Source organism: Rhinolophus hipposideros, assembly GCF_964194185.1.
Source record: "Rhinolophus hipposideros genome assembly, chromosome: 7".
NCBI classification, from domain to species: domain Eukaryota; kingdom Metazoa; phylum Chordata; class Mammalia; order Chiroptera; family Rhinolophidae; genus Rhinolophus; species Rhinolophus hipposideros.
In genome coordinates, this window is record NC_138053.1 from 32,668,829 (window position 1) to 32,740,917 (window position 72,089).

The following is a 72,089-nucleotide window of genomic DNA, read 5'->3' on the forward strand; positions in this document are numbered from 1 at the left end:
TGCTGGAAAAAAACCTTGAAAATATTTTAGGTCAACCATCGATGTTATCAATATGAAAATTCAGGTCCATGACTTGCCTAAAATACTATTTCTCTTTTGTGTCAGAGCCAGAGGTAGAAGTAGAGTCTCCTAACATACAGTTCAAGGGTTTAGTTTCTTTGTCTTGTTGTTTGTTTGAATTTTCACCTATAATATGATTAGAAGCTCTTTTCCTAAGCAAAATATGAAAAAGGTATTAGGCTGGTGCAAAAGTAATTGCGGTTTCTGCAATTTTTTTTAACCCTTTAAACTGCAATTACTTTTGCACCAACCTAATATATAGTTGAGGAGATCTAAAATAAGAATAAGGTAGTGATTGTTGATATTAAATATATGAGTGATTGGTTCTTACAATTCAATTGGTGCCTCATTCCCTTTCCACAAATATATCTTGAGCTTAAATATGAAGAAATATGGCAAATATGTACCTCATGTTTATAATATCGACTTAATTGTACTTCTTCCAAAACATAATTGAATTGTATACTTGTTTGAGTGTAACATTATATAACATATAATGTAGATGATATAATCAGTTTTAGATAAAATTTCAGGCTCAGCATTTCATTTGAAGAGATTAGATTCTAGAATCACAAAATTTTAATATTGCATAATATTAAAAGCACAAGAGTATTATCAATTGATTGGAAAGTATGGATATAGAATTTCCTTGGTCATCACTACATTTCTGATTTGGTCCAGTTAATTAGCAGTCCCATTCACAGAACACTGATATTTTTAACATAGATAAAAGTTAACTTTGTGTCTATAAAAGAACAAACTATGTCTTTGAATCTGCCTCTTCATAAAGTGTAGATTATCATGTAATAAGTAAGGCTGAAGTGTTTGAATTTTTTTTGTTTCTGTTTATTAGATGACAGTATAACATGACCCCCAACAGAAGTCAGGAAAGATTCTTATCCTTTTGGACAAATGCAATAATATACTATAATAGCTTAAGTCAGGATATATGTATTTTTACACATTGTGTTAGTGTATTTATCTCAAAATTGTTTTAAAAATCATGTTGCATTGTTAACATTTATCATAAGTCTGAAGATAGTTAAGATATGTGTGTGTGAATTACTGTTGCAAAAATACAGAATATAGAATACATAGATTACTTTCCAGTAAGTGTGACTATGCAAAATATGTCATAACTATGTTACTCATATTTCATAAAGCTAGGGAGAGACCCTACTTACTCTGGTTTTAACAGGGCCAATCACAAGTAGTTTTCAGAAAGTGAACAGTCCATTAAGAACATTTTGCATTAAACACATCTTTAAATAGTATGATTCTTTAAATACCCTCTCAACTAAGCGCTATAGAGAACTGGTTCATAGAGTTACTGCTCTGGAAAAGACCCTAGAATGGTTTCTCAACCTAGCTGCAAAGAGGGTCACTTTCTATCCAATCACCATCTCCAATACTCCACAGAAACAAATTTAAATTCCCTTTAACTGCAAGAAAATAACACTTTTAGAGGGGAAAGAACAAAAAGCGGGTAAATATAAATGCTGCAGAGTCTCAAAGGAAAGGATCTGAAGAGTAGTGATGCAGGGCAGTGATTGACAGCAGAAATTCTCAGGGACACAGCCCAGACCACACCCATTACAGAAGATGTCCACGTTGTAGTGATAGTGTGTTTTTATTACTCTTAGCCTTCCCTAGCAGGTAAAAAGGCTGTAAATTAGAACCACTGGCTTCAGAGAAAGGTTAATTCTAGTGAAAAGCCTAAATAAAAAACAGGCAATTCCTGATGTGGAGTTTTAGAGTAGACTTCTGGAGATCAAAAAGAGCTTCAAAAACAGGTTTTATAGTTCTGTCATGGGCCTCTCTGCCAACCCCTTTTCTCCCATCTCCCTAAAGACTAGCTTTTTATTATCTAAAGAAAAAATTTCCGAAAGTGTCAGGCATAAAGTTCATGGATAAACAAAAATATTTGGAATGGAAAAAAACTATGTAAAAATTATTTATTTATTTTATGTAATAGAGAAAAAATAAAATGGTTTGGATAGCAAACAAAATTGTGGGAAAACAAATTACTGAGTGGAGAAAACAGTTCCTGAACACTGCCCTCCATCACCTTCTCCCCTCAGATCTAGTACTTGGAATAGTTTCCACAGAAGAAAACGTCATACAAAGCATTGAGAAGTTGGAACATTTTCTTTCATTCAGTTTCAGTCCTCACCTGTACACAAGTTTGGCAATATGAGTGATTATACAACTCTACAAAAATAATAATTACCAGGCTAATAATACAGTATTTAGAAATATATCCTAAGGTGTTCCCTAGTCTTTCCGGGGAACATGCAAACCTGTCTAAGGATGATTGGTTCACAGCTTCTTATTGGCCTCTCTGTCATGAATCTCAGGTCCTATTTCCCACCTTTACCCTGCATTAACACCAAAATTATCTTCCTGGAGTGCAAACAAAATCATCTTTGCTTAAAACATCTTTAGGAAGTTCTATGACACCAGATATGGTTCAAACTGTTTAGCCTACAGAACTTTACCGTCGGGCCCTAATCTGTCTTAATTTAATCTGGCTTCGTTTTCTGCCTCTATCCAAGTTTACAATGTGTCGTGGTCATGATGAATATCTCCTTATCAGGCAAGTATGTCATAAGTTTTAATGTCTCTCTTGCATATTTTTCTGCTTTTGCCATTTATCTTGAACTCTTGTTCCCCTTTCAAATATGTAATTCCTCAGTTCGAATATCCTTTCTTCTATGTAACCCCTAACTTGCTGGGAAGTAATGGGTGTTTTCTACCCTATTTTACCCCATTATTTTGTTATTAAACACTTAACAGATTTTATTATAAGTTTTGCTTGTGAATCTGCAGGCCTCCAGTATTGTATGATATTCCCTGAACAGGGACTATGTATTATCCAGATCCTAGTCTATAATCAACACACACTCAAATACACACCTGCAGTTCACTGCAGTTCAGGTTGAAGGGTGTGTGTGTGTTTTAAATGGTTAGTAAATAAGTTAGTCATATACTTGAAATAACTTAAGCATTGGAAGTTAGATCCTTAGTTTCTATTCATCAAGATTTAATAACTTTATTGAAATATAAAGCATCTAATGATGCTTTATAAAGCACCTAATATAAAGCATCTAATGAGCACCTAATGATGCTCTCTGTATTAGCAGGGGTCTCCACAGAAACAGAATTGTGTGTGTGTGTGTGTGTGTGTGTGTGTGTGTGTGTGTGTGTGTGTGTGTGTGTACATACTACCATGTTTCCCCGAAAATAAGACCTAACCGGAAAACAAGCACTAGCATGATTTTTCAAGATGCTTGTAATATAAAATAAGCCCTAAAGCATCTTTTGGAGCAAAAATTAATATAAGACCTGGTCTTATTTTCAGGGAAATACATTAGGGCTTATTTTATATTACGAGCATCCTGAAAAAAATCATGCTAGGGCTTACTTTCCTGTTAGGTCTTATTTTCGGGGAAACATGGTATATACACATATGTATATATAGTATATATGCTATTATGTATATATGTATATATATATATATATACATACACATGTGTACATGTATATGTGTGTGTATATATGTATATATATGTGTGTGTGTGTATGTATATGTATACATATGTCTATATATAGAGATATGTATGTGTATATACACACAAACACACACACACACACACACACACACACACACACACACACACACATATATATATATGAAAGAGAGATTTATTATAGCACTTGGCTCCCATGGTTGTGAAGACCAGAAGCCCCATGATCTATGTTTGCTGGGGAACCGGGATAGATGGTGGTATCGTTTGCTGTGTTTGCTGGAGAACAGAGATAGATGGTGGTGTGGTTCAGACTGAGTCTGAAGGCCTGAGAACCAGGAGCACCAATGTCAGAGGGCAGGACAAGTTGGGTCTCAGCTCAAGCAGAGTACTAACAGCCCTTTCTCTGCCTTTTCTATTTTCACTCCAGTGGACCGGATGCTGCCCATCCACATTGGGGAGGACCATCTACCTTACTCAGTTCACCAATTCAAATGCTGATCTCTTCCAGAAACACTTTCACAGATACACTCAGAAATAATGTTTTACACCCAATCTGGGCATCCCTTAGCCTAGTCAAATTGACGTACACAAAACCATTACACTCTCTAAGCATTTTTTCATATTTTAGAAATACATTATGCTTTTTAGAGCATGCTTAGAATATAGAAAATTACATAAAATAAAAATAGAACTACCATAATCCTAAGGAAAGTCACAACCATCACCACCATGTTTTCTCTCCCCAGTTTTTCCTTTTAAAGCAATACATTCCAGTTACGTAAGAATGCTTTTTGGCATTCAAGCATGATAATGTTTTTGCAACATTGGTATTAAAACAAACAAACAAACAAAAAACATTAAATGGCACTGTAACAACTTCCATTTTCCTTAAAAAATAAAACTGAGACCTCCAAAATGTAGTATGTTTTTAAACCTTTCCTCAATACTTTTCATGTTTGTGTCCCAGAGAATATTTCCACAATAAATCACAGTATTAAATGGGCAAAGTGTCTATACTGAATTTTAGTGGCATGGTATTAGAAAGTAATATAAGTGACTCCAATAACATTAGTATGGTGATATTGAATCCTCACTTGTTTTCATACTTTCTTATATAACAAATAGTTTACCACACACATTAAAGAGAACTTTTAAAAATAACTCAGATTACAAATGATGTTCTGTTGAGTACACATGTGATTTTAAAATATAAATTTCAAGATTATAATACATCGCATGTAGTCTTTCAGAAAAATTAGTGTGGAAAATAGCAGAAAGGAAAAATATGCATTACTCCTGATATCAACTCTCAGAGAACCCCCTCATTGTAAATAGTTTGGCATGTATATTACCATGTTTCTACTGTATGTCACCTATACAGGAGAAAGACCAAACTTTGTTTATTTCAAGTGTTTGTCCTAACTTTACATTTATAATTGTGCACATACCTGAAATGACATATTAAACCTCTGATTCTCTCTCTCTATATATATATTCCACATATATGTTACTGAATTTCTCACCTCCTTTTTTATAACATCTGCTATCCTATTTCAGATGCATACAGTTTTATTTTTTTAATTTATTCTCACATAACACAAAGCTCCTTGCCAGATTTGGCAACTTGTACTTTATTTCCCAACAAATCTTTTCCTGCTGAAAAATTGCTACTTATCCTAACCCAGATTAAATACATATTCCATAAATTTACATTTATTAATTTCATCACCTATTTTACCCTTATCTATCTACACCAATAAAAACTACCTATCATCCTGAATAGTTCATAGTTTTCTGACTCCTTGCTTTTTCTCATGCTATTTCTATTGACTTAAATGCCCTCATCCAACATCTACACCTGTGGAAATACTGCCATTGTTCAAGACCCACGGCCAACATTACATCCCAGGCAGCTGGCTAGGTGCCCTTGTCACAGGTAGTCCTCTTCTTTTTTGATCTCTCATATATTTACATATTTTAAGAACATTTTTCTTATTCTGCATCATCTTATTACTAATACACTAATTTACTTATTATTTCTTATATTATTTACATATTAATTGTATATCTCCTTTATATAAATGCATCAAAACAAGAAAGTCAGCCTCTCACTAATCTTTTTAGTTTTATTTCTCAGCATCTTGTACATAGCAAGTGTTCAAGAGATACTTGTGTAATTGAATTTATGGATATTTTAAGAAGCCTTATTAAATACTATAACTTATATAATTTATTTTACAATATTTGAAATCTAAATAAGTCTAATATGAAAGAAAAATGTAGATAGAGTTAATAATTTAAAATGCATTTTTCTCTTACTTTAAATGCAGTGACAGCCCACACCCCTAAAACCAATACCTACAAATGCATACAGCTTTCTTTCACAACTAAGTCAGTCCAACTGCAATGTATATCTAATTCATGGTATAATGTGGAATTTGTAAAACAAAACAAAACCTCCCAGTAGAAAACTGTCTAACTCCTACCTTCACAAGCAGAACTCCTCTAACTTTCACTTACCCTTATCTACAGATTCCCAGATCAATATTACAAAAAAATTTGCTCTTACCAGTGAGAAGACTGTACAAGCATCTGATTCTAGGAGGCTGCACTATGGTGGAGACGCTTCCTGGGTGAGGTTCGATGGCAGCTTTGGAAGACAGATGAAGCTGGGAACACATTTAATGTCTTACACAGGTGGAGACAAGGGAGAAACTAGAGAAGTTTCACGTGAGGGTATATTTGGTATCTCTAGTACTCTCATCTGTGTCTCTTGAGTTTATAGAGTTTTACCTTCCATGAAGCTGGGAATCACTCAAAACAAAACTCAAAACAAAACAAGTTCACCCGAGCTCAGGGAAAAGGAAGTAGCTATAGACTTCAGCTTCTTAGGATAGTTGCAGTTCTTTTGCAGAATAGCTCAGGTCAGTGGTCCTCAAAGTGTGGTACCTGGGCCAGCAGCATTAGCATCTCCTGACAATTTGTGAGAAATGCAAATTCTTAGGCTTCATCCAAGAGCTACTGTCATGCAGCGTGTCACGTGGGGTCTCCACTCCCGCTCCCAAGATATGCTGAGGTCAAAAAGGAACACCCACGGAGCCATAGATGGGGGAGTCATACCACTATATTTTCACTGGTGGCTGTGTTGGAGACACAGGAAGCAGGAGCCACAGGATCCGCCACCCCGACGTCCGCTTCTCTGTGAACCGACCCCACTTGCTAACTGCAATCTGCGCTTGCCAGCCACCATCCGCTGCTAGTGTAGCCATGGCAGTTATATTAGTGGCTAATGGTTCACTGGTTACAGGTGATGGCCAACTAGCCACAGCTGATGGCCATTTACTACCTGAGCCAGCACCTTTCCACCTGAGGCTGAGAGCCTGGAAACTGCACTCCTGGCTCTGTCCCCACATCTTCTTTATCAAACACTCTTGAGTGGGGGTCCAGTATTTATAGTCTAAGAAACCCTCGGGTGCTTCTGCTGCCTGGTGAAGTTTGAGAATCACTGATCTACATAGTAGTAAAAGAAGCTCCGCGTTGTCTTGACCAGGGGTCATCAAACTTTTTCTGTCAAAAGCTCTAGGGTAAATAGTTCAGACATTGTAGCTCATACAGTCTCTGTCATAACTGCTGATCATCTGTCACTGTAATGCAAAAGAAGCCATAGACAGTAAGTAGATAAATGAGCATGGCTGTGTTTCAATAAAACTTTAATTGTCAAAACAGGTGGTGAGCTAGATTTAGACTACAGGCCTTCGTTTGCCAACCTCTAGTCTAGATATCTGCTATTTATCAAATAAGGAAACATAAATTCATTGACATCTAGGAAAATTATTATTATTCTCATTTTGTAGAAGAATAACTGGTACAAAGGTAAGTTATGTTGCTAAGGTCTTAGTGAAAAAAAATGCACTAGTTAGTCATGGAATAGACAGTTTAAGTCTGATTTCCTGAATGGTTTAATAATTTTAAACGTGCTAACAATTAAGCAGTTTGCTGAAAAGAATCAACATAAAATGGGCTGGTCTGATATGTAAAGAGTTCAGAAGACATCACTTTCATCCTCACAACAAAATACCAGCTGAAAAAAAAACACTGAAAACAACTCTTCTTTAATCCCGCAGGGAATGGAGGTTGCAGGACAAATTACTGCCCTGAAAACTGGAAAGACAGGTGAATACAGAGAATCACAATTTATGCAGGGAGCAGATGCTGCCAGCTGGAGCCACTACCAGTAGGATACCTAACTAATAATACCTGAATACTGGGCACGTTGCAGCTGAAGACATAAAACTCCTAGGGGCTCTGCCTTACATGGGCTACCACACTTATCATGAGTTTTAATTACCTCCAGGAGCCTCACTAGGTTCTCATTATGAGAACCGGAGAAAAGTCCCCGCTTGCCTCCAGCAGGGGAAGGGGAAACATACCCATTTTGAAATACGCCCAGAGCTTCTGTTCTCTTTAACAAACGTCTGTCTTTACAGGAAACCATTTTACCAGAGCCTAACTGAACGGACCTGGGAGATGACAAATACTGAACTCCAGCTCCCTTTAACTAATTTTCCTGTGTCATCTAAGGTGGGGGAGACAAAAAGGTGAGAAGCACCTGTTACAACCCAGGGGCACAGTTTCACTCCAACAATGAAACCTATTTGTAGGATTATGGATCATACTTCCTCTCCACCCACAGATTACCATCAGATCAATTGGGATCCTATATAATAAAAATAGATTACAGTTGAAAGAGATTCAAGGCTCAGCCTATTTAAGGAGCCTCTAGAGAAGCTTGAAAACAACAGAAAAGACACAAATAAGGGCACCAGAAAAAATTTAGCCTCTGACACCTACAGGTATAGCAAACAGTAAATAAAGCCTAACTTCTACACCAATAAATATAAAACCTCACACTAAAGGCCAATTTACCTTAATTCCTTTTATCTGCTACATCATGCCTGGCTTTCAACAAAAAAAAATGATAAGTTTTGCTAAACGCAAAAAATATAGTCTGAAGATACGAAGCAAGCATCAGATCTGCCAGAGATATTGGAGGTATCAGACCAGGAACTTAAAATATTTGTAATTAATATGGCAAAGTCTCTAATGGAAAAAAGTGCCACATGCAAGAATTCATCGATACTGTAAGCAGAGATGAAAACTCTAAAAGATAATCAAAACCGTTGTAACAGAAATATAAAATAGCCAATAAATACAGAAGAAGGGTCCAAATAACACGTAATGAGAAAAAGAAAAGCTAAAAGGAAAAGATATCTTTCACTTCTCAGAATGGATAAATAATATCGGAGACATACCTTGTGAGAGTGTGGAGAAATAAATGTGTACTTTTCTGCACTATTTGCAGAAGCACAAAAATCTTAAAATACAGAACAATTGGCATTATCTATTAAAATAAAAATGTTATTTCATGAATCTTTTAAGCAGTAATTCATTTTCTCAGAATTTATTTTGTGGATATACTAAAAAAATGCACTTGATATAATAAAAGTATATCCGTACTATCCTAAGCCCACATGTAAAGCAGGATTACAGGATGATAAAAGTCAGGCAATCTGAAAAATGTGGAAAAATAGAGCCCAGGCCTCATAGTTGAAACTTGATAACTGTACTAGCTCTCTATGAGAGAAAAGGCCCTGATCCATAGTGTTTGCCAATATGTCTGATGTAAGTACTTCCAAAGTACCAAATTCCAAGGTACCAAAGTGGAGTCACTGAACAGAGTTGTGAAAAGACACACACATTTGGCTATTACAAGCCCAAGTTAGCTGACTCCAGCACACCCTGCTCTCAGGCAAGGAACATAAGGCTTCAAGTTGAGGTCAGTTTCCTAGGAGCTGGGATTAGGAAAAGGACGAGTGTGACTGAGATGAGAGATTAAAAAAACAAAACAAAACAAAGCAACAACAAAAACAACAACAACAACAACAACAAAAACAAAAGACTAAAATAGATAGTGGAAACAGAGGAAAAAAAACAAAATTTTAAATACAAGAAGGCTGGACAGAGGGAGAGAAATCTTTCCTACACAAATGTTCTCCAGTCGAGTTCAGTGAGATGGAATAAGTGTTGTACAGAAAGTGAATCCGGAAAAGACACTCAAGACAGTTCAGTGCACAATGGAAAATATCTTTTATAGGGCATCTGGACTTTAATGGCAAGGTGGTAACTACTAAGGGGCTAATCTGGTTAGAACAACAATTTATTTTAACACTGTAACCACAGAGGAAGTGTGCCATGTGGAAAGAGCTAAAATGGAGTGTACAGAGAAAGTCAACCTTCCGCTCTCATACTGCATGATAGTTGAGTCTATTGGCAGCTATTTGGTAGCAGCTGGAGGGAGAAAATCACTCACCTACCTGTTAAAGCCAGAAGTATGTTCACACTTCCCTTTCATATAGTTTAATTATTTCTGAAACAAGATAGATCTGGATAGTAGAGATTTACTTATCTCCTACAGTATTATTTTCTAATTTCACAGAAGTAATTTACACAATATATTACATTCTTGCAATGTTTCATATATACTAGGCAAAATTCAGGAAAACATCATTGCATAGAAAGAATTAGTTCAAGATTTGGGCACACTATGAGTTATTAAATTATTAAAATTTCCCAGATGTTAGATCACCTTGATATCTTTTGGAGAGAGTTTACACCAGAGGAGGAAGCCCTTTAATTCTTAGGTCCATGATAATGTATTTTTAGACTATGAGAAAGCAGGTAGTTTCAGCTTCTTTAACTAGGTTCTTTCAGATCTCATGATCTGTGTGATAGACTGATAGAGTGGAAATAACATTAAACTATTCCCTTGAGCTGAATTGATAGAAAATGTAGAACAATTTTTCCAGAGAGTTGGTGGAGGAAATATTATTTCACCTTCCCTTAGTACTTTTTTTTTTTTAGTTTTGTTTTTGTTTTTGTTTTTGTTTCAGGTATACAACACGAAATAATGAATAGCCAAGATATGGAAACAACTGAAATGCCCATCAACAGACAATTGGATAAAGAAATTGTGGTACATTTATACAATGGAGTATTACTCTGCCATAAAAAAAGAATGAAATATTACCATTTGCAACAACATGGATGGACCTAGAGACTATTATGCTAAGTGAAATAAGTCAGACTGAGAAAGACAACTACCATATGATCTCACTCTCACTTAGTCTTGATAGCTACTTTAAAGAAAAGTTGCTCCATTTTAATGTTCAATGGTCTGAAGAGATTTCATGGTCAGGGGATAATTTTCTCAACAAAATTTAGCCCCTCAATATCTTTTGACCTTATGCCAACATGTATACATTCAGATGTACTTTATTAGAAAATTGTTTTAATGTATCTTCATGATCTAGTAAAAGAGAAAAGAATGTACCTTGTGAATAGAGAAGAAAAGCTTAACGTATTTCATAGCTTTGTAAGATTGCTCCTGCCTGACTGATTTACCTAAGAATTTTATCAAAGGCAACTGGAATTGTCACCTGATTTATGTCAATGAAATCTGAGGGAATTGAAGTAATTGTGAACAGTTATATGTGAAGACACAGCTATAACCACAGTGGTCACCTTGCCCATCAGTCATTCCAGCCACTGGATTATGTAATGGATATAATGTGGAGATTCTATGAAATGGAGTGTCATGGAGGGTGGGAGGCTCATCCATTACAAATAAATTAATCATTATGACCTAAACTTTCCTTTGTATAATTGAATGTCCCTGAGATATTTGAGTTAGGTAAACATATCTTTGAATATATAATTTCTTCAGAGTTGTGCAGCATGGCTAGAGCAGAAGCTACCAAGTAGTCTCATGCTTGGTTGTGTGGCCAGCAGTAATATTTTCCTCACACATCAGTAAGTGGACAGAGAAATCAGAGTCAGTCTCCGGTGGAGAAAACATAATCTCAGTATTCAGCCGGCACATACTAGAGTGGCCTCTCAGTGTTTCTGGCCATCATGGCTTCCTGGTGTTTATGGCCATTCTCTTCTGATCAGTTTGGTGTCTATTCTGATGGGTCAATATTTATGCTGTATCAACTGATACATATTTTAAATATGACCCTTGCATACACAATGGATTGAAATTAACAAAAATTTAAAATTCAGTAAACCTGGATGAATTTAGTGGCTTTCAAAACAAAATGTGGTGCAGCTTTGAACTTTACACTAAAGCTTCCAAATGTTGGAAAATAACATCAGGTTTGAGTACTGGCTTGTTAATCCTGAACTGTTGGCTCCTTTGTTATTATAAAACCTCAGATTGTTTTAGCCCAGTGCTTCTCATTTCTTCTGCATTTAAGAATAATCTGGGGAGTTTTTAAAATTAATGGACACACAAGTTCTGCTGCAGGCCAGTTGGACAACAGTTTCTCAGAGTGGGACATAGAGATAGGTAATTTTAAAAGCTCCCTTGTCATTATAATTATGGCCAGATTTGGAAACAAATCTGAGTCTAGTGTTAGCTGTTGTTATTAGATAGTATTACAGGTTGAACTGTGTCCTTGAAAGATTCACATGTTGAAATCCGAATCCCCAATACCATGGACTATGACCATATTTGGCAATAGAGTCGTTGCTGAGGTAATTAGCTGAGATGAGGTCACATTAGAGTAGCATGGGTCGGTAATATCACTGGTGTCCTTGTAAAGGGGAAATGTGGACACAGACACATGTACAGGGAAAATGCCAGGTGAAGATGTGATGCAGCAGGAGCAAAGGCATGCCAAAGATGGCGCCCAAACTGCCAGAGAGAAGAGAGGCGTGCGGCTGATTCTCCCTCACAGACTCAGAAGAAACCAGCCCTATCAACACCTTGATCTTGGGCTTCTAGTCTCCCTAACTGTATTGTGAGACAATACATTTCTTTTTTGTTTAAGCCAACTGGTGGCACTTTGTTACAACAGTCCTTGTAGTCAGGCGTTACTCTTCCATAAGACGTCTCACTGAGATACTTGCAGCTGAGGTCTAGGCATGCGTATCATATCATGGTGCTTCTTTGATTGTCTGGGGAATATTTCTCATGGTGACACTGCTAGGAAACCAGTCCTTTCAGAGAGTAAAAATGCATACATACTCTGTTGGTGCAGGAGATAACTCAAGGAAGAGAATTCTAAGTACATCTTTTCTACTCCAAAAGTTTTTAATTAATGCAAATGTGAGAATTTAAGGCTCAAGATAGGAACAGGGAAGTAAAAGGAATAGAATAATGGCAGCAATTGGCAACATCAATAGCAACGTGGAGTGGAAAGAGTGCACAAGATTTTGTGGGAAGGAAGTAGAATATTTAACAACTGAAGCATAAGACCATATGTACAAGACAGTATAATAACATGCCTCAGGTAAATAAGTATGGTAAAAGTCATGAAGGAAAAGAGAGTACAAGATACTGTTGAAAATATCACTACAGTTTAATAGAAATAGGTATGAGAACAGGTCACTGTTGAGGATTCGTTGAGACTCCTAAATTAGAAACAAACATTAAACAAATAAAAATAAAGTGAGAATATAAAATAAAATGAACCTGTGACTTAGTCATACCCCACTAGAGAAAATTTGATTTAGTCATATCATACGTATTCTCAAATAAATGTGTTTTCTTACTAAGCTGAATCTCAATGACCTGAAAATATTTTCGTAACAACACAAATGCTTGAATTTATGTTGCATATATAGGACCCCTTGGGTGTTATTACTTGTCCTACAGGAGGGAAAAAGGAGGTTTCCTTTACTGGCATCTGAAACTATAATTTTCACCTGCTTTCTATGCTCTTCACTGAAATTCCCTTATTAGTAAAATTCAGATTTTTTTGTTTGGCATGTAGCTTTATATGCTAGTACACAGTTCAACAGAAAAGGCATCTTCATTTTTCTATTTACTTTTTTTTAGCTATATAAATGATTGATGGGATTCACCAAATACTCCTGGTTTTGCCCCCATCTGATTATTATGTGGGGTTTCAATTACCAGCCCTTTGAAATTAAATGCTGCCATTTGATTTGCTTTGGACAATGAGATATGAGTGGTATGACAACAGGCACATAGAGTTAGGAGTGTTAAGAGCCAAAGCAAAATACACAATGTCTTCTTTCCTTGCCCTAGTAATCATGGAAGGATATGCTAAGATGAAAACTCCATCAGGCTGGGTTTCTGAGTGAGTACAGTGAGTGGAACACCCCTGTGGTGGACAGGTAGTATGAACAAAAATAGAAACATTGTTGTTTTAAGCCACTGAAATGGTAGTGTAGTCTGTCACTTCAGCATAACATGTCTTGATAGGTAGGAAGGTTGGAAAACCTTTTATTTTTATCATCTTAAAGTGCCATGAAAACATATCTTATTCTTAAAGATTTAATAACGTCCATTTCTTTACAAAAGCAATTACTAATGAATTCCTTTTTGACATCTCACTAAGGAAAAGCAAAACCAAAAACAAACAAACAAAACCTTATCTATCTGTATGAATTTGTCTATGTTCTCTAGAAGAGTATTATTTTCTTTTAAACAGAATCAAAATCAGTGAATTTTAAAGTATTCTGAGATAAAGGAAGTCAAAGAAATTTAAATTTTTTGTTCCACAAATTAATAATTCTTGGTCTCTCTCTCTCTCTCTCTCTCTCTCTCTCTCTCTCTCAAAATAACAACAACCCATTTTGAAGAATAAAAGTTAAGATTGCTTTCAACTCTATATAAATATATTCACAGACCCATTGGATTGTAATAACCTCTGGGATCCTTACAGTATACTGTAGCAGTCTAGTCTGTCATACATGCTTATTTATATCCTCCACCCTTCTAAACCAGATGTGTACTAAGATATGTAATGGGCATAAAACTAATCTTCCTAACAGGTAAAATCAGTACAATATCACATTTGGGGCAAATTCCTGTTAAACATTCAAATCCATTGGAAATAATTTTAAATCATTTTTGAATTATATAAAAAAAATGGTGAGGAAAATTTTCATTTATGAATCAGCCCAGCTACTTTAATGCTATACTCCCTCATATGGCATAGTGGCTATTTCCTAGTCTTACAAATCATTCCTCAATACTGTATCCTAAAACTGAGTCCATTTCTGTATGTCTCATTCCCTTTCTTTTAGCTGGACTTACCATATCTGTTTTTTCATTAAGTGAGTGAATTTCCATTTTGGAACTTTTAAAATACTTTTCTCCATCTCTTACCTACATCAACACAAATAATACATAAGAGTTGATCAGACAGAATTCATACAGTAATATGATGAGAAAATTTGTATGGCCATTAAAGTATATAAGCAAATACCAATTTTAAACAACATAAATTTATTCAGAAAATATAACATTAGCCTAGAATGTAAATTGCAATGTTCTTTACTTTATTCTTAGATTTTTAGATTATATTAAATTATGTACAGACTGCACTGTTAATTTGCCTTAAATTTCTTTCTCTTCTATTGGATCATGTTTATTTAATACCTTCCGACCACGAGTGTAGGTCTTGAATAAATGGGGAAATTTGTCAGGCTTCTAAACTGGCTCCAAATCAAGTTTTACTGTCACCATTATTACTATCTTTTTTTTCCAGACTTATTATTTTATTCACTTCCTATGATATTTAGTTTATAAAATAAAGAGATAATAGAAAAAAGTTAAACTGCATTTCATTTCTAATAACTAAGTTTTGGAACACTAAAGCACAATATTAACAGGAGATTGAAAACCCTAAGTTTATGTGAGATAACTCTTGAGAAATTTAATATGAAGAGTATAAGTTCATCCTTTTAAGATTTCTACCTAGTGAGCAACTGGCATCTATATTTTCCTCTGTTAGGTATTCTGAGAAGACGCCACATGGCAGCATTTCATATTTCACAAACTAAATGACAGTACAGAAGTAGTTTCCCATAATGGAGGTGCTTTGGGGAGTTGAGAACTATTATATGACTCATCAGCCTCAAATAATTCAGCCACTGGAGATGAAGGGTAATATCTCTTGCTGAAAGCACGAGTTGAAATATTTTCATGAGAAAATTTTCAGAAACTCCTTGCATAACATATAGTGAAAAATTGTGACAGGTTTATACTATGCAGTTCTACATAGTGGCTTATGGGAAACCAAATCAACAAGAAATAGCTACAGAAAAAAAAAAGACATGCGGAATGGATAGTAGGGTAATTTGGTGACTGAAGCTAACAGACTGGCTTTTAGGTACATAAAATGCTTCTTTCATGACCCTCAGAATCAAATGAAGTAGAAGAAAGAGAAATGTCTTAAAGAGAAATTGGATTCTCTTGGTGTGCCAATTATCACCAGAGTTGGATAATCACTTTGTGGAAGAACATGAATTCTTTCTGGCCAGTAGAATGTCAGGTACTGAGTCTGGTTTAAATAATAACCTTGTAATTAGAATACTTTATTATCACGAGAGAAGCTAATTTATCGTTGTCCAAAGTTATCTCTAATTCTAAAACAGACATTTCAATGTGGCATTTCTTTTAAAATATTTAATGTATTGTAAACAATAATAATAAATATGATTATGACTGTCTAATTTACCTTTTTATTTTTATAAGCATATGATTATTGCATTACAAGAAGAAGGCCCTGGTGGGGATGTCTTCCACCGAGATTTTCCTATCAGTCTTAGAGTGTCCTAGTATAGGCAGCTGATAATTTATGGAGTACAGTAATACAAAGAATTGAGTAAAGGATGAATTTGTAAAGAATAACACCCACCCTTGAGTGGGAAAATGTAAGAGATCATTCTGGTGGCAGTTCTGAGGGAGACTAGAGGAAAGTTTAGTAGAAGAGTCTTACTGAAAAGATGACTACACAAATTTGACTTTTTTCCCCTTCTTTTTGATTATATTTCTATTTCATGTAGATTTAGACAACTCCCTCTTTCTCTTACCTTTACACGTCTTTCTTCCACTCTCAGTGAAATGCAAAAAAGTCAACCACAAACAATCACAATCCTATTATTTGCAGTTTCTGAAGTACAAAGGAGTACCTGGTTTCCTGCAGTCCAGCAATCCACAAAGCACATTAAGTGTAACTACTGACACATTCAGGTACTACTTTGTGGACTAATGATTTGTGCTTTGATAAGCTGTATTTATGGGAATTGAATTGTAAATGCAATTGATGGAAATGTGTTTACTAAGTGATTCCCTAAATTACTTTATGGAGTATAAAACATCTGCATTTGGTTGGATTCTATTTGGCTGAAAAATAAAAATTTTCATGTCTGAAAACGATAATATACTAGAAAACTTGAAATTGCATGACACTCTAAATATGTTTTCTCTTAAAAAGCAAATGGTACTGTTTGTTAGTACCATGACATACTACATTGTTCTGCTTAAATGGTACATTGTTCCTAAAAATATATAAATGTGATGATATTCATTCTGGTTTGTAAAACTAGATGATACACAGCACTGTGATAAATGCTGGGTTATGAAAGATAACTTCTGAATCTACTATTCAAAATGGTCAATTATGATAATAAAGTACCCTCTTACGATATCACAAAAGAAACAATAGTGAAATATCATTCCTTGATTTCCTCAAACAGTGAGGAAGAATTCAATACTATATTACTTCAGGAAACATTAAATTTAGGGTAATGCACAGCAACATTTGATTCAAAAGTCCATAGATGGTATATTTATCAAGGTGTTTAGGATACAACAGAAATTTCAGCCAGGTGTTTCTTACCAAAGAAAACAAACGAAACACCATCTATATTGTAATCAATCATAATGGAGATTAGTCTTATACAGATGTATACATTTGTTAGTAAAAGAGAGTTGCACAAACAATATCCCATGAAATATTGCACATTTTTGTAAAGTACCATCTGAAGCAAAGTGTTTGAAAGAAATGTGACATTATTTGTGCTAGTCATCGACTGTTATTCTTTAATCAAGCTCACTCCTATTTATACAGCTCACTAGTTCATCCTTCACCAAAACTATTCTGATATTTAGTAAATCAGAAAACTTTCATATTTTGTAATCATTAGGACGATATTCTGGTATTTTTCCCTTTAGTAGATGCAATAAATGTTAATTCAAATGTTTATTGCCGATATGAAAGCAGCATCACAAATATAGGTAAAGGAACAAAAGCAATATCTTGCTATTAGATTTATAGTCAAGAATGTATCCATTATTAAAGCATTAGTGCATATTTGATCAAAATATATTAATGTTTTAGATAGAAAAATCCCTATATATATCTTATGTCAAGATAGACTCATAAAATTCATGCAAGTTCTTCAATGGAAGGAAGGCATTTATTCTAATGTATAAATAATGTGTTGCTATAGATTTAAATGTCTCATATAATACTCATGGCATAGTTTAACAGCTTAATGTTATTCAGTATATAAAATATTAAATGAATCTACCTTAGAAAAGTCATTATACCTTTGGATTAGAGAGTGTACTTTCTTTTAACCAGGTATTTGACTCCTTATAATTAACTTCACTCATCTACTTGCCTAATTCTTTACAGGTCACCTGATAGAATAATGTAAAACCAAGGTCTGTAGCTGAGACACTATCTTATTAATTTCCTGATTTCTGAATATCCTCTTAATTCTCAATCTGGTCATTGCCAATTAGACCAAAGTGTTTCCTTCATGACAGATGTGTCTTGCCACTTATAGTATATAAATGATTTTCAACTTTCAGTCTTAAAATAGCTATGGAGTGATAGCCAGTGACAATAGGAAATCAAAAGCACAGATCTGGAAGATGTTTGTGAATAGTAGGCCAAGGCAAAAGAGCTTCTCATGAGGTCAGTAGTCAGGTTAAGGTACTTTAGAAATCTTAATTCTAGAAATCAGAGAACTAACCATGTTTATACACCATTGAGGGATTTCCTTCAACATATTCAGTTTCTGCTATATTAAGTGCTCGTTAACTGGATAAAAAACTAGGCATTATACAATTCAGAAGTTATATTCATAGGAAAGTTAAGCTAAGAGAGATTAGTCATTTGTCCATGGTCACATAGCTAATGATTGGATAAACCAGATTAAGTATTTTGACTTATAGTATCTTTGTAAAGTAAACAGATACTATATGCATATCACCTACTAAAATATGCTAAAATGGCATTAATGAGATTTTTAGCTAAACCCACTTTATAAGGGTATCAAATTGATAAACAATTTCTATAGGTACAAATGGGAATATATATCGAAGGCCTTAAACATTTTTCTCTTTAATAATTCTAGTTCTCAAAATTGATCAAAAAATAATTCATATATATATTGTGGGTGCCAAAAAATGTATACATGTGACTTGTATTCATCTTTTGTTATTGGCATATATTAAGTATTACAATTTTAATACAGTTTTTTCCTTTCTTAAAATGAGTATACATTTTTTTTGGCATTAGATATATTTATCTAATATAATAGATAGATAGATAGATAGATAGATAGATAGATAGATAGATAGATAGATAGATATTCCAATAAGTACTTGTTGCCTATATGGTGATCTGTAGAGCACATTTAGTTCTTGCCCCATGATAGCTTGCACCACATAACTATTGTGAGTCTGTTTATTGTTAATATTATAGAACGCTGATCCCTGGGCCAGGCATTGCCAATTGACTGAGACAGATCAATGAAAATCCTTAACTTGTATACTCTGAATTAAAACTAAATAAAAGGAGTTGAGGTGTGTGTGTGTGTGTGTGTGTGTGTGTGTGTGTGTGTGTAAGAAGCTGTGAGAAGTAAGGCTTGGCTGTTGTCAGTGGCCATTTTTTGCCAAGTGGTGGAAGACAGTGTGTTACAAGAAAATGAAGTTTATGCATAGAAAGAAGCAGCTGAAGTTGATATCCAGAGAAAAGCAGAGAAGGCAGATCACAGTCACAAACATACATAAACAGTGTGTGTGTGACAGAGAAGGGGTTGGGAAGAAGGTCTTGAAGAGCCTTGAAGAATGAATTCCTCATTTAATTTATTCATGGGCACTGTTACATCTTCCTGTGACTGGGATTTCAACTCTTCTTTCATTTACACAAAGTAAACTACTAATCTTTGAATAAATTACCTGTTTCTCTAAGTTAACTTGTGGTAGGTTTCTATGACTCAAAACTAATAGTTCTACCTATTACCAAGAATTATTCATATTAGCAAAAAGGCATATTTCTAGAAATAGGAGATAAATTATGATATAATCATATAATGGGTTTTTATACAGACATTAAAAGTCATGTTTTTGAAAATTATTTAATAAACTGTAAACTCTTCTAATTTTAATAGCAAGTGAAATAAGGTAAGGTTATAAGAACATGTATAGTATAATTCTATCTGAAGCTCTAAAGCATTTACAAAGAAAAAATACTAAAAGACATTTGCCAAATTAACAATGGTTATTTCATATATTGGGATTATTGTTAATGTTTACATTATTTTTTGCTTTTGGACAATTAATATATATTTATCTTATAATAAAAAATAAATAAGTACTTAAATCATGCCTCTGATTAAAGGAAATGTATTCTTTTAAAAAGGTACATCAAAGTCATTTTATCTCAGAACAACTAATTTAAACTTTTTGTTATATCCCACTGCTTCCAGAATCAAATATGCACATATATCTATGTTAGTATATTCAAATATCTGACAGAATGAACCAGATTTAAATACCAATAGCAAAACATCTAAACCATTGGCAGAACTTTCTATTTATTAACGATTCTCTGTGGTCTCTGTAGGATGTTCTTGAGACCTCCAAAGACCTCCTCCAGTTTAAGCAGTGAAATTTAGGAAATAACTAAATTGACTCATGGATTCACGATTATCAGCACAATAATTTGGCGTTTATAATTGTAAATGAAGTTAGTATTTGTTATATACACACAGGAGATGCCTAAAAAAAAAAGAGAGACAGTGTGTATTGTCTCTGCCTGAGAGACAACTAATCACTTTTTCTTGATAAGGACATACTATCGCTGGAAAGTAGCTGCACACGATGGGAAACTTGTTAGATTGACACAGTTGAGCATAGCATTCAAACCTGGAGAATACTTGAAAAACGCTTAAGAGTTTTTAAATTTTTTCAATCGCTGTTTTAGCTGCTCTTTATGAGTGTCTACTGTGTCTTTATGAGTGTCTACTGTCTACTGTCAAGCTATGTACTGTGTGCTTTAGAATACCACTGTGAAGTATGAATTAACTCCATGTGGGACATTACATATTTGTATGGGTAGGGAGATTAAATAGTTTGCCTAAAGCTGCATGGACAGAACCACTATTCTGCCTCAGATTTGGGAGTTTCACATCTGTGAATTAGACACCAACACTGCCCAAAGCTTGTATTAACTCTGTGACATGTGATGGAGGTCCACTCCCTCTGTCCACAGCCTTGAGCACACAGTGTATCCTGATCCCACCCAGAGTGCTTGAGACTGGAGTACCACACTTTCATGGAGTTTGTCAGGGAGTGTGCATTAAAGCCTGTGTCCGGGGAAACTTGTGAGTGTCATGTTGTATTGATAAGCAGATTTGGGAGCAGCTGTGCAAATGTGCAGAAAGGTTGCAGCTTGAATACAGAGTGGTAGCTTATTTGAGTAAGTCCAAGATGCTGGGATGGGAATTCTGGTCTGGCAGCATTCTGAGAAATAACGATGTTCTAGACACTATATAAAGCACTTACATTAACCAATTTAATACTGAAAGCCCTATGAAGTAGGTACTACTATACAGGCTTCATGCTACAGTTCACGGAACAGAAAAACAGAAAAGGAAAATCAGCTTTCTATAAGGTCACATAGCAAATAGAACCAGGATTTGAATGCAGATATAAGTCTTGCCTCTTAACTAATACATTGTCCCATCCCTAAGTACCTTCCCAGCACTCCAGAGAAGTTCACTTAGTGGGTATTTCACAAGTCTGCAACCCCAACGCATCCAGAGACTCTGCTTTCTAGCCTCCCAATATTTCTTGAATCGTCACTTTTTTGTGTGATTGTTTTCTTTATGTTTGTGGTCCTTGTGGATTTATAGCTTAATATTCTTTTTTATTGTCATATTTGTTGAGTTTTGGAGGAAGCAGGTATAAATATATGTATTCATTTCAATCTTCGGTGAGAAACTTAACTTTTCAGATCAAACATCATGGGAAGGAAATATAAGTAGTAGATTTAAGAGAAACGGAAAAAGAATTAAGACTGTTAAAGAAGAAAACATAAAGATTACATGATTTCTCTAGTTTCTCCAAACATAAGTAGAAGCTATCTTTTAGCCTAGCAGAGCCTCTTATCCCTGCACTACAAATGCTGAGAGTTCCAAGTAATTCTAATTAGACAAGTAAAATGAAAAGTGAACTTAATACAGAAGAATTGTAACAAACAATAAAATTGCCAAAACTGCAAATAATTGTATAATGTGCACCCTTTGCCAAAGTCATGGAATTGCATTTTCTCTTTGTGATGCATTTTCTCAAATGGCAAATCACCAAACAAGATGTGATAACAGCTACTCCAAATATTAGGCAGATTGGTGCAAGAGATACAATAGTTGTTATTTTAGTGTATATGAAACACATTCAAAATTAATCCAGGAAAAATGAATTATTTAAAAATTTTGCATAAGAAACTATTAAGATAAATATTTTTTAATATTTCTAATATCTAATATCTAAAAGAAACATTTAAACCTAATATGCAAAGAATATTTTAACCTTATTGTTTATTTTCCTTTGTACATGTATACATGACCTCTTAATAATTAATCTTATACTAGCAATAGAAATGATACCTTGCAAGTTATTCTTTAATAACAATATAATTATAAATAATAATTCTGCTTCACCATTTCTTTGAAAGTCCACCTATTAAGTCAGAAAAAATTTAAATGTATTATATTCCTTTCTGTAGTAAATTATATATGATATTTCAAGTCTTCTATTTTAATTGAAGTTAGTAAGACCATAAACTTAAATATCTTATCCCTTTCCAATATAAATTAAACTTTACCTTCCTAAAATAATATTTTTTTCATTTTCTACCTCACAAAAATCACTTTCTAAATCATACCAATGAAAACTGCCCCCTGATAAACCTGATGATTTTTATCATATTTACAATGCTGTAAAAGACTCAATGGGGGGAAATTATTCAAGGAAAACACTTTCCTTAGGAAGAGACTTCAGAAACATATGAATAGATTTTTTAATTTCCCAGACATATGATTTTAAGATCCCAAATGAAAAGAACATCGTTGATGTTTTATTATGCTTAAAAATATATGTTCATTTGAGGATATTTTTCTATTATCCAGTGATTTGGGCATCGGCTCTGAGACATCTCCCAAATTTTATCTTTATTTAAATGTGTCTCATTTCATAAGGAGTCTTCATTTGGGACTGGTCCCTTGGTAATCTCGTTAGTTACAAATGTAAAGGGCTACATCTTTTAAATAAGAAATTATCTGAGAAAATCAAAGATAAGACTGAGGTAGGAACAAAGGCAATATAAGCAGTACCTCCATCTCATAAAGGATATTACCCCTTCCTCAGGAATTCTGGGAAGAAAAATATAAAACAGTTTTGTAAGGAAACAGGTTTCTTTTCTGATTTGCCTAGAATGAGTCATGGAACCATCCCTGAATATAAGGCTAGGGGTACAGAACACACAGATTTTACATTTAAATATAAGCTTTGTAAGAATATAAGCTCTGTAAGGTAGCTTTGTGCATATATATTTGGATATATATGTATATATGTATATATATGTATATGTATATATGTATGTGTGCATATTTATATATGTGTGTACATATATGTGTGTGTGTATATATATATCACTGTATCCTTAATATATAAAAGCTGCTTGTTACATGATAAATTACTATAAAAATCTAATAAATTGATGAAAATTAAATTATTAGCCAGTTATGGGTCAATTATTTACTCTTGGACCTGAAGAATGGGAATGAATTCTCTGTAAGAACAAAGCAATTGAGAGCGAGGAATAGCAGAGGATCCACTCAGTTAAGAGAAGAAAGAGAAATAAATGCTGAGCAGGAAAAGCAAGAGATAGCTATTAAACAGAGGAAAAACCACAGTGAGATTTTTACTGACAAAATTATGCATTTTATTTTTCTTTTCCATCATTCTTTTTTGAGGTTGATTAACATGAATAATTTCCCTAGAATGTGATCACCTCGTGATTCATTAACAATCACATTTCTAATTTAACACAGCAAATACTTTTTTCTATGAATCACAGTGACAATAACAAGACCTTCAAAAATCATGTGGTGAAAGCAAAACTTCTCAAGGGCCTTAAATTGTACATAACACAAGCATCAGTAGAGTTCAGACAATCTCTGAACTCAAGGAATTTAATAAATTAAAAATAAGAATGAGAATAAAAACTGTGACATGAATCTCATGAATCAAACTGTCTTTGATACCAATTTTTTTGCCTTTATCATGCTCAAAGAATATGATGTATACTGGCTCAGGAAGGGGATGATAACAAGAAAATAAAATTAATTTGACATAAAAGATTTGAGTAAACACACAAAGTTTTTTGAGTATAAATATAAATAAATACATGCACTCCAGGTTAATGTTCCTTCTTTTTTAAGGCTGAATAATATTTCATTGTATGTATATACAACATTTTATCCACTCATCTATTAATAGACATTTAGATTGTTTTCATATCTTGGCTATTGTGAATAATGCTGCAATAAACATAAGAATACAGATACCTCCTTCAGATGCTGATTCAATTCTTTGGGATGTATACCAGAAGTATAATTGCTTCATATAGTAATTCTATTTTTAATTTTTTGAGAAAACTCAGTACTGTTTTCCATAGTGACTACACTATTTACATTCCCATCAAAGTGTTGAAGATTTCAATTTCTCAACATGCTTGGCAACACATTATATTTTGTTTATTTCATAATAGCTGTTCTAACAGATGTGAGGTGATATCTCATTGTAGTTTTGATTTGCATTTCCCTGAAGGTTATTGATGTGGATAATATTTTCTTATATCTCTTGACTATATGTATGTCTTCTTTGGAGAAATGTCTATTCAAGTACTTTACCTATTTTGCAATCAAGTTATTTGGGTTGTTTGTTTTATGTTTTTTGGTTTTGCTATGAGTTATATGAGATCCTTAAATATTTTGGAAATTAACCCTTTATCAGATATCTGGTTTAGAAATGTGTTCTCCTATACCATAGATTGCCTTTTCAGTGTGTCGATTATTTCCTTTGCTGTGCAAACAAACAAACAAACAAACAAACAAACAAAAAAACAGTTGAGTATAATACCATTTGTCTATTTATGCTTTACTTGCCTCTGCTTTTAATGTGATATTAACGAGAACATTTCCAAGACAAATGTCATAAAGCTTTTCCCCTATGCTTTCTTCTTGCAGTTTTATATTTCATGTCTTCCATTTAAGTCTTTAATCGATTTTGAAATGATTTTTGTGAGTGGTCTAAAAATATAGATCCAATTTTATTCTTTTGTATGTGGATATCTAGTTTTCATATTATCATTTGTTGTAAAGACTATCTTTTTCCCTGTTGCATATTCTTGACAACCCTTTCAAATATCTATTTGTCTTATATGCATGGGTTTATTTCTGAGTTCTCCATTCTCTTCCTTTGTCTGTGTGTCTCTTTTTATGCCAGTACCATAACATTTTAATATTGTGGCTTTGTAATATATTTTGAAATCAGTAAGTGTGATGCCTCCAGCTTTGTCCTTTTTTCCTCAAGATAAGATTGCATTGTCTATTTGAGGTCTTTTATGGTTCCAAATGAATTTTAGGATTGTTTTTTCCATTTTTGTAAAAAGTGCCATTAGAATTTTGGTTGCTTTCAATCTATAGATAGTTTTGGGTGATATGAGCATTTTAACAATATTAAGTCTTCCAATCCATGAGAACTGGATGTCTTTCTATTTATTTGTGTCTTGGGACACAATAAGGAATTGTTTTGTTAATTTCCTTTCTGTATAGTTGTAAACATAACAGGTTTTGGATATTGATTTTGTAGACTGCACCTTTTCTAAATTTGTTTATTTTTTTCTAACAGCTTTTTAGTGGAGTATTTAGGATTTCTACATAGAAGATTTTGTCATCTGCAAACAGGTAATTTTCCTTCTTCCTTTCTGATTTGGATGTCTTTTATTTATTTATTTATTTATTTTTGTTTAATTGCTCTGGCTAGGACTTCTGGTCTTATTTAGAATAGAAATGGTGAGAGTGGGCATCTTGCCTTGTTCCTGACCTTAAAGGAAAAGCTTTTAGCTCTTCAATATTGAATATGATGATGTCAACTGTGGACTTGTTATATATCACCTTTATTATGTTGAGATAATTTATTTCTATTTCTAGTTTGTTGAGGGTTTTATCATTAAAGGGTGTTTAAATTTTTTGAATACATTTTCTGCTTCTATTGAGATGATCAAGTGATTTTTGTCCTTCATTCTGTAATATATCACACTGTTTATTTGTGAATGTTGTACCTTCTTTGCATCCCAGTTATAAATCCCACTTGGTCACAGCATATGATTCTGTTAAGGCACTATTGAATTTGGTTTGCTTCTGATATATAAAAAAAGAGTATCTCTCCATTTGTATAAATTTTCTTTCACTTCCTTCATCAGTGTTTAGAGTTTTAATCATATAGTTGCTGAACATATTTTGTTAGTTTATACTGAAATATTTCATGATTTTATTGTTATTATATAGGATATGATTTTAGTAGTTTCATTTGCAACTGCCCCTTGCTAGTTTGTAGAAATATAGTTGATTCTTAATATTTTATTTTAAGGCCTTGCTGGACTCACTGTCCACTAGTTCTAGTAGCTTTGTTGACTCTTTAAAATTTCCCACATAACAATCATACTGTCTTTAAATAGAGACATTACTATTTCTTTCTCTAGAAACTAGCTGCCTTCTATTTATGGTACTTGACTTATAGCACTGGATAGGTAATCCAGACAATTGAATAGGAGCTGTAAGAACAGATATTATCCTTTTCCTAAATTTTGTGGGAAAGAAATAATTTTCACCATCAAATATAATATTAAATATAATGTTAGCTCTAGGTGTAGGTACTTGTTTCCCTCAATTCCTAGTTTGCCTTCTGTTCCTCTAGTGCTCTGCCGTAGGTGAGCCTGTACATGTATCCGATTTGTCTTTGGAAAGACAAGTATTTTCCTTAGATTTTCTACTACTTGTTTGCTGTGTAACTTCAGTTATTTAATGAATTTAAGAAAGTTATAATCTACCTTGATCTTGTAAATTGGAGTGAAAAAGTACAGCCTTTTTCAGCTGTACTAAAGATGAATGAAGAATGTCTTTCGCTTAGGTTAAAGCCCATATTCTAACATGGGCTTACCATGATGCATGTTTCCAGTCCTTTAACCATTTGTAATTCCCACACATAGATTCTTTGCTTATATTAAGATTACTTAAATTCCCCCAAAATGATATTTTCTTGTGGCCCAAGAGTTTGAGATTACTGTGATATATACCCCAAATCTGACCCCACATTCCCACATAATATTCACCAATGTAAACTCTCCCTCAGATTTAAGCATATATTTCATTTTTATCTGAGATTCTCCCTTGACCACCCAAGTTTGAACGTGGAAACTCACTCTTGTGATCCCATAGCACCATAGCATCAGTTCTCTACTTTTTTAACTTGAATAATTCTCTCCTTTCCCTCATAAGTACTGAAAACTGAAAGACCATGATTACATTTTCTAATGTTTGATATTCGCACTCTTCATAATTGCCAAAAGAAAGGTAGAAACCACCCAAATGTCCATTGACTGATAAATGGATAAACAAAATCTGACATATCAATATAATGGAATAGATTTAGCATTATTTAAAAAATGAAGTATTGCTATATGCTCCAACATGGAAGAACCTTGAAAATATTATGCTAAGTAAAAAAAGCCAGGCACAAGAGGCCACATATCATATGATTCCATTTTTATTAAATATCCAGAATAAGCAAATCTTTAGAGACAGAAATTAGATTAGTGGGTTTCAAACACTGGGAGAGGAAGGAATTGGGGGGGACTGATTAATGAGTACAGAGGATCCTTTTGGGGTAATGAAAAGTTCTAAAACTAGGAGTGATAGTTGCACAATATTGTGAATATAATTAATGCTACTGAAGTTATACATTAAAATAGTTAAAACGGCAAATTTTCTATTATGTGTATTTTACCATAATTAAATGTGATGAAGCGCGCACATACACACACACACACACACACACACACACACACACACACACACTGGTGGGAGGGAGAGAAAAAAAGGGAGGGAGGGAGAGGGAGAATTTTTACATAAGTCTCACTAAGGCCCACCTTTTTTATCAGAACTATCCCCACCCTATTTTATTTTTATTTTTATTTATTTATTTATTATTTTTTATGAAATTTTATTTTGATGGCATAGTGCCAGTGTAAAAAAAAAATGGGCTGAATTTTAGTTTCTATTTCCTCTCTATTAGAGAACATTATAGAGAAATAGATAGCATTAACTTTAGAAATTAAACTCTGGCAAATATAACAACTCAAATGGCTAATTTTATTAAAAGAAGAAAAAAAGTATCCCCTTAAAATATGTATTTTGACTTGAATTTCATTCCATCATTTGAGATAAAGTGCATTGTAGTCTTTTTGTTAATATTTATGAAGCATATATGGATTTTAAAAATGCCATGGTGCTATGTATATTAGATATAAACAAACTTTAGGTCTGTCTGCATATTGCTTCTATTCCCAGGAGAATGAAACAGTGAGCAGTGCTGGAAGGTAATAATCCCTACCTACACAGAAGTGTTCACATATTATATAAATCACCCAGAGACAGATTGTGGTAATAAATCTTATAAATATCTTTTTCTTTGTCTCAGAATTTATGTAACTATTTCATTAACATTTTCTTCAGAACATTTCCTCATTTATTTCTCCTACACACTGATATAACAGTTTCATTTTTTCCCTCTATTTTTTATGTTGTTCGTGAAAAAAGTTCAGAAAAGATTATTGCTGAAATTGCATATTAAAAAAAACCAAAAAAACAAAAACCAAAAAAAAAAACTTGACCTTTCTTCTATTAAACTCCTACCATTACTTGATTATGGCACTTTCAAGTTGATTTGTCATAAGTTAATGGACTTGATGAAGGCTTTAATTTTTTTGTATAATGGGGGCACTTACCTTGTACACGCACCAAATTCTTTCCCTTCTTAGGTATTTAAGTATTTCTCTTTAAAATGAAGTTAGAAACATGCTTCAATATTATCAGATAGTATAAATTTTTCTAAGAGATATTAAGATAACTTTTTATCTTAGCAGTTTTATTGATGAGTCCAAAGGGATATACATAGAGAATTAAACAAAATAATGCTCAGTTTTATGATTAATATGAGAAGCAACCTTGACTTGTGATTGCTTGTATGTGATGAGAGGACAGGAGTGGGGAGGGTCAGGCAAACAAACAATCATAATGTTCGAGAGTTTTGCCCTGAATCTGTAATTTGGATTAATCCATAATCATGCAGGTTGGAATTTCCTCTTCCTTTTTCTCAATTTCTATCTCTCCCTCTTCATTGACTTCCTTGTTTCTTCACATGTGTTTGTACTAAGAAATTGAGAAAGAATTGCATTTGTTGTTCTTAACACTACAAAAAATGAAATGAGACCAAGAATGCTTGGAACCTCTGATCCAGTCCAGGTACTTAGTGCTGGAAGATACTGTGGAGGGATTCTCTTTTGTATAATTCAAGATGGAGAACAAAAATAAACATTAAGTTTTGTAACTTTGAAATTGCTTTCTCATTATCACCTACACTACAAAGAAGCAATACATTTTAAACATTATTTTCAGGCAGATGGCAACCGCTGAAAAATATAGTAGCAATATTTCTCTACTACATATTTACAACTTCATGTGCATTTGTGCTTGTGCAGTATACTCAGGGATTTGTTTCATGTAAATAAAGATAATATGCCTTAAGTGTTACTGTTTGTCTACACATGGAGAATAAAGTTATATATTTTTAAAAAGCTACTCCTTTTCTTAGCCCTCGGCAAGAACTATTTTTTGTGCTTAAAACATATTTAAGCTAAAGATATGTCAGTGACGGTACCTTCAATTCTCTGAAATGTTTAAATAAAATTAATTTTACTAGGTAATTTTTCTTTTACTAATTTAAAATTTTCCCTTCATATTCAAAGCATTATTGCCCTGACTTAAGACTCTGACTGAGGACGTGGAATTTTCAATATGTGTAACTCACTATTTTTACATTTTTGTGACTAACTCACAAAGCTACAACTCTTGAAAGATTTTAACTAGGGAAGTAACTTGAATTTTAAAAGATTAATCTGGTAGTGGTAGAAGAGATACTAAAGGATCAAAAATGTAAAATTAAGAAAAATTAATCAATTCATAAAGAAAACAGGAAAGAAGACGAAAAAAGAAGATAAGGAAAGAATCAATTTTTTTCAAAGAACAAGTAAATGTGACCATAACAGCAATCAAAATAAATTTAAGTTAATTACTTGGCCAAGTTAAAAAAAATACATGTTCTAATACACTTAGATCTTGTAGCCAACAAATTAGAGAATTTATAAGAGCAGAGGAAAAATATACAGATATTTACATGGTGCCATATAATAGTCTTAAATTTCAAACAAACAAACAAAAAACATAATGGAGAATTAAACAATAATTTTTTGAATTTATGAATTACTTTTTTAATAATATTTGTGTCAAGTAATGTTAGGAAGTATTTATAACTATAACAATACAACTTGTGGGTTATAACTAAAATTGTATTTAAAGGATTTTGTTTAGCCTCAAATGTATTTATCATGAAAACAAAACTAAGACTTCAAATTAGTGAGTTAGAAAAAAATTAGCAGAGTAAACCTTCCAAAATGTGAAGGAAATATTAAGGCAAAAAGAAGAAATTAATTAGGTAACATATTTTTAATATAAAGTAAACTTATTTTGAAATTTTATAAATATGGTCAACTCTAGCAACATTGATCAAAAGAGTACAGAAAGAAACAATATAAGGAATTTAAATTGGGACATAATTGTAAATTCATTAGCAGTTTAAAAAGTCATAATGTGTACAGCTTTAGCCTAAAATGTTTTAACTTAGATGAAAGGAAAATTACAAAAGGAATTGGTTTAACAAAGAGAGAAAATGAATTAGAAAACATAGAGGAAAAGCATGTACGTTGCTGTTCCACTAATTTGGCAGGAAATGAACAAATTATATTTGTCAAATAGATAGATAGATAGATAGATAGATAGATAGATAGATAGATAGATAGATAGGTAGATAGACAGACACAAAGAATTTAGAATGAAAGAACCACTTCAAGATATTTAGTAGATAAGTGCACATTGTTACTAATTGGTAATTAGTACTAAGGCAGGAATAAAAGTTGATTTTCACATTTCTAACTTTGAGATTTCAATGTGTGGACAGTAGTCTAAAAGCTGATATAGGTGATACAGTAAGAGGAACATGATTCTGGTGGTATCATTCCTGTTGCTTTGTGAGTGGAGGAAGTAGAGTAGGGAGATAGGGAAGGCAGTGTGGTCTTCATAAAACACATTTCAAAATTAAAACAAACTTAACTATTTCTAAGCTGCTCTGATTCATTCCCTTCTCTTCCAAATAATAGCCAAATGCTTCTCCAGATAATCATCATCCCCTTTAAAGAGGCAGTGATGCTGTTGAAATGTTATTGACAACCTCAGGTGTCAAGGCTCTTCCTTGGTTATAAATATTTTAACAAATGAGCACTAAACCAGGCCTAAGCCAATCGGGGATGACACATCACTAGTTTCCCAGTAAGCAAAGTGTTTATATTATTAGTCCAATCAAGGTGAAGCTGCGATCATTTATTTCACGATTGTAGAAAGAAATGTTTTCTCCAATATGTGGCCGCCAAAAAGATGTAGCTCTTGTTGTTATCAGCAGCCATCTTGTGACCATGAAAAAACAATAAAACCAATACATGAAAAAGGGCAGAAGTGAAAAAGTTGCAAACGATTGATAGAGTCACTTGATTTAACAGGCTGGAAGCCTAAGCCATTGCTCGATTTTAAGTCATGTGAGGCAAAAAAGCCACGATATTGTTTAAGGTAGCTGAACATTGCTTCTCATTGCTCAGTGTGTATAATCTTGAGTCAACTCCATTATTCCACTGAGGGAAAGTCATCTCCCTGATTGTGCACACTGGGCATAATACTTATCTGAATGGCCAATATAAAAGTGCAAGGACATTAGAATAAAATGTTTATCAGATTTATTTTGGGTGAAGTGCACTGCTAGTATGCTTGTAGGAAAAATCTCAAAAGTGCAAAGGATGCTAAAGGTATCCTGTTCCATTTGCTGTTTTTAATTATCTTTAGCTTTCTTTTATATGTTGTGTTTATTACATGTTAGAAATATGAAAGTATAGGAACAAAGTGTGCAGAATCTAACAAGAGTATAAACCTTATTCATTTTAATGAAAAAGAAATTCACATAATGGGGAGTATTGAACAGTTAGAATTTATTTACTGACAGAAAACTAATAACAAGAAACTTCAAATCATTTTTCCAATATTTTTGTGTCTGGGAATTTCTCCTTTGTGTTAAAAGAAGAAGGAATTAACTAGGTTTGTTGACTTAACTGAAAATAAAAAAAGACAATCAAATACCTTCTCTATTACACGTGCATTACATAGAGTAGTCATCTAAGAAATAGCTAGTTGCATCATTCTGTTGTTTTATGAATTCACTTCAATGTATTATGGGTCTTGTCTTACAGTACTGAATTACAATTTTTTCCTCACGTAATGAATAAATGTATTTCCAGGATGATCATTTAGCAAATATTTTATTGTATCCTTTGCATTTTTGTTTATAAATAGAATACTTCTATCTCATAGCCTGTACTAGTGCTAATAAAGATAAAGCAACACTAACTTTACTTTTTATATGGTTCCCATTCCTAATTGTGCTATCTTGCCTTTATGATTGTAAAACAATGTGCTGTTAACATATTTACACAAATTTGAACAAATTAGTATCTATTATAGCCATATATAAAAGGTCACACTTACTTTATACTTAAGATATTAAAAAGTAATTAATTAATCTATTACATAATTATGGAGTAACTTGCAATTGAAAAACACTATTTTGGGCACAAGTGGTATGCATATAGAATTTTAAGACATACTAACTTAGCCAAAGACCATAGTTTGCTAGAGATTTAAATGTCAACTAAGTGGAGGATTTATATGAATGTTTACAGTTCATTCATTGGATTAATATATTCATAATAAATATACTAAGTTTCATCTGTGTCTCTTTGTAACAAGATTAAAATATGTATTGGACAAATTAAGAAGATAGTGCTAAATATTAAAATATATACATATTGATTGTTTAATCATTGAAAGTAGAAGAGTATACACAAATAACACAGAGTCCTAAAATATATGAAGTAAAAACTGACAGAATAGAAATGATAAAGAAAATTCAATGAAAATAGTCATAAATCTCAATACATCACTCTTAATAATTGCAACGATTAGTAAATCAACAAGAATACAGTAAACTTGAATAAACTCTCAAGCATACTGACCTAACTATAGAATATTCCTCTCAACAGCAACTGAATATACATCCTTCACAATCACATGTGGAATGTTCTCCGGGAATGTTCTTCAATTAGTATAATTGAAATTATACTAAGAAATTTCTTGGACCCCACAAAATTAAATTAGAAATAAAAGTCATACAAGAAATTGTGAGGAGAATTAGAAAATTTTCAAACTGAGAAAACAAAACCATGACATACTAAAATTTTGGGGATGCAACTAGAACATAGAGGGAAATTGTAGTTTAAATGAATGTTTCAGAAAAGAAAAACAAAAGAAAGGTCTAAAGTCAATTACCTAAATACCCATCTTGAGAAATTAGAAAAAGAACAGCAAACTAAATCCAAAACAAAAAGAAGGAAAGAAATAATAAATATTAGGAAAGATATTAATACTTTGGAAAATAGCAAAACGTTACAAATATTCAATGTAACCATTTTTGGCTCTTCAACAGATGAACAAAATTGGTATTCCTTTAGTTAGACTGATCATGACAAAAAAGAATGAGGACACAAATGACCAAAATCAAGAATGAAAGAGAGAATATCATTATTTACCCTGTGAAAACTAAAATAATTGTAGGAGAAGATTATGAACAACTTTATGCCAACAAATTAGATAGCTTGGATAAAAATGGACAGATGGCTAGTTTGAGACAGAAATTGCCAAAAGTTACACAAGAAAAATAAAAAAAATCTGAATCCTTGTAACAATTTAAATTAGTGATTAAATATTGAATCAGTAATTCAAAATCTTCCTTCACAGAAAAGCCCAGGTCCAAATGGCTTCATTGGAGAAATGCATTAAATATTTAAAGGGTATAATTTTCAGAAAAAAGATTTCACTTCTCTATTTATTCAGTGAAGCCAGCATTACGCTGAAACCAAAGCCAGACAAAAACATAACAATGAAACTACAGGTCAACATTCCTCATGCACCTAGATACACAAATCCTCATACACACAATTCAAGATGGAAATAAAATTTCTCCAGCTATTGTTTCTGAAATAATTGACTATTCACATTTGAAAAAACTTTATATCCACACAGAAAATTAACTCAAAATGGATTATAGACCCAAATTAAAGAGATAAAACTGTAAATCTCCCAAAGTATGATGAAAAAACATCTTTATGATCTCTGATTGGACAAAGATGTAGAAACAACACCAAATGTTCAATCCATAAATTGGGTTTAGTAAAAATTTAAAATTTTTGTACTTCAAAAAACAAATTTAAGAAAATAAAGGACAACTCAGAGACTGGGAAGAATGTTTGTAAATCATATGTCTGATAAAGAACTTTTATCCATAATTTATAAAGAACATTTACAACTCAATAATAAAAAGATAAACAACCCAATTAAAATTTGGACAAAAGATTTGCCCCCAAAAATAGAAATTACACTAAGGACATATATATTACTAATAAGCACATAAAATTGATGCTCAACTTAATTAGTCATTAGAGAAACAAATTAAAACTACAGTGAATTTCCACTACACAAACACTAGAATGGCTATACTAAAAAAAAAAACCAGAAAATACTACCTTTGCTAGGAAATGAAAAAAATGTAATTTAACATTGTTGAAAAAAATATAAAAGAGTATTGGCTTTTTAGAAAATAGCTTGGGAGTTAAATTGGCAATTTCTTAAAAATTAAACATAAATTGACCATATGATCCAACAATTCCATTCCTATATATTCTTCTAGAAATATATATATATATATATAATATATATATTATATATATATATATATATATATATATATACACATATACATTTACATATACATAATAAAATAAAATCCATGCCAATATTTACATCATAATTTTTATAGTAACATTTTTTGAAATAGCCAAAAAAGTGGAAATAATCCAAATGTCCATCAACTAATGAATAGATAAACAAAATACCCATACAAAGTATGGACTGGTCTTCATCCAATCAATTGAAGATCTGAATAGAAAAAAAGGCTGAGTAAGAGGGAACTTTGCTTGCCTGACTACCTGATCTGGACCATTAATCTTCTACTCTTGAATTGAAAGTTACAACATCCACTCTCCTGAGTCTCAAGTCTTTGGACTTGAACTAGAACTACACTACCTGATAGTCTGTGTCTCCAGCAGCTGAATGCACAATGGGACATTTCATCTCCACAATCCCACGAGCCAATTCCTTATAATAAATCTCATATACAGATATCTCCTATTAATTTTCTTTATGTGGAGACGCCTGCTAATTCAGCAGATCTCTTGCATTTTGCTACATCTTGTAAGCAGAAGCACTGACAGCTTTTTTTCTGAGCTCTCTCTGCAAGGATTACAAACAGCAATGAAAGATAGAGATACTGCTCCTCCATCTGGGACGACAAAGGACAGATTTGTGTTCTGTTTAGTGTAGTAAATATAATTGCTCCAGGATAATAAAGATCATTTGCCCAGCTACAGGGTAAAGAGCATGTATGTTTGCAGACCTGTAGAAAAGATCGGGTTCACTAAACTAAGGTTTCCTCTCCTGTAACACCATCCACTTCATGCGCAGTGCTCGCCTAATGATCACAGGACCATCAAGCCTTCGGTGGGAATGAAGGTTCAGGTGACCAGGGTAAGAAAAGAGTGGTACTCTGACTACTGCTATTTCCATAAGTAATAAACTGTCCTTTGTCTCTGACTCTTGGATCTCTTGCATTCTTTCTGCATCTATGACATCGTGGAAGGCTAACTTGTTAGTTTGAAAGCAGTGTAAACATCTCAAGTGCTTCAGTGTTCTTGATATGACCTATGCTTTGCAGTTTTTATCATTGAACACAGCACATCACTTGATGCTATTGTAGATATATTTAAGCTATTAATAAATTCCTAAAATAACAATAAATAGAAACTTAATATCATGTCCTTTGAAAATGGTGAAGACATCTAATTTGAATTTGATAATAGTTTCACAGAATGCATTGCTAAGGAAGTGTGCAATGCATACTTTTTGTGCCACACTTGTTAAATATATTCAAATATCTCATGTAAAATACAATTAGGCCAAAGGAATTGCTCCCATAACAGAAGTTGAACACATTAGAAGGTTAAAATAGTTGTCATGCACTTGGATATAATGTCTACCTTTTCTTTCATAGTTGGGAAGTGATCAGGATAAAAGTCTAATGAAATGTTCCTCCACATATGAAGCATTAGTTACTTTTTTCTGCAGAAGCCCCATTGCTCTATTGTGTCTCTGACAATGTTCCTTTAATTTGATAAATGTGCTTTTTTCAATGCAAAATAGTTAAAATAACCTGAAATCCTTTCTCCTTCTGATGTGCTCTGAATTTACAGAAGCTTCTAAAGAAATCATTGCTTGAGGCTGGGAACATTATGAATATTTCAGTGGAACTGAAGCTGTCAAAATATAGAGGGAAATGCCTGTCAGATATTTAGAATAAATGAATGGAACTATGACAATTGAAAATTATAATGTATCCTTCTAAACAGATTTGTTCTGTTTTGGAGAACTTAGTGGGGAATGGAAATGGCAGGACTACAATAAGTTTGGGAAATGACAATGAATTAAAGTTATGAAATGAATTCAATAACATATGGTGAAGAGAAAGATTTTTCAACTTGAAAAGATAAATACTAGTATCCATCAAGATATTGTAAATTAGGGCTGGTAGAGGAAAAATGAATCAGTCTCTTTTGAATTTCATGCTGCATAGGAGGGGGTTTAACCTTATAGTTGAGCAGAAATAAAGAGAAACTTGATGTTGTGTAAAATGAGAGTTCTAGCAGGGATCTCTTCATCTTTGAATTCAACATTTATACAGCACCTACTGTGTGTCAGCCACTGAGGGATTAGGGATAGTGATTAGAGATAGCTATTAGCATTAGGAATAGAAAGAAAAATAGGACATAAGTATACAAGCAGTGTCTGAAGGATAGGTAAATTAACAGTTAACTGTCCTCTTTGTGGTAAGTACTGCATAACATTAAGCTTATATTGCTAAGAAGCCACACTGAAGAGATAGCAAAGATAGGAAAGATCTCCTGAACTGGGCCTTAAGGGCAAGTAGAGCCCACCTGAGTACAGCACAGTGGAGGACCGTGGCAAATGTTTAGGTAGAAAAAAGAGCAGAAACATCATCCAAACAAAAATCTGCAAATAGTTAACTGTGATTACACTATTGAGTACAAATGGCAATAAAATAAACCTTACCTCTGACCTTGAACAAGTTACTCAGCTTTATCTGGTATTCCCTGTCCTTACCTGAAAAATGAATAAATACGTTCTTTCGTATTTTTTTCCAATTATTTGTGATTCTATGGATTTAAAACAAAAAGTTTATGCTTTTTAAACTTTGAAACTCTATTATGCTTCCAGTCTGTCTCTAAAATGCTATTAATAATTTAGTGTTATCTTTGTTTGCTTTTTTTGAAGTAGATTTTTAAAAAGTTTTATTAAGATACAATTTACATACCATGAAATTCACTCTTAAAGTGTACACTACTGTGGTTTTTAAATATATTCAGAAGATTGTGCAACCATCACCATTGTCTAATTATCAAACATTTTCATCACCCCAAAATGAAATTAGCAGTTATTCCTCATCCCTACTCCCCCACCATCCCCTAGCAACCACTAATCTATATGCTGTCTCTATGGATTTGCCTATTCTGGACATTTCATGTAATATAAATGGAATCATACAATATGTGGGTGTTTGTGTCTGTCTTCTTTCACTTAGCATCCTTTTAAGGTTTATCCATGCTGCAGCATGTATCGATACTTCATTCTTTTTTATTGCCAAATAATATTCCATTGTATGGATACCACATTTTGTTTATCAGTTAATGGACATTTGAATTTTTTTCCAACTTTTGGCTATTGTGAATAGTGTGGCTATGAACTTTGCATATAAGTTTTATGTGTATTTATTTTTTCATCTTTTTGAGGTACACCTAGAAGAAGAATTGCTGGGTCGTATGTTAACCCTAAGCTTAACATTTCGAGGAACTTTCAAGCTGCTTTCCAAAGCAGCTGTGATACTTTACAATACCATTAGTAACGTCTAAGGGCTCCAATTCCTCTACATCCTTACCGACACTTGAGATTGTATGTCTTTGTAATTTTACCCATCCTATTGAGTGGCAAGTGGTTTTAATTTGCATTTTCCTAACGAACAATGATGATGAATATTTTTTCATGTGCTTATTGGTCAGTCATATATCTTCTTTGAACAAATGTCTATTCAAATCCCACTTTTAAATTGGATTATTTGTCTTTTCATTGTTGACTTGTAAGAGTTCTTTACATAATCTGGATACTAAACCCTTATGAGATATGATTCAAATATTTTCTCTCACAGGTGGGTTGTCTTTCTCTCTTCTCTATTTTTTTAAATTAAAGTTTGTTGGGGTGACAATTGTTAATAAAGTTACATAAATTTCAGGTGCACAATTCTGTAATATGTCATCTATATATCACATTGTGTGTTCACCACCCAGGGTCAGTTCTCCTTTCATCACCATATATTGGATCCCCTTTACCCTTATCTACGACCCTCCTTGCCCCTTATCCTCTGGTAACCACTAAACTATTGTCTCTGTCTATGAGTTTTTGTTTCTTCATTTGTTTGTCTTGTTCTTTTGTTGTTTTCAGTTTTATATACCACATATCAATGAAATCATACGGTTCTCTACTTTTTCTGTCTGACTTATTTCGCTTAGCATATCTTTGAAGTTAATAAACCTGTATAACATTTTAAGGTTGGTATAGATAATCTTATCAGCTTTCCCATATCTTCACTTTCTCCCTGAAGCCTGGGTTATCCAGGAACCATTGTATGAAACCTCATTTGGATATACCCACTGAAAGTGGCACCTCAAATCCTAATCCTTTTATTCTCTCCTGCCCACCAAAAAACATCTATTCTATTGCCCATACTCTCATATCTGTACTAATGTGAAAAATTAATTCATAATCAACAATTAACTATACCAATTACATTGAAGAGGAATCCTTTTCCAACTGTATTTTGCAAGGAATTCCTGGAATGAACTATGGTTGAACCCTGGCCAATATATTGCCAGTGGTGGAGTGAGGTCACAATAGTAGGTTGTGGGAAACAGATTAAACATGTTGGATCCTTTTAATAGCTTTCATTAAACATTCCATGAAAACATATTCCTATTTACTACACATAAGTCCTGATGTTCTTAACATTGGAAAGGTACAGATAGAACTCTATGGGGTTTTAGTTCAAACATAATAATAAGAGATTAGAACAGGCCAAATAATCAGAAGACTGGATTTGTGTTGTCTGTCATATTTATCAGCTATGTGTCCCTGCAATGGACTGAAAGTTTGTGTCCTCTGAAAATTCATACATTGATACCTTATCCTAGTGGTGTTTGGAGGTAGGATATAATGGGAGATAAGGTTATAACCGTGGAGTGCTCATGAATGGGATTAGTGTTCTTAGAAGGGGCCAGAGAGCTAGCTAGTACTCTTTCTGCCAGGTGAGGACACAATAAAAAGTCAATGCTCTGCAACCCAGAAGAGAGCTCTCACCAGAATCCAATGAGGCCAGCAACCTGATTTCAGACTTTCAGCTTCCAGAACATGAGAAATAAATTTCTCTTGTTATCAAGCTACCCAATCTATAGCACTTTGTTACAGCAGCCTGAAAAGACTAAGGCAGACTTTGAGCAGATCACTTTACCTTCCAAATTCTGTTTCTCCTTCTTATAGAAAGTAAGACAATTATCTTTGGTTTTGTTGTAATAATCAAATAAAGAAATATATTTGAAAGTTCACTCTGAAGTCTAAAGAAAAGTATAAATATAACTAACTTTTTTCTATCAGGTTATAACACAAAATATCTAATAAAAAACAAAAAACAAAAACAAACAAACAGAAAAATGTTTTATAAAGAACTATGGCTGAGAAGCTATCGTGTCTTTTCCTCAACCCAAAAGTTCTTCTTGGAAGAAGTATGCTTTGAGAGATGAAATGGCTGTAACCTACCATGTTTCCCCGAAAATAAGACCTAGCCAGAGCATCAGCTCTAATGCATCTTTTGGAACAAAAATTAATATAGGAACAAATATTAATTTTTATTAATAAAATAAAAAATAATATTTTGGAACAAATATTAATTTTTATTAATAAAAATAATAACAGGTCTATAATATAATATGATATGGTATGATATGATATGATACGATACGATACGATACCATACGATACAATAGCATATAATATAATACCGGGTCTTACATTAATTTTTGCTCCAAAAGACGCATCAGAGCTGATGGTACAGCTAGTTTCTGTTTTCAGGGAAACACAGTAGTAGATGGCAGATGAATCGACCAGATTCTGTCACAGGTACAGCAACCATTGAAAAAGATTGGTTGGGAGGTGTTAATCTAAAGAAAAATAAACACCTGTACTGAGCAGTGGAACACACAGGAAGTAGTGGGAAGTGGAGGGGGTGGGTTAATAACATCACAGGACAGATCAAGCACTTTAAAGGTCACGTGAGACAGTCCCGAGAGATTATTTGGAGGAAAATGTGACTGGATATTAAAAGTTACCTGAATTGGTGAACAACTAGTATTTTTTTCAGCTACCAGATTTTAGAGTGAGGTCACTGTGAATAATAACATTGCATGCATATGTCTTAACCACATCCAACTTTTTCAGCCCATCCAACTTTGACAGCACACTGATGGTCTACTCCTCAGATTAATTTGACAAACTCAGGACATACGAAGGAGCAAACAAAAAGCAGATGGGCCATTGTCCCACACATATTTTAAAGCCTCAGTTAATATCTGATGATTTGGTAATAACACGAGGACCACTCGATCCTTGACATTGTCAAGACATCTATTTTCCCTCTCAAAATCCACATTATTAAATTAAGCCCAATATCTTGTATTCCTTTTTGTGTTCCAGAGGCAATACATTCCTCATTAACAAATTTTACTAAAGACCATTTGTGCTGTTACTCACAACTAGGCCCATGTTGAATGGGACTCTTAAAAAACAAACAAACAAACAAAAAGCAATGGAATCTCTCCAAATTGTAATACAACAGACAATCTCATTAGTCCATTAGTTCCCACAAAAAACTCCTTAATTGTAGAGGATTTAGAAACACCCTCTCATGCCTCTCGGAGTCTCTGGACCACCCAGGATAACTATAAGTGGTCTATCGGCTTCTGATACAAGTAATCGCCTTCCTCAACCTCACACTATACACCATTACAGTGGCAATTGCTGATCACGTGCATACTCTGATTTTTCTGGAAATAGAGTCTCTCACAGCCCCTGAGCCTATAAGCCTCCATACCGGACATCCATTATGCCTTGCTTAATGGAAGCAGCACCTTGCAAGCTATGTACAACCACAGAGACCTCATTGCCTAAATGAAAATAATACCTACAGGATAGAGTCAAACCTGAGCCCTCTAGTGTATCATACCTAGAGGAAGAAGTAGTTTTTCCTATCCTCATTTGTCCCTTGAAAAATGCCATGATGCTGGAGGAGATCACCCCTCTCTTGGACGCCTTGGCTATCTGGGGAGTTCCTTGTGAACAACAAAGGGAAACTGTGTATTTATGGACGGAAGTGCCACCATTACATGTGATGGAGCTTTCTGGAGAGCTGCTGCTTTTCATCCCTTAACTGGGATGCTGCTGATAAAGGATGGAGCTGAAGGGTTAGGATAATTGCCTCAACGTCACACAGCCATCTTAGCACAGGATGCCCTGAAAACAATGGGCTCCTTCTGAACATTTTTAGAGATAGGAGTTGTTATCATTGATCTGGCCATCTAATCTGGACAATGGAAGCAACAGCAATTTCATATCCAAAGTTTCCTTCTTTAGTGTAAAAAACTCTTGAGTCTCTTGTTTCACAGGTTTTGAAAGTATAAATCAAAGGCCCACGTGTCCCTACACTTACAAAATACAAAAGTCCTCACCACGATGCTCCTTATCCCACTCAGAGTTTAGCATTACCCATAGTGACCAAAACACACATTTCACTTTTCAACATATATAGTGATGGGCTTTGGAACGAGCCATTTAGTGGAACTTATGCCTCCCTTACTAGCCTGAGGCTGCAGACATCATAGAGCACCACAATGGCCTATAAATTTGAATTACAATAAATTAAACATGTACATTTCAGTCATCAGCCAACTGTCAGGGGTGAAATATAATGAAGAGCTTGACTCCAATTATAATGATTGACTGATGACAGCTTTCAAGCCATATCTCTTCCCCTTCCTGTGTTGTCCCCCACCTAGTCATGATGATAAGAAACCCCAGATGATCCCTCCTCTTGTGCTAGTGGGAATCTCAAACCATGAAAACCCTGGCCCTTATGAGGGAACTTCACCTGAGCCCCTAACCACCATAAAACCACAAGCCAGTCATCTTTTCTGCACATTCTGGACACCAAGTGGCCCTATCTACACATTTTTGGACCTGGTTGGAAGCTTTCCCTACATTCTCCCTTAAAAGCCTCATTATGTGAAAATAAACCATTTCATATCCTCTTGGTGCAAGTGTGGTATCATCAGTCTGAACATCTGAATCCAATTTGGGGTTATGTGGTCCGTCTCCCCTCTGTGGAGTGACCATATAGCTTACCTACAATTTTCAGCCTCCCTTGCAATAAGATGTCCTATATGGCTACCTTTGAAATGAAGTGACTTGTGTAACTTTGAGATCTAAGCAGCTAGCAGCTGGCATATGTCTTCCACACCTGACTTTTCCCTGCTACACAACCATGGGGCTGTGTTTTACAGTTGGCTTAACCAGATGTAAGACTTAGGAAAGGCAAATGATCCACATCAGACTATAAAGAGTGAGGAATAAACTTAAGCCGCAGAGATCTGTTTGTCTGTTAGGGCAGCTAGAGTAAATTACCATAAAACACAAGGTGACAGTGTTTGTTGACTCCTAGATTCATCCTGATGATTGTTTCACATGTTCTCCCTTATGGCATGTTTGGACCAGCCTGAATGTTATTTCAGCTCTGAGTAGTCTGAGCAGATAATCAATTTGCTGCTATGCAGAAGAAACTTCCTAACAGCCTTCTGCCAATAGCCATTGTGTGTAGATTTCCTTGCAGTTTGCTCCTTGTGTTTTACAGTTAAAGAAGCTGTCTTTTATTACAGCTTTGGGTAATGAAAAATCATATCTGGTAGCTCAGATGCAGTACTTAAGTTTTGGTGTGACTTTGGATAAAGGTGATAATACAGATTTTTTAATATCTACATATGAAATATGTTATATCTATGAGACATGAGATAATATGTATAAATAATATGTATATGTATATATATATGGTTTTATATAAGTATATATATAGAAAGTGGCTACTTCCCATTTCAAGATTTCTTCTGACATTGTATTTCCCCTCATTATGACTATTGCTATCATTGTTATTATTCCTTGTTTTTAATTAATCCCTAATCCAGTAGTACCTTAGCAATAAAAGGTTTATTTGATAAACAAAATGATCTCCTAAGAAGGCCTTAATTAAATGGAATATGGCTTTATACAGGTAAGGTGGAGAGTGAGTTGTTGAAGAGAAGCTCTTGATTTGGATTTCTTCCCTTGTGGATAGGGTCACAGTCAACATAAATTAAACCTGACAGTACTTGGTACCTTAGGTGAGAGTGGGGATGGGATGTTGTGAAAAATCTAAGGTGCTCAGATGAGGAAAGATATTAATAGGATAGTAATTTTATCACCTATACTAAAACTTAGATAGACAATTATCTTTATTTATATTTCCACATTTGTTTCTTATAATTCTGTGGAATATTTTATTATTGTTGTTATTATTACTATCATTACCTTTTCTTTACTCAAAGCCAAAACAAGCTCAGAGAGGTTACATGACATAGATGAGATTTCTCAGTGAAAAATGAAGCTGGATCTTCTGACTCAAGAAGCAATACCTTTCCTCTCATTCTGTCCTCTTGGGTGGGGGGGAGTCTTAAACATTTTGCTCCTGTGTCATGTGTGACATAGAGGAGATACATCAATTTTATTTAGAAAAGTACAACTTTAAGCGCTTCGCTTTCCCTTATTGCTCATTTTTTTTACAACAGAATGGTAAGTAGGTAGTAAAATCAACATGGAAGCTTGGGATTGGAAATGGCAGGGTAGGTAGCAGTCAAATTTCATGAGAGGTGGCATAGGAAGATAGAGATAGAGGGTAGAAGGGGGAACCAATGACTTACTCGAAATGTTTGACATTGTGGTCTACTCCCTTTTTTGTTGTTGTTTTAAATGTTGGGTAATTCAATTTTGTTTTTCAGAAAGATGACTCAAGTTCTTCAATGCAGGATGACTTCCGTGTTGTTTAAGGTAATAAGAGATGAAAGTGTTGTCCTGTGTGTGTGTGGTGTGTGACACTGCACGTGAACTCACTTTTTCTCTCAGATGAGAAGTTCCAGTGATATGGTGGAGACTAATGAGGCATTGGTTTTCATTTAGGAGGACAGTTAACACAACGGGTTTTCTTTTAGCCTTTGTGTTGATAAAAAGTAACTCCTCTTCTGCCACAGACAAGTCATATTGGGCACATCATAAGCTTAACGTTAGAGAACCAGTCTACTCAGCTAGATGTCAACTTTCCATTTCTTCCTTTTAACGTCCTCATTATCATTGAAAGCGCATCTTCCTGGAGAGATATCTTGCTGATGAAAACACAAGGATATGGATTAGCTAAAGCAAAACAAATGCTAAATAACCGATTACCATAAAACTTGAAACTATTTTGTCAACTCCTTAGCACAAGTTGTCAGTGATGATGAAAAAACAGAAGTAGTAATTTAAAATTATCAGTGTTGGGAGATGAGGGTTGCTCAAATGTGTGATTCTGAAGATGCCCTTTATCTTCTGAGGAAGCATAGGGACTTTAGTAGTATTACCTTTTATAGACCAGTGCCACATAAGGTAGTACTTATGGAGGTGGGACAGAAAAAGTGAATTTTTAATGAGAATCTTACATATATCTGGCCATGAATAAGGCTTTAAAGGTAAAATGGAGTCTAGAAAAATAATGTAAATAAAGTCTGTCACTATCCTCAGAATCCTATATAGGACAACCAGTTCACTTCAATGACTGCTCGTTTAGTCAATTTTAATATAATAAGAGGATGACTGGTTGATGGAAGAATAATGCTGTCTTAAGAGGAAACTATTACAGAGCTAGCTATTCAGGAACATACCCATTTTGCTAGATCTCATGATTTCTCTAAATAAATCACAAATGTATAATTTTATGCAAAATTTTTTCAACTAAGGCATTTATGATGGAATAAAAAGAAGGAAAGGAGGAAGGAAAGAAAGAAGGAAAAAAAGGACAGAGGGAGGGAAGAAAAAACAGAAAGAGAAAGAGAGAAAGATCTGTCTTGTCCAGTTTTGGAATCCAAGCTTCTATTTTGCCACCTCTGATTGGTTAGCTGGTTAATTATTTTAGCTCTGGAGTCTTTGAATGTAACCATGATTTATGACCCACAAGAGAACAGTGGTCAAGTATCTAAAACATCTGCACTTGCACCATCTGTTTATGCCTAACTGCCAGTTTGAAACATGTCAGTAATTTTGTTTGTTTTAATTGCCTTAATATTTGTAATTAGCCAACCCTCAAAGCTGTAGTTAACCAAGAGAACAAACAAATAACTAAATAACTTTTTTTTTAAACTGAAAATATTCAGGAGCATTCCAAAATATATTTTAGAATTTTGAGAATAATTCCATAACAGAATATGAGTTATGAAATGGAAATTCATCAGGACACTACAGCTTTGTAACTGATTATAATAATTTACATCTGATGGAAGGAATGACCCTTTAAATATCAATAGCCATAAAACTAATCAGAAATTTACAATTTGAAATATGTTCATAGACATCCTGCAAAAAAAAGGAGATGCTGCATTCTACACTCCTAGATTAGCGGTTGAAAAGACACGTCATCCTAGTTAAATATCTGAGAATTCCTATAATAATAATTAAAAAAAAAACAGGCATGGAAGTTAAGACATGTCCATGTATGCAGGGCCTAAGACTGAAAAGAGATGTGTAAGTTCTTTGCACTTAATCAATCATTTAAAAAGAAGTGGGAGGCAGTGTGCCTGATAGCTAGGAGAAAGGCGATCCATTAAATCCAATGGGTGGCACAATTTTATGATATATATTTTAAAAAGTTAAGCAGTAGAGGCTCAAACACAGCTAGTCTGAGGCAATTAATTTACATTACAATACTGTCAAGGATATCTTATAAGCGAATCTCTTCAATGTCCATTTGAGAAAAATAAAGTACAGAGAAGTTAGTTTTCTGCCAAATCACACAGCCAATTTCACATTTAATATTCCATTTCTATACAATGCTGTCCATCTATAAACCACTGACTTGTAAAGTTGCCTGAAAGTTGAGAAATTCACTTTTTCCATATGGAAAAAAGTGTGGAGGTTTAAATCAGGTTTGCAGTATGGAGGTTTAAATCAGGTTGTATAGGACACCAAAGTCCTCATAATTGCCATTTCCTAAAAAGGCACACATATTGTTTTGATAGTAAACCAGAAAACAGTAAATCTAGGACATTTCTGCTATTACACAGATGCAACAAGCAGCAGTAACAGAGGGAAAGGTGAATTTTAGCACATATTTCACTGCTCACTTCAGGGATAACTGTGGAAAGAAGATCTATTTTCAGGATCCAGGATAATGAGTCTCTGAGAACTTTGGTTAAGTGTTTATACTTGTATTGTAATGGAAATTCTGTGAATTGTCATAATTTATTTATTATCATTTGAGTTGCACTTACTGTCAAAATACAACCTGCCTTTCTTGTATGTTTGAATGTCCATATCTTAAAGGATTTTCTTATTTTTTCCCATTGTCTACCCTTTATTCATGCTTCACTTGTCATACCCAACTCTACCTACAGTCAATCCGAAATTTGGTTACACAAAGATGAAATAAGTATAATTTAGGCTTTTGAGAATATTTTGCTTTAGTAGGGGAGGCACAATATAAACTAATATTAAAGTACAAGGTAACAAGTGCCATAAGGACTATTTTATACAAAGTGTTCTGAATACAAAAGTGATTGACTATTGATTTGTCTATAGAGTTGAGGTGATATCTGAGCTGAATATTAGATGATGACTCAGGAATAATAGAGATAAGGGAAACTATAGTGGTGTGAAACATGCAATAGGTCGAACTAACAGGAAGTAAATAATCTTGAAGAGGCAGAGACCTGAGGAAGCAGCAGGGGGAGACTTGAAGTACAGGATCCGAAAAGAATCATCTTCCATGCTAACTTATTTGGCATTTATTCTGTCAGTGATGAGATGTTAGAAATTTTAAAGAAGATACTTTGCTGCAAACTGCTATGTGTGATGCAAATAAGAGAGTACAAGACAGATTTTTGGATGCATTAGTTAACAATGTGGGGGCAACATGCTTTAAATAAATACATGGGATAATTACCAGATTTCTACTTCAATTGATTCTTTGTAGATATATTATCTTTTAGGTAAATAATGGCTGTACAAATATTTTGGAAACCTAAATTTAAAATTACTTGATTATGTGTATTAATTTCCCTGTAATATAATTTAAAATGTATTAATTTACTATTGTATAATATAAAATAAAAATCGTGATTGTATTAAGTCTAATTATTCTTTAAAAATCTCTCTCAGATATGTGAAAAAGGACAGTACAGGTTATATTTATAATCATTCTTACATATCTCATAATTCTATGTTCTGTAATGTCTAATATGAAATTAATTCTATAATTCAATAAACAAAATTATTTTATTATTAAAATAATAAGTTGATTTGATCATGGTCCTAGTCTGAACCAAACTGAATGGCCTTATATTAATAAGACATATTAATTTGGTTCATAACTAAAAGGTCTGGAGTGCTGTTGATTAGGTTAAGATTAGAAAAACAAGATGATGTGCCTTCTGTCCGTAGTATAAAGATCAATCACCAATATGTCATTAAAATTAAGGATGATTTTTCTTCTACTTAACTGGATACATTTATGTCATTTATTTCTTAATAAATCTGTTAATAAAAGTCGACTAAATGCATTTGTTCTGAAAACTTTAAATGATAACTAATTGCTGTTCCCCCTAGAATTTTGTGCCAACTTATCATTTGCAGTGATTTTTAATGGATGACTTTCAAACAGTTAAAATAGGGATTTAAAAGTGATATGTTCACAGACAATTTAGGTTTATCAGAACAATATAGTCAGGTCGTTTTCACTGTCCTTTGCTCTGTCTCTTCTGCCTGCTTATTCTGAGAACAAAGAGATTTGCCAATTTCCAGTTACAACTGATGCTGACCAAATCTGAAGCCCTTGTGATTAGTTATAATTAGCTTTGCAGAAGGGAAATGAATTAGAATAGCATAGTTAATGGTTTCCATGTGGATAGTTAATAAGAATTGAAGGACTTGTCCCGCTTATAAATTAAGACATTTAAAAAATGAGCATATGTGAAGAAGATGATTAATTATGTGCATTTATGTAACATTCTGTATCTTTTCCTTTTATGCAAATTTGCCCCTGAGAAGTACATTTTTAATGGGTAAAAATGTTACTGATAGAATCTTTTAAAAACTATAGCCACTATATAAATATATAAATTATAAAAGGTATTTCATGTTAAATATGCCATATGATTAAGTAGCACCTGATTTTACACTCTATAATCAAGGTCAAGATATATTTACAGGTCCTAGATTTAGAAAGGATCTCTTGACGTACAATTTTGAAGGATATTTTTAGTTTTGAATACTTTCTCACCAAATCAGATAGATATTCCCATAGAAATATTTAGATTTAAATGTTTTCCATTCACATGTAAATGTTCTGATTCACAGTTCCAAGCTATCTTTACAAATTATTTTCAGATAACCCTTATATGAACCATTATACAAAATCACATTAATGGGAGGAATTATTAGGAGAAAAATAGATTATATTTTAGCTAGAGATTATCAACTAAAATTTATTTTTTGCTTTTTACCTAAAATTTGCCATAGATATATTTTCAATTTCTATCCTACAGCTAGTTTACAATTGGATGACGTTTCATTTTAGTTGAATGGCAGTGGTGAGAACGATAGGGTGTCTAATACACATGTTCACATTGATCTTTATATAATTTTCTAGTATTTTACATGGCATTACTATACAGGACTAAGAAGGTCCTTGCTAGGAGGTTTGAATCTTACAGGGGTTTTTGTAGAGCAGCTGCAGATCAATTCATGTTATCATATTTCTTCCATAAAATGTGCCTGTGAGAACAGATATGGAATGTCATTTTTCAACAGAAGTATTAATATGTTAAAAGAGATGTGAAAATTTTAGTATATTGACATATAAATCTCAAGGCACTTCAACAAGAAAAAGCAGTTTTGCTTTCATAGACCTTCATAAATCTAGTTCTCTGAGTGCCTTATCAAATTTCTTTGGCATGTCTAGTGCCTAAAATTCTCATCTTTTATGCTCCTTATGTGATTTCTTCCATACCCTCTTAATAAAATTTTCAGAAATATTTTTATGTGGTAAAAACTACATTTCCAGTTATAATTAGTATATATGTTTAAACAAAATTTTGTGAACAAGATGAAATAGATTAAATAGTTACAGAACTTGATAAACCTATATACCTATATCCATAGGATTCAAATGTCATATATGTCACATAAATGTGTATATATGTATATATGTATACATATCATATATATATATATATACACACATATGTATAAACAGAGATTTAATCATATTAATTTAACATTGAAGAAGGGAAATTGTAGAGAACCTTAAAAACAAAAGGTGCCAAAACAGAATTTCAAATGTGTCCTTACTAATAAACGTTTTTATTTCTCTTGTTTGTTTTTCCCCCCCACAGTATATCAAAATGTTCTGACTTTTTAATAACTGTTGCTGAAGATATTAGAATGACAGTGTAATCACAGTAAATTCATTATAAAACTGTAACAACATCCTGTTTTCTCATTATCAGAACTATCTTTTTAAAGTTTTTAAGCATATGAAACTCAGAAACGCTTCCTACTGCTTTCAAAAGTAACGATATTTTTCCGGAAAGAACACCACACTTGTGAGAGAATAACACGCCACATAGAAGGCTGACTGTTCATTTAGTAATCATTGACGTAAATGATAATTCATAATTTTTTCTTCATTGGCTGATAACATTTTTCTTTTCTGTTATTTTACTGATTTATTGAAAATCGTGTTTCTAAATTATTTGAGTGTTTTGTTTTTTTAATTAAAATTTATTGCAGTGACAATGGATAGTAAAATTACATAGGTTTGTGAGTAATACGTTGTTATCCTTTCCAGCATAACAGGTATAACCTGCTTATTATTTTAAAAACTTCTTATTCTACTTTAATTTACCCTAAACTTTGGCATCATAATACAATAAAAGTTTGGACATATAATGGCAAAATTGTTAGTATAGAAAGGTCTTCAACAACAGATAATTAGAGGTAATCATTTCTGTAATTGTATGTGTTGTGTATGTGTAAAGCAATATGAAAATATGTATATTATTCTGATTTGATGTTCAATTATCCTAACAAAAGAAATGAAAAATGATTTACAAGTTATTATGTAATTATTTTTAACAGTCTGATGGTTACCCACTCTTCTGAATGTCACCTCACCTTTCAAGGATGATAACTTCAAAAGCAAAACGTTTCAGTTCTGTATTAGCAGTTTTGTGTACTGCAGTCACTGGTGGGAAAGATGGGCAGGGAAGTCCCAGCATGTTATGCATTGGGTACAAAGGGATATTGAAAGTTTTAAGGCAAATTCAGTGATGCACAAGAATGTTGCTTTGTGATGTTACTTTTCCAAATAAAGATTGTGATGGTATTTTAAAGTATGTCTGAGGCTTATAGGCAGGAATATCACAATTAATAGATTGCTCCTCTAGCAGCCCTGTCACAGCAAAAACATAGGAGACTAGGATATTCCCTTAGATGAGATACTGTAGCGGCACATGAGGCCCCATGGAGTGATTTTACTATCCTTTATTAACTTGTCAGTATTATTACATTTTTCCTAAGGTTATGAAACAAGCATAGGCATAAGTTGAAGCAAATTGTATATAGATTAAAAATATGGTAAGCAGAAACCATGATCTCTAGATGATCAATTGCAGTAGTGCCCATTAGGATGAATGTTTATATACCTTATTCCATCAGAGCACACACTGCTTCGAGGCCTGCCCTGTGAACTGGTATATTTGAACAGGATTCTGAAGGACCTAACGCTGTTTCTTCAATGAAAAACTAACCAAGCTTCAGAATAGGAAATACCCATCCACGCTCTTACAGGAACTTTATGATGAGGTTAAATCAGATATTATTATCACCTTTCAACAGATGGCAAAACTCAAGTTCAGGGAGATTAAATGTGTTATATAAAATCATTACACAACAGTAGCAGAAAACTAAAACCTAAATACATGGTTTATAGCTTTCGTCCTCATTCTTTTTTATGACTTCCATTTATTATCCAACTGAGAAAGTTTGAATTTCCTTTAATAGATCCTTTCAAAAAATTATAATCATCAAAACATAGATGCAAGATTATTTCAACTATTCAAATAATATTTTACTTTCCAGGATTTACATTTATTTTTAGTGATAATAGTACTTGAAAAGATATCCATTTAAAATAAATTTCCAACACAGATGTATTTAACTGCCTGTGAAAACCATTGTGCAACATATTGCACTAAAATAGTTTGTGACATTATGGCCTATTTGAAGCAGTTCATTTTACTAATGTATTCAAAGACATTATCATTTTGCTGTTTCCACCTAGGTAGGTAGATAAAACATATTTATGAGGAATGATATGGTCAGAGAGACACAAAGTTGAAGTGCTCAGACAAGACATTTGGTGGGGGACAAAAAAAAAGACCTGAAAAACAATACAGTAAAAATTGAAGTTGAAGCTGATGGGAAAGTGAGGTTAAGATAAAAATAGCATATGGAACTGCTTGGTTTTTGTTTTGTTATTAATCATCATGAATCACAAAGGTGATTTGACACTTATCTGAGGAAAACAACTGTTTGGGGCATTCAAATTTTTAGCTGACTCTTCCAGAGCAAAAACAAAACACTAAGTGATGACCCTATTCTCAGACACCCGCTTTAGCAGTTAGTCCTTGTCAGAGTCTACATTAATTTGAATGGGACAATGCTAGGCTTCAACAAAAGAAACTGTCAATCTGCATAGGATATACATGTGTTTGTGGCACAGAAGAAGAGATGGGGAAAGTTGGGATGGCCTGGACCACCTAGCCTTGTGAATATATGTGTGGACACATGTTGGAAAACTATAATGATGATTCCAGAGAGTAATCAGATGAAAACTGTTTCAATTTTGGCCACCAAGTCAGTGTTGAACATGAGTGAGGGTACACAGGAAGGTGGGCTTTTACATTCCAGTAGAGAATTAGGTGGTAGAAGGAAGGACTTGCCTTCTGAGCCTTCTCCAAAGACCCAGGATAGACATATGCTCATGAAGATGTTTCAATTTGTTTGATATATTTTTTTTACTCATTTTTCCAGCTGTCCCATAGTCTTTTATAAGAATATGCTTGTGTAGTTCAACATGAGTTAATACTGGTATTATTGACTAAAAAGGAACTATATACATAAAGTTTGAAATTGAAATTATTCTCTTTCTTAAACATTTTTTAAAATGTGTAAATTTTCACATTGGGCAGAAATATACAATAACATGTTGTAAATTGTACCTTAACAAATGATTAAAGCAATTTAGTAGTTTTCTGCTTAGCAAATTTGTAACTATATGCTTCACTTGAAAATCAAAGTACAATGTATCTTTGGTGAACTACAATTTGAACAAAGATCTTTTCTAAAAGGGAACACTCTGCCAAACTTCAATTTATAAAATTTATTAAACACTAAAAAACACGGATATATAGAAAAAATTGTTTTGCACCTGTGTAAAATAGACATTAGAAATAGACAGATATGGGTCTGAGACCAGGGTTATCCAAGATACAGTAATCAGGAAGAAAGAATCAAACTAGATGGGGAGGAGTGACGGAATTCAAGAATAACAACACAGCAATACAATTCTCCACCAAAACTATAGGATTCAGAAGAGCGACTATGAGATTGAGTCTGAGGTGGGTACTTAAACTACTGAAATTCACATGCACATAGATATAGGTGAATTGGAGCTTCTCTATGTGTTAACATTATTTGCATAAAAAATACCATGAAACAATTAAGAGAGATTTCAGAGAAGAGAAGAGAAATTGTGTCTAGTCAGAGAGATAGTCTCAACCTATTTGTTCATGCAGTATGTAATCATTCAACAACCATTTTTAAGTCTACAGATTCATGCACTTCACAATGCGCTGAATATACAAGATAAATGATGTATATCACTGCAGATGTTTTTGACCTTAGAGAATGAAAAAAAAAAACAACTTACTATGAACCATATGTGCACAGCCATTCTTAAGTTCAGTCTCATTTTAATTTTTTACCATGCTCAAAAGGCATTATTCATGATGCACCCTTTGTCTGATTCAAACTTCAGATAGACTTGCTGAAGCGGGAGAAGGAAACTAGATACAAATGATGTAAACGGCTTGTTTCATAGTTATTTTCCATGATTATCTGGCTAACAGTATTTAGTATGCCTATGAAACATTGAAGTGCTCCTGTAAATTTTCCAAAATTGAAGTTGTTAAGTAAGAAATTTATTATTGAAGATACTTGACTCCACGAATGTATTTTGGGATTATTAAAAATACTGTAATTCCTTGTATATTTAAAATGTATCTGACATTTTATATATAATTTATAAATAGTAAATCACTATTTTAATTAAATTTAGCTCATATTTTAAAGTGAAGTTATTGCACACATGCAAAATGAAATTTCAGATTGATTTTATACTTACATGATTATTTAACATATTTCTAAATCTTTAAGTGCTGTCTTTGTTAGATAACCTCTCTACTATTTAATTAAATTCTTCTCAATTGAAGCAGTATTTACATTAGTAAAATAAACATTTATAATACATGCTGACAACCCAAATATGTATGTGCAAATCTCTAAAACAGAAATATGGTTAAGTGATGATTATTTTAAATAGCTTTATATATATCATAAAATTCCTTTGAAGTTTTCATTGGACACATATCATCATTCTTTGTCTCCTCCATAAAAGCTATGGCAAATTTTCTAAAAAATAAATATTTTAAAAAAAATATCTCTTTCACCCATCAAGAAGTTTTCCTAACATATTTTAAACCAGGAAATGAATTATCCCGTCTATTAGGCACAATTACCTCAAGACAGTGTTTTTAAAAGTAATTATGAGATTGCATTATTCTTCTCAGTACTTGTAAATCATTTGGATTGTTTATTTTTTACATTTTTCTTGTTTACATTGTAACGATGATATCTTAGTTCAGGTTGAAAATCCTCTCCCTTTCCCTAAAAACTTACTGCATTCAGTTTAACTTAAAATTACCCCTCTTGTTTCTCAAATCATGTTCCCTTCCTTCTTCAAGTTTCATGCAAGATTTCCTCTAATGTCCACCTGTTAAGATCATTTAATTAAAGTTTGTCATGGAAAGGGAAAAGGGAAGTTATGAGAAATGCACTTGAAATGCAAATTACTGCGCTGGAGGAAGATGTTAGAAAGGATTCCAGTGTCACATTGTCATTCTTACGTAAATCTCTCAAACATGTACTTCTGCTGCAAGGGTTTCAGGTGGTAGGGGACCAAAAGGAGACTCAAGAAGACTCATAAGCACTAATTATTTCAGAATCTGCTCATATTATATGGTAAAGCACTGTATTAATACTACAAGTAATTAACAGTCTAATCAGACCAGGGATAGGAAATTACTATACTTCACTCATTGTTGTACATATTTCCAAAGAGGAAACACAGCACTAGTACATGGGCTCTTTCTGAAAGGAGAAAGACTGCTTCCTGTCTTCATCCACCTAACTCCCATCCCATCCCAACAAATGAGCAAATAAGTCAAACAAACAAACAAACAAACAAACAAACAAACAAAAACTCATAGATACAGACAACAGTATGGTGGTTAAGAGAGGGAAAAGGGGAGGAGGTAGATGAGGGTAAAGAACTGACTCTGGGTGGTGAATGAACAATGCAATATATAGATGATGTATTATAGAATTGTACACTTGAAACCGATATAATTTTATCAACCAATGTCACCCCAACAAATTTAATAAAATTTTAAAAAATAAAGAAACATGATTTTCTTTTAAATTTGGTGAACATCCTTTTAGGTGCCAAGAGTCATATGGTGAGTTCCTGAACAATCCCATGAGGCACTTTTGCCTTTAGGATTTTGTTTTTTTTCACTCTTTCCCCAAGACATGTAGAAGGTACCAATTTCCTGCGTGCAACAGTTTCCTTCTGCCACACACAGCAAAGTGACTTGATTTGTGACTAGACTTATTTTTTTTTCAGCCAAGCATTCTAACTTGAAGAAACAGAGTGGACAGAGACTAGAAATATGTCCCTTTTGGATCAAGGAAAGCACAGGATTGACTTACTTCCAGGCTCTTATGTAGAAATCAAGCCATCTCCATTTATTCCTAGCTTCCAAAGCACTCATTGTGTAAATGTTCTCCATTATTCTTCTTTAATCTGTGAATGATTCAATATAATGGTACCTAGTTTATCCCCACTTTATATATGTGTGTGTGTGTGTGTGTGTGTGTGTGTGTGTGTGTGTGTGTATATATATATATAATATGTATTTTTGGGGTAGCCCAATAAACAGTCTTATAAAATTCTTTCTATATTTTTCTTATATTTGAAAGCCACCAATGACACCTCAATATACTGTTATGTCAATCAATGCTACCTCATATGATATACAGATTTACATTTTATTAATCCTGCACCTTAATATGTGCTTAAGACTTTGTGTATCACTGAAGCTCATAGAAGTGCAAAAACATTCAGTTAAGTGTTTCTGAATCTAATGTGCTATTGTGTGATCATTCATGAATATTTGTTTAAGTCTTCTATCATCCTTTCAAGTAAATGCCACATTGAACATTCAGCATGTGTGAATGTGCAATGTCTCAAAGAAACACTTTAATTTAACTATAATTTTCCAATAACTTACTCAATACAGCATTAGACTCTGAGTTTGCACATTTCACCTTTGGATGTTATGCTATGAGCCACAGGGTGCTATTACATTGTGGTGCTTGGCTCAGTGGTTCTGAGCATGATTGTCTCACTACAAAGAAAGAATAGAGCTAAAATGCTTGCCACGTCCTTATTTCAATAAGATTGTGAATCTCAGTGACATTAACTTCGACCCAAAAGTGCAAAGGCCAAGTGATAAAATAGTCCAAGGTTAAGAATGGCATGCTTCAAACAGCAAGATGAGTAAAATTCACATGAACTATATGGTAGGATTTTATGTGTTTTTTCCTTTACTTCTTCATATTATCCTTATAGCCTTTCAGGAATTAATTCAGGAGCCCAATTTTGTATGACTTTAAGAAGTATTGGAGTTGGTGAGGTGACCTTTGGAAAACACTTGAGATTAGAACTGATTTTTCATTATGTAGTTCATGTTTTCTTTAAAGAAACATTTTGGAATCCTTATAAAAATGCAGCATGATATGGTTCATTTAGAATAGCTGGCATTTGTGTCAGCACAGTTGACAGCAGAAAATAAACAGCATCATACTCTAGAATCAGTTCAGTTAATGCTCCCAATAAATATAGAAGACACTTTAAGAATAAAAGATGGGAATAGAGCCCCAAAATGCTTATTCATAAAAAAAATGTATCTATATTAAGGAAGCTAAATGAGAGAGGAGTATCGGGTTAATCTGGAACTGTTTCCGAAAGGAATATCTCAACTATTTGGTCAGTTGACATAGTATCTTTATTTTTTTTTTTTCTTTTTTTTTTTAAAGAAAGGGTTTATTTTTTTTAATATATTTTTTTACATTTGTTTTTGCCTTTGTGTGTGTGTGTGTGTTGAGAGCCCACTGGCCCCTGTGGGGATCGAACCGGCAGCCCTCTGAGTTAGGAGCACGGAGCGCTAACCGCCTGAGCCACCGGGCGGCCCGACATAGTATCTTTAAGTTAAATGTGGGTTATCTCAGTGTCTAGAACCTAAATCAGAGTAATGACCAAATTATACATCTGGGCCAGTATATTTTGTGGCCAGATACTGAAACAGAAAAACATTATCAATGAATGATTACCTTTCAATGAGTACTTTAGGTAAACAGATAAGCCAGCCTTCCCTTTCTAATAAACAAACATTACCACATTACTATACCTGCATTTATTTTCTATGGCAGAAGAAGAAAAAAATCTTGACATCTAATTATTTTCTTAAGGTCTTTATCTCTTTGGCTGCTATAGACATTACCTAATACTAATATTTATTATTTTAACCTTGGCAGACACAGGTCTCCCAGCTGAGTTTGGGTATAATTAATAAGTAAATTCGGGGGGGGGTCATCTGAAGTATTTAGCATAAATTTCTTGGGGTGACATTGGTTAATAAAAATATAGGTTTCAAGTATACAGTTATATAATACATCATCTATATATTGAATCGTGTGTTCACACGCAGTCAGTTCTCCTTCCATCACCATATTTGGGTATTTGAACTTCTTTACCTCATCTCCCACCTTCCTTCCCCCTTACCCTCTGGTAACCATTAAGCTGTTATCTGTGTCTAAGAGTTTTGATCGTTTGTCTTGTTCATTTGTTGCTTTAATAAGTTTAATATCCCACATATGAATGAAGTCATATGGTTCTCTACTTTTTCTGTTTGACTTGTTTCTCTTAGCATGATAATCTCAAGATCCATCCATATTATCACAAATGGCAGTATTTCACTTTTTTATGGCAGAGTAGTATTCCATTGTATATATGTACCACATCTTCTTTATCCGATCATCTACCAAAGGACACTTCAGTTCTTTCTGTCTTCGCCACTGTGAATAATGCTGCAATGAAAATAAGGGTACATATATATTTAAAGATAAATGTTTTGATTTTTTTTTTTTTTTTGCGTATATATCCAGAAGAGAGATTGCTAGGTCATGAGATAATTCCATTCTTAATTTTTTTGAGGAACCTCCATGCTGTTTTCCATTGTTGCTATACCGATTTACATTCCCACCAACCGTGTATGAGATTTCCTTTTTCTCCATAGCCTCTCCAACACTTGTTATTACTTGTCTTGTTGATAATAGCCATTCTAATAGGTGTAGACTGGTATCTCGTTGTGATTTTTATTTGCATTTCCCTAATAGCTAGTGAAGTTGAGCATCTTTTCATACATCTGTTGGCCATTTGTATGTCTTCTTGGAAAAAGTGTTTAGGTCCTTTACCCATTTTTAAATTTGGAATGTTTGTTTTTTTTATTGTTGAGTTGTATGAGTTCTTTATATATTTTAGATATTAACTCCTTATCAAAGTGTTGTTTGCAAATATCTTGTTGGCTGCCTCTTTGTTTTGTTGATAGTTTCTTTTGCTGTGCACAAGATTTTTAATTTGATATAGTCCCATTCATTTATTTTTGCTTTTACTTCCCTTGCCTTTGAGGTCAAATTCATAAAATCCTCTCTGAACCCAAGGTCCATTAGTTTAACACCTGTGCTTTCTTCTATGCACTTTATTGTTTCAGGTCTTATATTTAGGTCTTTGATCCATTTTGAGTTAACTTTGCGATATGGTGACAGATAACAGTCTAGTTTCTTTCTTTTGCGCATAACTTTCCAATTTTCCCAGCCCCATTTATTGAAGAGGTTTTCTTTCCTCCATTGTATGCTTTTGATTCCTTTGTCAAAAATTATCTGCATATGTATACAGAGGGTGCCAAAAAATGTATACACATTTTAAGAAAGGAAAAAAAAAACTGTATTAAAATTATACTGACGGTAACCACTTTGAGCACCTCTTGTAATTACAGAAGTCAACGTGACTTGTATTCATCTTTTGTTATCGGTATATATTATTACCATTTTAACACAATTTTTTCCCTTCTTAAAAGGTGTATAAGTTTTTTTTTGCACTGTCTGTATAGATAGATAGATAGATAGATAGACAGACAGACAGACAGACAGACAGACAGACAGATAGATAGATAGATAGATAGATAGATAGATAGATAGATAGATAATATATGAGTTCATTTTATTTCCTGGTTCTTAGTTCTGTTCCATTGGTCTGTGTGTCTGTTTTTCTGCCAATACTATGCTGCTTTGATTATTGTCAGTTTGTAGTATAATTTGAAGTCAGGGATTATGATACCACTGGCCTTGTTCTTTTTACTCAGGATTGCTTGGCTATTTGGAGTCTTTTGTGGTTCCATATAAATCTAATGACTTTGTTCTATTTCTTAAAAAAAAAAATGCCATTGGGATTTTGATGGGGATTGCATTAAATCTGTATATTGCTTTGGGTGTTAGGGCTATTTTAAATATATTGATTCTTCCAATCTGTGATTCTTTCCATTTCTCTGTGTCTTCTTCAAAATCTGTTAAGAATATCTTGTAGTTTTCAGTGTGTAGTTCCTTCACATGCTTTGTTAAGTTTATTCCTAGGTATTTTATTATTTTTGTTGCAAATGCAAAGGCATTGTTTCTTTTTCTGAAATTTCATTATTAGTATATAGGGATGCAATGGATTTTTGTATATTGGTTTTGTGTCCTGCAACTTTACTATATTTTTTATTGTTTCTAATATATTTTTGGTGGTGTCTTTAGAGTTTTCTATATGAAGAATAATGTCTGTAAAAAGCGACAATTTGACTTCTTTCCCAATATGGATGCCTCTTATTTCTTTCTCCTGACTGTTCTGAATAGAATTTTCAATACTGTCTTGAATAACTGTAGTGAGAAGGGGCACCCTTATCCTATTCCTGATCTTAGAGTAGAAACTTTCAGTTTTTCACCATGAATATATTATCAATTAAAGATTTTGTGCTGACATACTTTTTTTCTATACCCATTTTATTAATCATTTTAATAATCATTTTCTATACCCATTTTATTAATCATTTTATTAATCATTTTATTAATCATTTTAATCATGTTGTATTTTTTTATGAGAGGCAAGAACAGGATACTATTTCTTTTTTTTAATTGGGGAATATTGGGGAACTGTGTTTCTCTAGGGCTCATCAGCTCCATGTAGTTGTCCTTCAATCCAGTTGTGGAGGGCGCAGCTCAGCTCCAAGTCCAGGTCACCGTTTTCAATCTTAGCTGCACGGGAGCAGCCCACCATCCCATGCGGGAATTGAACCAGCAACCTTGTTGTTGAGAGCTCTTGCTCTAACCAACTGAGCCATCCATTTGTCCCTCCAGCAGCTCAGTGGTGGCTCATTGTCTTCAATCTAGTTGTGGAGGGAGCAGTTCATGGGCCCATGTGGGAATCGAACCAGCAACCCTGTTGTTCAGAGCTTGCACTCTAACCAACTGAGCCATCCAGCTGCTCCTGGATGTTATATCTTATCAAATGTTTTTCTGTATCTATTGATAACATCATATGATTTTTATCCATTATTTTGTTTAGGGGTGAATCACTTGGGTGATTTGCATATGGTAGACCATTCTATGCCCCTGAAATAAGCCTCACTTGGTCTTGCTGTATAACCTTTTTAATGTATTGTTGTATCTGATTTGCTAGTATTTTGTTTATGATTTTTGCATTTGTATTCATCAGAGATATTTGTCTATAGTTTCTTTTTTGTGTGTGTTATCCTTACCAGGTTTTTGTATCATGGTAATGTTGGTCTAATAAAATGAGATAGGAAATATTGTCTCTTCTTCAATTTTTTTGGAAGCATTTAAGAAGGACAGATATTAAATCATCTTTGAATGTTTAGTAGAATTCACTAGTGAAGCCATGTGGTCTTGGACTTTTGCCTTTTGGTAGGTTTATTATGATTATTTAAATATCCTTGCTTTTGATGGGTCTATTTAGATTTTCCAGTTTAAGTGATTCAATCTGAGAAGATTACATATTTCTAAGAACATGTCCATTTCTTCTAGGTTATTGAATTTGGTGGCATGTAGTCTTTCATAGTATTCTTGTATGATCCTTTGCATTTCTGTGGTACCTGTTGTAACTTCGCCTCTTTCATTTCTGATTTTGTTTATTTGTGTCTCTTCTCTTTTTTTCCTTAGTAAGTCTAGACAGGGTTTTGTCAATTTTACTATTCTTTTCAAAGAACTAGCTGTTTGTTGCATTAAACTTTTCTATTGTCTTTTGTTCACTATTTCATTTAATTCTGCTGTAACTTTCATTATTTCCTTCTTTCTGCTGACTTTGGGCTTCATTTGTTCTTTTTCTAGTTCTTTATGATGTAATGTTAGACTGTTTATTTGGAATTTTTCTTGTTTCTTGAGATAGGCCTGTAATGAAATAAACTCCCCTGTTATCACCACTTTGGCTGCATCACAACTATTTTGATAAGTTGTTTTTTTTCTTTTTCATTTGTTTTTAGGTGTCTTTTGATCTCTTCTTTTATTTCTTCTCTGACCCAGTCATTCTTTAGCAGCATGTTTTTTTATTCTCCATATATTTTTGGTTTTGTCCCTTTTTCTTTTTTAGTTGAGCTCCAGTTTCAAAGCATTGTGGTTGGAGAAAATCCTTGGAATGATTTTAGTCTTCTTAAATTTGTTGAGGCTAGTTTTGTGTCCTTACATATGGTCTATCCTTGAGAATGTTCCATGTGCAGTAGAAAAGAATATATAGTCTGGTATTCTGGGATGAAATTTCTGTAAATATTGATTATGTCCATTTGGTATAATGTGTCATTTAAGGATGACATTTCCTTGTTGATTTTCTATTTGGATGATCTATCCCTAGCAGTCAATGAGGTATTTAGGTCCCTTACTATAATTGTGTATTTGATAGTTTCTCCTTTAGTTCTACTAGTTGTTTTATATATTTTGGTGCTGTCTAATTGGTAGCATATATATTGTTAAGTGTTATGTCTTCTGAAGGTATTGTCCCCTTTATCATTATGAAATGTCTGTCTTTTGTCTCTTGTTACCTTTTTAACCTTAAATTCTAATTCGTCAGATATACATATGAATACACCTGCTTTTCTCTGGATAACATTTCTTTGGAATATCATTTTCCACCCTTTCACGTTGAGTCTATGTCTTTGTAGTTGAGATGTGTCTCTTGAAGGCAACATATGGTTGGGTTTTGTTTTCTTTATCTAATCTGCTACTCTGTGCCTTTTTATTGTTGAGTTCTGTCCATTTACATTTGGGGGAATTATTGATATATGAGGATTTCCTATAGCTATTTATCTTTCGTTTTCTGGTAGCTCAGTGTCTCCACTGTTTCTTGGCTTTTGTATTTCTGTCTGTTATTTTAGTTTGGTAATACTGTATGATTTTTTTCCCCACTCTTTTTGATGTTAGGTGTCTCAGTTCTGGAATTTTTTTTTTTTTATGAGTGGTTACCATTAAGTTCATGGAAAAGAAAGTTTCATATATACAGTAGTCCTTTTTCTTCAGTATGCAGCTTATCTCTACTCACCTTTGCAAATTCAGACCTTTACTCCCACCTCTTTTACGTTTCTGTTGTCACAAATTATCCCTATTTATGCTGTGAGTCATTTCCAAGTTGCTATAGAATATTGTCCTCTTTCTTTTTTATGTTTTTATCTCCTTTAACCTTTATGTTATATTTAAGTGTATAGTGACCTGTGCTGAGTAGGGATTGCCATTTCCTCCTTCTGTATGTCTGTTAGTCATCTTATTCATAGTTTTGTATCTTTTTGTCTTTTTGTTTCAGGTAGAATAACTCCCTTTAGTATTTCCTGTAATGCAGGCTTTGTGGTGGAAATCCCCCCCCTCGCCACCCCCCAGTTTCTGTATGTCTGGAAAGGTTTTTATTACTGCTTCATATCTAAAGGATAAATTTGTTGGATACATTACTCTTGGCTGATAATTTCTCTCTTTCAATAGTTTGAATATTTCATTCCATTCTCTCCTAGCCTGTAAAGTTTCTGCTGAAAAATCTGATGATAATCTAATAGGTTTTCCTTTATAGATTACTGACTTCTTTTTCCTGGCTGTCTTGAGAACTCTTTGTCATTAATTTTTGACAGTTTCAATATAATGTGACTGGAAAAAGGTATTTTTGGATTGAGATAATTAGGTGTTCTGCTTCTGGTATTCAAGGATCCAGTTCTCTCCATAGGTTTGGGACATTCTCATCAACTATTTGCCTTGTCACCTCGGTTGTTCCTGGTAACTAATGGATTATTTCTCTTCCTATGGGAATGAATTCTGTAGCAGGTTGATATGAAGAGGTCTTTCTTTTGTTGTCCAGTAGGTGGTGCTGGAGTGTTTCATTTTCTCTTGTCTTGTTCTGGCTTCTAGAGGCGGAAGATTCCCTAGGGAGGTAGGCATCACCTCTGTTACCAGGTCACACTGTTCTCAGGGTACCATCCCCTGGGAGAATGTGGTGAGCAATGGGATTTTGAACCCCTGAAATCCTAGTGCTGCTCTTGTAGCCATATGCAGGGGTGAGCTGCCTGAGAAGTCCTAGCTAGCATCAGCTGCAAAGGTGGGGGCGAGGTGGATTGGCAGAGGCCCCTGAAGTGTTTGTGCCTTTGTTCTTTTCTGAGTAATGATGACTGCCAGACTACAGCTTCCTTGCTTCTGTATCTCCACCCTTGTCACTGGGTTTAGCTGCAGTGAGCCTCTACCACTCAGGTACTGTCTGTCTCTCTAGTCTTAGGGCTGTAGATATTCTGCTCTTTAACCTGATACTCACTATTACAGTTTCTTCTGGGACCCACTGCTAGCTATGGGAGGGTGCAAGGAGGTGAGTTCCGGGAGGTTTGGGGGAGGCGGCCAGGCTTCGTGGCTTTGTTTACTGCCCGGCAGTTTGGGCTGCTAGGTCACAGCTGTTTGACTTCTATACTCAGTCTTTGCCCCGAGGTCTCTGTCCCAATTGCTGGGTTCAGGTGTATTACATGCTGATCACTCAGACAGGAATGCTCAGGGCCACAGAGAATGTACCCTCAGTCTGTATCCTCCCCTCTTTTGGGACTGCAATGAGCTCCAGGCTGTGTCTGTAAACCATCTGTGTTCTTCTCTCTTCCCTCCTCCTCTGTTCACTCCCATTCACCTACCTTCAGTTATTTCAATGTGCAAATCTCTTAGACCTGTTTGTGTGTTGAATAGGGAATCCTCTGTTGAATTATAGCTGTTCAACTTGTAACTTCAAGGGGAGAGATCCAGGATGCAGGGGGCTTCATGGCACCATGTTTCTGATGTATCTAGCATGTTTTCAGTGCTTGTTGTGTTAGATCGTTTTCATTGTCCCAGATTTTCCCCTTTTTCATCTTCCTAGAAGACTGTGACATCCTCATCCACTGCCATGAGACAAGCAAAGCACCTATGAGGGCAGTGATATCACTGCTGCTGCCCCTAAATATAACTAACTATGTGACAAGCTTCATTCAGTGAAATCTGAATGAATATAACACCATGCCTGAGCAGAAATTTTAGAAGGCATTGGAAATTTCTGCCAAGTATTTTGTTTATGTTCCAAACAGAGCCTGCTCTTTTATCTTAGACAATGGAATGAGGAGAAATATGAAGCAGAACCACAGCTGTTGACCCACAGTGATTGAAAAGTAATACAAGAAAGAAAGAAATGCATATTGTAAGCTACTGAGATTTTTAGTTTGTTATTAAACAAGCTAACTAATAAACTTAATACACTCATTTGAAAATATAGATGGAAAAGAAATTGTTTGGCAGTTGAATTGTACTGGTAAGCTGAATCCATTTTAGTTAATGTAGAGTGGGAAAATACTGCTTAAAATATTAGAAATGTGATTGAATTAATTAAAAATATATTGAAACAAACCAGGAAGTTATCATTAGGCAATCTACAACTGCTAAAAAACAAACAAACAAACAAACAAAAAAACACAAAAAAGATGTTTTCTTTGCCTTTTGGTTGTGATAGCTTAAGATGAAGTTATAAACCTTCTGATCATTGAATGATTAGTCCTGAATATTCATGGAGAGTTATCTCATTTCATGCAGCCCTCTCAATCCAAGACTACATTTTCTCTTATAAGTCATTAACATGGCCAGAAGATGAGGGAGCTATCTCCCCTCTTCTTCTTTCAGGAGACTCCAGCACCTCTGAAATTAGTGTTATCAATGTTTTCTCCCTCTGTTTCTCCCCATGTTGTCAAATTTCTGCCATCTATTCATTTACCCTCAATCACTGAAGGACTATTCATCCCAGTTTACCTCTTCACACGTACTCTACACTTTTTTCTTTTTTTCTCGTCATCCCAGTGTCTTTCAAATCCTAACTTTAAAGATCCTGTCATACCTCTGTTGTCTTTGTACTTCTAAACTTCTTCAGCAATAACAAATATTTTTCCTATGTTCCCTGTGTCTGACTCCCTCTTGTGGACGCATCCTGAATCATGCATTACTCCACTATTTCTGAAATTCCCATTTCAAAATGCCATTCTCTGACTGTCATCTTCTATGTTTTCAGCTAACTTTTTCTAGAACTCCCTTTATAATTCTTTTTATCATTAAATGTTCCATTTGATTGAGTTCTTGACTTCTATATCTATCATTAACTCTGTTTCATCTATTTTCATTCCTCTTTTTACCCAAATTTGACCATTATTTATTATTATAATCATGGCATGTAAATCACCTTTAACATTTGTTCTTCCTTCTCTTTCTCTGTCACAGTGGTAAAACTCCAGCTTATGCAGACTTTAATTATATATATATGTGTGTGTGTGTATATATATATATATATATATATATACACATATATATATTTATATATATTTAATACACTCAAAAATACATAGAGATATTCCTAAACTTGAAGGTGGAATATATATGAAAGATGTTTCTTTAAATTCGTCTTCTCAAACGTTAACATTGTATATAAATAATTTCTTTAGCAGTCCAATTTTCCAGATTCTGTTTATTTTTCAAATATCGCCAAACCCTTCTGTCACTGCCATCCAATTCACTTCATTTGCTAGCCATAATGGTCTCTTTTATGTTCATTTTCATCCATTTTAGCCAAGCCATTTTATGCTTTTTAGCCTTACCTTTTCTGTTCTCACTGATCATTTGTAAAACCAGTTTCTTCTTCTTCTTTAGGCATTTAAATAAATCTCATCCTCTCAGAGTGGCTTTCTCTACCACCCTATCTAAAGATGACTCCCTGTTACACTGTCCCCATGTATTTTCTTTTCTGTGTTTATTAAAATAATTGATTCAAGTATTTTTATTTTTATTTTTATCTCCATTTTAGATGGTAGAAAGAGAGGGAATCTGACTTTTTTTTTTCTGCTTTATCATATGCCTGGCATACACGAAACATATAAATACTTGTTTGATGAATAAACAAACGAACGAATGAGGGATAAAATGAATAAATTGCATATTAGACAAATCAATTGAAACTGTTTCTTGTGTCACAACTGTAAAATGAGATAATTTGACTACACGATACACAAAGTCTCTTCTATGATTCTAGTCACATCTCCAACCCCTTGCCTACAATTTGAGGTAGCTAAATTTGTTGATGCTCTGAGTCTATTTAAGCTTACTTTGCTATGTTTCCTCAGAGAATAGAGGCTACAAAGCTGGATCTTAAGCTGGCCACATCTCTTTGCTGGTTATTTGTTTTTACACCCCAAAAGAAGCCTATCCATCCAGAGCTAAGAAGCAATCAGCAGTCCAAGCACCCTCATTATACAGCAAGTCACCTCACTAGAAATGTGATGGGTTTCTTGTTGCTACTAAACAGGCAGCCAAGCCCCTCTATCCACAGGAATTCTGCCCTTTGTATATATTTCACTAACATGCACTCCTGAGAATGCTCCTCTCCATGCATTTGTTCCTTTGCTATTTCTATATTGTCTATTTCTATGTCTATATCTATCCCATAAATAAATAGATCTACCCCACTTCCAACCCCAGGTCTCCATTGCAATGTCCTTTGTAGTTATCCAGGAACACAGCTAATTGTTGAGCGGTTTATATTTTAAGTTTCACTGGAGATAATTAATGGATACATTTTTGAGTTTTCCTGAAATATTTTTAAAAATGCATTTTCCTGATTCTTCCAATTATAGATCACCATTGTAACCAACATGCAATGTGGCCTAGCTGTCATAATATGGGAGCACGGATTTTTTTAAGTTATCCATATGTATTGACATAAAGCTTTCAAGAGGAATGTGAAGAAAGATAATTGTGACAGTACAGGGTAGAGATCAATTATTTATATTATGTTGGTCAGAAGCAGGTCAGATGTGAATTAGACTCATTATTTTTCCTTATTCCCTCAGGCCTCAGTCAGTTAAGTACTCATTGATTCATTCTCAGCATGTGTAACTTACCCCTAAACTCTGCATACACATTTTCAAGTCACAAATGCTTTGTTATTTGCTCAACTATTCACTATAAGTAAATCCTCTTTAGTTAAAAAAGTATATATACAAAACAAGTAAATCAAAGAATGTTTATCCCAAGACTTTCTGAACTAAATTCTATTAGAGATTTAAGCCTTAATGTTCTAATGCATTCATTGTATATAATGGATTAAAGTCTTTTGTTCATAAAGTGGTCCTAGTTATAAAACATCCTTAGAATGACTGGGACAGTCACCATTTACATTATTTTTTTTTATATTCTGATTCAGATGAGAAACCCTGATTGAGAAAGTTTTACATTCAAATGCAGAGAGAAACCTGGTACCTACAATATACAAAGAAGAGCATGCATGAGAAAAATAACACAGAAAGTAAGAAACTAAATAAAAATGTTTCAAGATTTAGTACCAAGAATGCAATAGGGGCAAAGTGTAAGAATATCTTCATTAAAAGAGAGCTCTACTCAACTATAAACTACTGCTATCATGTGGAAAGGTTACTACAAAGTGATCGGGGCTGCTTTTCTTTTTGAACAGAATCTTGACCATCGTAGACGTTTTATGTAATATTTCATGGTTTTGAAATCTTTGTAACTCATTTTTAAACTTTTAATGTATTATAAATGAAAACACAACACTTTTTGGGTTATACCCACCCCCAGGCTTAGTGAAGACTTCTGCGTTACAAAATTCATCTGCATAATAAGCTCTCAAGAAACATTTAAAAAATATCATCTGCTATCCACAATTTTATTTAGATAGTTCTAATTGGAAACGATAAGTAAAAGTGCATTTTGTAAACAGTACTGTTTACCCAATGTGTATAGTTCTGGAATTTAATAGCATGTTGAGTAGGACCAAACTGTCCTCCATGTGGCCTGAGTCTTAGACCTTTTCTTATTTATTTACTTAGACAAATTAAGGTGGATGTGTATTTCATTGACCTATTATATTAACCAAATATAACAAAAACTACTCTAATCACCGAATTATCCAAATATGGGATGTAGAATTCCTGAACTGCCATTGATCAGATATTAAGTACGTATAAAATAATATCCTTGTTCCTCTAATGCATGAGCAGAACTGAAATGAAGTCTTTATACCCCACCCTGTTACCCTTCCTTCTTTCTCTGCCTAGTGCCAGTGAGATTCAAGCTGGTTTCCTGAAAGGCTGAAGTGAAAGCCCAGAAAGCTTACCTCTTCACTACTGTAGATTTAAGTATTGAATCAGAAATGCCAGTACTATCAAGGACACCATGTTATTTGCCCTTCCTTGGAGTAAAGATTTTTATAGGCTTTGGTATACTTGTAGAAACTGGGTACTGCACACATAGATTTCATAAATTAATTCCTGTGTTTTGTCCGGAAGAGGTCTTTAGTTTAACAAATATCACCTCTGTGATTTTGAAGCTTACCCAGGAGAGGGCTATAATTTTGTGTTGCTGACATAGTTTGGAACTATTTCTGAGGATGTGAACCTGATTGCAAATTCATTTAGTAATCCATTTCTGGAACTCCTACTTCTCTTTATATGTGAAAGTTTACATTCCGAAAACTATCGCTATAGGGATTTGTGCTAATGTAAATATATATTCCTTTATTCTTCAGACTTTCTTTATACTGCTTACCCACTATTCTTAAATAGAGAGAGAATAAATAACATTTATAACTTAGCCATTAATCAAAATAAACTATGTATTATGCTACTTCAAATTATTCTTACTTTAAGGGAGCTGGCATTTTTTTTGTGTGTGTTCCATTTCAGAGATGGTGAACTCTGAATTGATCTCTCATTAAGAGTTCTTCCATCTGTAGCACTCTCTAGTAGTTTGCAAAAATCAATTCCTTTTTGGTCTTGGATATAAAGTGAGTTTCTTTAATAATGCATAATAAATTTCACATCATGTCATGAATATCTTGTGCTGGACCAACATATTAAGCATTGACTTATACTTTAAAAATAGATATTTTAATAAGAGTTCAATTTAATGCTGTTCAGTGAATGATGCGATTCTATAAAAGTAAAAGCATTACATGATTGGCATGTCCAGGGATCAACCTGTGAGTTTTGCATACACTGTCTTCACACTGAGAGATTAAAATATTCAACATAGTAGTACTTGTATTTAGCATTTTATTGTTATCTATACCTAAAGGCCTCCCAAGCAGAATTGAAAATTATATATTCTTATTGTTTTCAATTAAAAGAGAGATATACCCTCTGATGGGAAATTTTTCCCATGTTAGCTATATGGACAACTGAATTGAAATGAAAATAAAGCCAATCTTAAGAGATATTTGAAAAACTTTTGTTAGTTTACCTTTAATACAAAGAGTAATTGCTACCCCTGTTTTTCTCATTCTTTTACATTATGCAGTATTTATTGACTGCTGTCTGTTTGACAAAATCCTGACTTATCTTAAAGGGAGAGATTGGAAAATAAAACAGTGAATATAATTGGGTACCAGGAGAAATAAACACGTAATGGAGTAAAAAAGAATGAAAGTTTACCTATTTCATTCTGCTGTAAGTTTTCTTGGTCTAACAAAAAAAAAAAAAAAAAAAAAAAGGAAAGAAATTTAAATGACTCTGGATTGAATTTTGCCTTCAAAATTAGAAGAAAGTAAAAGGCAGAGTACATATACAAAGAAAGTGAAGGCTTTGTTCAGGAACCAGTTTGTCTATGTGTCGGGAAATGGAAGGGAAATGTCTAGATTTTGAAAACAGGTAGAGGTAAGTTAGGTAGACCCCGCTTTCATTCCTATAACTTTACCCAAACACTTCCTGATAAGCACTTTCTCTGCATGCTCTTCAGGAAAGAGCAAAAAATATCAGATAGTATCAAAAGCATCAAATCATACACAGCTGTGAGAAACAAGTGAAGTAGGTGGAGGACTGTTTGTAGTAAGTTGCCCTTGCCCTAAGGACAGAGGAAAGTGTGTTGGGACCATTTGGCAGAGCATCTGTGATGGAGAGGGTAATGACCACTAAGAGGTGTGAGGATCAGGGTTAGGGAGAACATGCTAAGTGGTTTCCTTGATGTTACTTGAAAATGAAAGAAAACAAAACAGCTAAAAGTCCATATTTTTCTTTTTTGCCTTTTAAATGTCAAGAAGAAAGAATTAAATTGTTGCGTTACTCACAGTCCACACCTTCATGGACAAAAATTCTTAATGTTAGTTTCCTTGTTCTGGATAGTAAAAAGCCTGTAGCATGAACAGTGCAGTCAAAATAAGCTATATATGGGAAATGTTATGGAGAAATAGGAAAAGACTGAGGATCTCAGGACACCTCTATAGGGAAGGGTAAAAGAAGAGGTGGTTACGAAGATGTAAGTTTTCCAGGCGAAGTGTACTGACAAAGATAAAGCCAGATACTGACATTGTAAAGACAGGTTTTTTTCAGTAACTACTACAACAGGGAAAAGGGCCCAGCAGGACCTGAATTCAAATCCTCAAAACAAAAGGCTAGAGACTTTTGAAAGGCTGAGGGTGCTACAGAAAAGGCATTGAGGGGTCTTCTGGGGGGGGGGGGGGCTGGTCCTTGTGACTAGACCACCTAGATTTGTTAATTGGTACATATCCTGAGGAAAAACACACTCCTATCTATGATAGGAGGCAGTGGTACAAGTTGAACTAACGCTCCCACTGGGAAGCCCTCACTTCCCATAGAGGCTGGCTGTCCTTCCAAACCTAGTTAGAGGCCTGACCACACTCTGGCATGTTTCCATCAGCTTAAGGTCATGGCCTGCAGTGATCCCATCCCCTTTTAAAAGACATTCCTAAGACATTTTAATGCTCTGCTGAGAGTTCTGCAGTTTTCAGTACAAAGCCCTTTAGACATAGGTACATAAAAAATAGTTGTGTGGCTGTGATTTCATAAAGTGGCCTTAATGATAAGTTCATTTTTATGCCCTGTTTATCAGTATAGCTTAAAACTTGAAGATTAATGAATTCTAGCACAGGTTACATTAGGAGGTCTTGTATATTAATATCTCATTAATTCATAATTTATTAATTGCTTACTATAGGCATGGGACTGTTTTGAATTAGCAGGGCATTTTAAAAATATACTTTTAGAAACCCATTAATTATTAGTTATTAATATTTTGAGGGTATAACTCAGTAGTTGGGGGATAGTAATGGTGTTTGTTTTCTTTATAGTGTTACAGAGAAAACTACAGGCCCAA